This window comes from Arachis ipaensis, chromosome B3 (assembly GCF_059453495.1).
Source record: "Arachis ipaensis isolate K30076 ecotype BB chromosome B3, ASM5945349v1, whole genome shotgun sequence".
Classification (NCBI taxonomy): domain Eukaryota; kingdom Viridiplantae; phylum Streptophyta; class Magnoliopsida; order Fabales; family Fabaceae; genus Arachis; species Arachis ipaensis.
In genome coordinates, this window is record NC_142438.1 from 28,873,816 (window position 1) to 28,937,122 (window position 63,307).

The 63,307-nt window shown below is 33.3% G+C and overlaps 3 protein-coding genes and 1 pseudogene across 5 annotated transcripts; 3 read left to right on the forward strand and 1 right to left on the reverse strand.

The window, feature by feature from the left end:
• Nucleotides 1-20,270: 20,270 nt before the first annotated feature.
• Nucleotides 20,271-20,927, forward strand: LOC107632802 (uncharacterized). The gene has a single exon (XM_016336453.1). It carries the CDS (start codon nt 20,271-20,273, stop codon nt 20,925-20,927), a length of 657 nt encoding a protein of 218 aa, XP_016191939.1.
• A 15,778-nt stretch (nt 20,928-36,705) lies between these two features.
• Nucleotides 36,706-38,200, reverse strand: LOC110270073 (uncharacterized). Its single transcript, XM_021118553.2, has 2 exons — nt 37,847-38,200; nt 36,706-37,332 (listed from the first exon to the last, which is right to left on the reverse strand). Exons 1-2 carry the CDS (start codon nt 38,198-38,200, stop codon nt 36,706-36,708), a joined length of 981 nt encoding a protein of 326 aa, XP_020974212.1.
• Nucleotides 38,201-47,353: 9,153 nt separating this feature from the next.
• Nucleotides 47,354-54,034, forward strand: LOC107630105 (uncharacterized). 3 transcript variants are annotated; one of them, XM_016333145.3, is made up of 5 exons: nt 47,354-47,589; nt 48,286-49,615; nt 50,262-50,531; nt 51,531-51,686; nt 53,662-54,034. In XM_016333145.3, the coding sequence occupies exons 1-5, from the start codon at nt 47,582-47,584 to the stop codon at nt 53,782-53,784; spliced, it is 1,887 nt and encodes a 628-aa protein (XP_016188631.1). In that variant the 5' UTR covers nt 47,354-47,581; the 3' UTR covers nt 53,785-54,034. The 3 variants fall into 3 exon arrangements, 2 of the variants coding, with proteins under 2 accessions (XP_016188631.1, XP_020974213.1); XR_001618135.3 differs by having other exon boundaries at nt 47,358-47,589; nt 51,521-51,686; XM_021118554.2 differs by having other exon boundaries at nt 47,387-47,589; nt 48,272-49,615.
• Nucleotides 54,035-57,908: 3,874 nt separating this feature from the next.
• Nucleotides 57,909-58,950, forward strand: LOC110269423 (F-box protein SKIP2-like; annotated as a pseudogene).
• Nucleotides 58,951-63,307: the final 4,357 nt, after the last annotated feature.

Genomic DNA, 63,307 nt, shown 5'->3' on the forward strand with positions numbered 1-63,307 from the left:
TATGGAAAGGGTTCATAAGCCAAATTGGCGACATCTGTAGATACGAATAAAAGCATTAAAGTAAAAGTAGCATAGAAACATAAATTAAAGTAAATATTAAACCTGGATCGAGAGTCACTCTTACAAACTAAGAGAAGTCCTAAATCATAATCCTAAGAGAGAGAGGAGAGAACCTCTCTCTCTAAAAAACTACATCTACTCCTAAAAATTGTGAATTATGAAAGCCTCCTTATGAATGGATGCATTCCCCCACTTTATAGCCTCTAATCTGTGTTTTCTGGGTCGCAAACTGGGTCAAAAACAATCCAGAATTCGCTGGTTTTGAATTTTGCCATGCTGGTTTTTCGTCACTGCGACGCGGCCGCATGGATCACGCGGTCGCGTCGCCTAGCGTCAGGGAAGCTATAGCATATTATATATCAAATTGAAGCCCCGGACGTTAGCTTTCCAACGCAACTGGAACCGCGTCGTTTGAGTGTGAAGAGGTCAGGCTGGACAGCTTAGTAATTTCTCCAACTTCTTGTATTCCTTCCACTTTTGCATGCTTCCTTTCCATCCTCTGAGCCATTCCTGCCCTATGATCTCTGAAATCACTTAACACACATATCAAGGCATCTAATGGTAATAAGAGAGGATTAATAATAAGCAATTATAAGATCAAAGAAGCATGTTTTCAATCATAGCACATAATTAGGAAGGCAAATGTAAAACCATGCAAATAGTATGAATAAGTGGGTAAAGAGTAGATAAAAACCACTCAATTGAGCACAAGATAAACCATAAAATAGTGGTTTATCAACCTCCCCATACTTAAACACTAGCATGTCCTCATGCTAAGCTCAAGAGAAACTATAAAGATGAAGAGGAATGGTAGATTAATATGAAATGCAACCTATCTATATGAATGCAACTACATGCTAAGATGTTTCTACCTACTTGGTTAAAAATAAACAAATCTTTTAAGAACAAATATGAACTGGATTTCACTAATTCAAATCATGAAAATGAAGTACAAACAGACTTGCAAGAAGAAAATAGCTCATGAAAGCAGGGAACAAGGAATTGAGCATCGAACCCTCACTGGTAGTGTATACACTCTAATCACTCAAGTGTTTTAGGTTCGATTCTCTCAATTCTCCACTAACCTTGCTTTCTAAGGCTTGCTCTTCATCTAACAATCAACATAAATTTAATGCACAAATACACAAATCAAGAGGTCTTTTAAGGGTTGTAATGGGGTTAGGGTCAAGGTAGGATTGCATTTGGCTAAGTGGACTAAAATCTGAATCCTTAATTAACTTAAACTTGCCACCTAACTTTAGACAATCCATGTAATCATAATATAATATCTAACTATCCATTAACCATGTTTTCCACATATTCATGCATTCTAATTTCAAGTACAGTACATATGCATTGCTTTCACTTACTTTGGGGCATTTTGTCCCCTTTTACTTATTTGCTCTTTTTCTTTTCTTTTTCTCTCTCTTTATATATATATATATATATATATTCTTTTTTTTTTCTTTTGTTTTTCTCAATGCATATGATTAAATTATTGAATGCATGAACATGTCCTAAACATTTCTTTCACATTTTCATAAAGATATATAACACCCAATTCTTAAACCAAATATTTCCAAACCCACTTTTCCCCACACTTAATTCATGAGCACTCTCACTAGTCTAAGCTAACTAAGGATTCAAATTAAGGACAATATTGTTTTCCGCTTAGAGTTAATGATGTGCTAAAGTAAAGAACAAAGGGGTAAAATAGGCTCAAATTGGTTTGCAAAGGATAATGAAAGGTAAGGCCATATGGGTATGTAAGCTCAGTAAAACAAAGGCCTCAATCATATAAGTACATGTATACATCAAACAATGGAAATATAGAATTAAGCAAGACAAAGATCACAATTTTAGAGAGAAAAATACACACTAAAACAGAATTTTGGTTGATAAAATGCAACCAATTCAAATAGGCTCAAAAATCTCATAGGTTTTGTGTGTTCGAGTTCTAAACCATGTTCCAGTATAATATCTCTTCAAACAAGTGTAACATTAAATTTTATTCAAATTAGTGAAATTCTCTAAAAATTTTCTTGAAAAAGAAAATATTACTTCAACCAAGTGGTAAAATATGCAAAAAATTAAACAAATATGCAATCAAACATGCAAATGCAACAATGAATAAGGAAAATAAATCATTAGTGTTGAGATAGAAAAGTAACTAACCCATGGAGATCGATATCGACCTCCCCACACTTAAAGATTGCACCGTCCTCGGTGCATGCTAAGATGTACAAGTGGATGGGCTGCTCCAACTGATGCCTTTCTCTATAGATTGTGCGGATTGACTTGCTGTGTCTCCTTTTAAGAAGTTTTTTTTTTCGCTCCCTTTGTGGTGGCCATCCTGAAAGAAGAGGGAAAAGAAAAAGTAACCCAAAAATAAAGATAGAAAATAAATGAAGTATGGGTGGGTTAATGCCAAAATGATAAGGGTCTCATTTACATGGAAGCTTCAACATGTACGTGAGAAAACAATAGAAGCCATGGCATACCAGTGGTGCAGAATTTGCAACAAAGGAGGGGAGAATGTGGGTAATGCAAGATAAGATAAGTTCATATCAATGCAAGAGAAGTACAAGTATTTTAAAAGATTAGCATTGATTTAAATAATGTTACCCAATTAGAATAAAACAAGTCATAAGCACCAAGATAATACCACAAAAGATATAACAGTTGAATAAGAACATTTGAACACCAATAATTTTAGAAAAGAAAATAAAAATATGCACAAAATTAAAATGCAATGAATGAAAGTATGCAAATAAATAAAATAAAATAAAAGATAAGAGGAATGAGAAGAGTAAGAAAGAAAGAATAAAGAAGAAAAGATAGAAGAAATTAGGATTGGAAAAGAAAAATAAGATAATTGGCACTAATCTGGATAGGTTGTGCGACGCTGGCGACGCGGACACGTGAGTGATGCGGTCGCGTGGTGCGCGATAAGGTCAGATGACGCGGACGCGTGGGTCATGCGTTCGCGTGGTCTGATTTGTGCGATTGGCGCGAGTGCAGCCTCGCATTCGCACAACTCTCTGTTTGAAATGTATTTTTGCCAAAAATCTGGGTGACGCGGTCGCGTGGTTGACGCGATCGCGTGGATGGCCTTATTTCCAATATGACACGGATGCGTGGGTGACGCGTTCGCGTGGAAGGGCTTGGGCTTCCAGCACGAGTCCAGCCCAACTCCAGCTCAACTTTCTGCCATACACCCATTTACGTCGACTTCTCAGAGCCACGCGGTCGCGTGGGTGACGCGATCGCGTGGGAAGCTATTTTTCCAAATGACGCGGCCGCGTCAGCGATGCGGTCGCGTGGATCAATTTGTGCCATTAGCGCGCCTCCAGCCACGCTTTCGCGTGACTCTCTGTTCATCCTCATTTTCTTCCAAATGCACACACGACGCGGACGCATCGGCGACGCTGTCGCGTCGCGTGCGAAAATTTATTTATTTTTTTTTTTTTTTTGTAATCTGAAAAATGCAGAATGCAGTGTTAATATGAATGTGATGCAAAATTCCAGGTTCAATATAACAAAATAAAATAAAATTAAAAAACAAACAAAACTAAATAAAATTAAAATTGAGAAAGGAATGATTATACCATGGTGGGTTGTAGCACTTTTAGTTAAAGTCCTTAAGTTGGACATTTGGTGAGCTCCCTGTTATGGTGGCTTGTGTTTGAACTCATCCAGTAATCTCCACCAATGTTTGTATCCCCAGTGGCCTCCGGGATCCCAAACTAGGCGCAGAAAGCCTTCAAGTAAGTTAAAGCAAGTGACAAGGCCCCAAGAGTGGTGATTGATAGAATGGATTCTGGGGTCCTAGACCTTGCCTTTGCACCCGTCTTCAAGTTGATTATCATGATTCCATCCGGGTGGCAAGCAATCTAAATTCTCACTAAAGCGGCCAAACAACTTCCTAGACCCATTCAGTTGAGCTTTATACCAACCTTTGTGTTTAAACTTAAAGCTTCCAACCATAATGAACCTTGCAGGACAATTCTTACCACTGGCCATCTTCCTCTTACTCTTAATGCCACAAAGAGCTCTAAGTTGACCATCCGTCTCCAGTAGCCCATATTCAAGTGGGATTAGAAAGCTAAGAGATATGAAATTTACCCACTTGAATGTTATGAAGGATGATGGCAACTTAGGGGGAGGTATTTTCAATGAAATTGCAAGCTCCACTCCCTTGTGCTCTTCTCTGATAATTACCACCTCTTTGCAAGCTTCTTCAATTTCAACCTCTTCCTCTTGGTAGCTTTCTTCCAATTCAATCTTCTCTTCATTGCTTTCCAAGGGCATGGGAGGTTGTGCTTCTTCTTCTTGAATCTCCATCTCTTGATCAACCTCTTCCAAGTCTTCAACTGTGATATGCCTTGGAGGTTGTACACCCTCCTCAGCATCAATTTCAAACGTCTTAGAAGGGGTTCTATGACTGGAATTTTCCATGGAGGTTCTGCATCTCCTAAGTCTTCAACCATTTCTTCTTCTTCAATAATTCCAGCTTCCTCCACTTGTTCCAGTACAAAGTCATGCTCCGTACTGTTCACTGGAGTTCTAGTATCTCCTTCATACTACGTTCTTCATCAGATTGTCCACATGAAGCCATGGGGGTTCCTTGAGTGTCCGAACGTCGGGAAGCTATTTGACTCATTATTGCTTGTCCCAATTGGCGAATGGTTGCCTGACATCGATCCACTGTTTCCTTGAGATGATCCTTTGTCTCTTGATGCACTCGGCTTTCATAAATAGGATCATAGTGCTCTTGGATTGATGGATATGGAGATGGTGAATATTGAAGTGGTGGTTCTTGTGAGTAATTGAGTTGGAATTGGGGTGGTTCTATATATGGTTTATATGGCTCATAAGGTGGTTGGGTTAGGGTCATATGGAGGTGAATAGCGGAAAGGGGCTTGTGAGTTTGGTGGTCCAAAGTTATGTTGAGGAGGGAGTTCATAGGCGTATGGTGGTGGTTGTTGATAATCAAAAGAGCGCTCACCATAGCCATTGCCTTGATATGCATCACAGAATGGTTGTTGATAGTCCATTGGAGTCGGTTGTTGCCATGAGGGCTGATCAAATCATTGTGGCTCCTCCCATCTTTGACTCTTCCAACCTTTATGCCTATTTTCATTATAGTTTCCATTCCTAACAACGACATTGGAATCAAACTTGAAGCGAGAGGGGTGAGAGTTCATAGTAGCAAATAAAAAATAAAAAAAATAAGAAACAAATTTAAATTAAAAGGTTATTTAAATTTTGAATTTGAAAATTAAATTTTGAAATTTTGAATTTTAAATTTTTGAATTTTGAATTTTTGAAATTTGAAATTTGAAATAAGATAAGATAAAATAAAAATTTTAAGATAAAAACTAATAACCTCTTAATTTATGAAAAAGCAAAAATAAAAACAAAAATAAAAACAAATAAACAAGCAAAAATAAAATATTTACAATAACCAATAATAAGGCACACGTTTGCAATTCCCCGGCAACGGCGCCATTTTGACGTTAGGGATTTTTGCCAGTAAAGAAATTCATAAAAACAGTCGCGTTGTAGATATAGTCTCTAAACCAACAAAAATCTCTTCGTGCAAACGTTTTGGTTGTCACAAGTAACAAACTCCTTTAAAAATTGTTAACCGAGTATTCAAACCTCAGGTCGTCTTCTCAAGGAACTGCAAGGAAGTATGTTCTTATTATTGGCTATAAAGGTTGTAATCGGGGTTTAGAAGGTGAGAAGCTAGTGATTTGAATGACAAATAAAGTAAATGACAATTAAAATAAATAAAACTATAAAGCAACTTTTGGCAAGGTAAGAGAAATTGGAAGTCCAACTTAATTATCTCTCTCAACAATAATGAAAGTTGAATCTAAATTCCACTTAGTTAACCCTTACTAAAGCAAAGAAAAGTCAAGGGACTAATTAGTTTGACCTTCGAATCCTATTTATTTCCTAAGAAAAAGTTAGGATTATTGAAGTTCAGTTCAATTAGCAAGATAGCGATTATCAATTATGCTGAGTTTAATAATGTTGAGTTACTGATTTCTTAACCAAGACCAAAAGGGAAAAAGTAAAATTGTTGGAATAAAAATGTCCTTAGATGAGGAGCAATAATAACTTAAATTAAAGAGAACAATAATAAACTGAAATACCTCAAATAATCATTAATTCAAATAATAATATGGAAAGGGTTCATAAGCCAAATTGGCGACATCTGTAGATACAAATAAAAGCATTAAAGTAAAAGTAGCATAGAAACATAAATTAAAGTAAATATTAAACCTGGATCGAGAGTCACTCTTATAAACTAAGAGAAGTCCTAAATCCTAATCCTAAGAGAGAGAGAGAGGAGAGAACCTCTCTCTCTAAAAAACTACATCTACTCCTAAAAATTGTGAATTATGAAAGCCTCCTTATGAATGGATGCATTCCCCCACTTTATAGCCTCTAATATGTGTTTTCTGGGTCGCAAACTGGGTCAAAAACAGTCCAGAATTCGCTGGTTTCGAATTTTGCCACGCTGGTTTTTCGTCACTGCGACGCGGCCGCATGGATCACGCGGTCGCGTCACCTAGCGTCAGGGAAGCTATAGCATATTATATATTAAATTGAAGCCCCGGACGTTAGCTTTCCAACGCAACTGGAACCGCGTCGTTTGGACCTCTATAGCTAAAGTTATAGCCGTTTGAGTGCGAAGAGGTCAGGCTGGACAGCTTAGCAATTTCTCCAACTTCTTGTATTCCTTCCACTTTTGCATGCTTCCTTTCCATCCTCTGAGGCATTCCTGCCCTATAATCTCTGAAATCACTTAACACACATATCAAGGCATCTAATGGTAATAAGAGAGGATTAATAATAAGTAATTATAAGATCAAAAAAGCATGTTTTCAATCATAGCACATAATTAGGAAGGCAAATATAAAACCATGCAAATAGTATGAATAAGTGGGTAAAGAGTAGATAAAAACCACTCAATTGAGCACAAGATAAACCATAAAATAGTGGTTTATCAATAACACTTTTCAATCAGCTCGTTCATGATTTTTATCTTTTTCTATGGGGTTTTGTAAACTTGAGCCGCTAGTAAGGTTGGTTCTGAAGATGTTCCTTCAGCAAATTTTAATGCTGCTGCCACTCCAGCATCTACCACCACCTCTGCCAGGATTTCAAGCTATGAATCACTCTTTTGAGAGGGCTGAGTTGGTTGAGATGCTGGTGGACTTATCCCAAGGCTAAAGGAAGGCCTATCATCTTCCCTTTCCCTAGGTTGAGCAGCACTGCAGGATGATAGATATTTAACAATGATATTAAACAAAAATGATATTTAATCAGGATAGTGAACCGAAATCCAAACAAATAGTGAACCGAAATCCAAATAAATAGTGAACCAAAATTTAAACAAATAGTGAACCGAAATATTTTTAAACAAAAATGATATTAAAGAAAAGCAAGTAACATACATGTCAAATGATGACAAGATTAGAGTTTCTTTTTCTGATTGCCGTGCCATCGGAGGTTCTTGTGATTGTTCTTCATCAAAAACTGGATAGACATCGGCATCATTGAAAAACTCTTCAATAACAGAGCTTGTAAGAGACCCTGTAACACCTTGCTTTTTGGGTTCTGGAGGGCAGCTATAAGAAACAGAAGAGAGTCCAAAGACAACAACATATTGAGTTCATTTCTGGTTATTAAACCATGTATAAGCAGTAAACATTATCGATATTTATATAAGTAGTAAAACATACACATCAATAGGTGTTTCTTGTTTGGATTGTTGCTCTGTTGGTTCTTCGCACGGCTGTTGTTGCTGTTCTAGAGGTCTGCTTCATTAAACAGTAAACATTTCTATAATTATCCCAAACTATTATCATATTTAACAATGATATTTAATAGAAATTACATTAATCATTATAGTGAACCGAAATCCAAACTTATAGTGAACCTAAACCCAAACTTTCAGTGAACCGAAATTATATTAAACAAAAGTGATATTAAAGAATTTAATGCTTACACATTAACAGGTGCTTCTTGTTCTGATTGTTGTTGCACCGGTGGTTCTTCGGCTTGTTGCTGTTGTTCTTTTGCAGGGTTGTTGCATTAAATAGGAAACAGTTCAATAACAACCATTAAAATTAATAAAAATAATTTTTATGTGAAACTTACTCTTCATTAGAAACTTCATACACATAGTCATCTTTGAATAAGTCTTCAATTACAGAACTCGTAAGAGATACTGTAAAACCCTGCTTTTCAGCTTCTTGAGGGCAGCTGTAATAAGCAGAAGAGAGTTCAAAGACAAGAACACATTGAATTCATTTCTAGTTTCAACTGAACTCTAATTAAATCATGTATAAGCAGTAAACATTGAACAAGATTCAGGTGGTGAATAAATATTTATTAACTTACTCATTATTAGAAGTTTATTGTGTTTCTTCTTGTGGAGGGACATAGATGAACTCATCCTTCACCAACTTTTCCTGAACTGAACTTGGTAGAGACAATGCAAGAGGAGGTCTAAGGAATGTAAACAAGGATAAAGTTAATGTTGAATAATTAGAATTTGTTTTGAAAAATAGGAATTTGCACATTGAAAAACTCACACTTCCAAAGGTTTAGAACGAGTTTGTTGTTGAAACTCAACGATTTGTACTTCAGATTTAGGTGTAGCTCGAGTGACCTTTAAACACAATTTCCTTGTGATTAATTAAACAAAAATTATTAACTAAATCTAAAAGAGTGACATAAATATTTTTAACTTATACTCGTGGAGTTTTAGAAGTCTTTCTTAGGAAGATTTTTTTTTAATATTTAACTGGGCTTTCCGGGGTATTTTTCCTAAAAAAAATAACAACTTAAAATAAGAAACTAAGATTAAAAGCAGAGGTCTAGAAAGACATTAAATTCATTTTTGGGCAACCACCGAACCGAAAATACAATATGCATTGAACCGAAAATACTTGGTATTGCTCAAAGCATTTACAGAAGGTGTAGAGCTTCCTTGAGTCTGTAAGACTTGCTCACTATCCATATTTAGTTGGCACCCTAAGCAAGATAAATAAATATTAGTAATTGAATCTAGAGGAATTAGAAAAGGTTGTAGCAAAAGTAAGCAAAGTAAGAAAAAGAATTCGAGAATAACAAACTGAATCTTACGTCTGAGAGAAATCATTTTGTGCCTGTGGAGAGTCAAACTGATCCGGAGCAATGTTTGTTGACTGAGCTCCATCATTTCTTTTCTTTGATCATTTTTCCCTTATCATCTCCAATGCTCTTTTTTTTCGGCAGCATTGTCTTCTGTTTGTTCAGTTCTGAAAGTTCATAAAATAAGTATCAAAGAACCTAAAATGTAAGTATCAATAAAAGAAAATATGATTCGAGAAACTTACTCCTTATCAGGTTGGGTTGGTGTTTTTGCCACCCTTTCTGATTGTTTTCTTCTTTTTATTACGGGTGTTTTCTCAATTTCATTTTCTCTGTAAAACAGATAAACATATTGAATTTATACCGGAGACAAGACACGAACAATGAAGTCAACCAAACTCACAAATACCACCGAACCGAAATAAATTAAAGTGCTAAACCGGAACTTAGAAGCCCACCGAACCGAAAATAAATATATATGCAATCAACATAACATCTCACAGAAATTATGCAATACTTACTCATTTTCAGATTCGCTTGTGCTCTCTAATTCTATAGGCACATGCTTTGTTTTTTTGTTTATTTTTTAACAACCTTCAGTGGTTGTTTTTTTTTTTCTTTGTTGTGGTTTTTTTATTTCTTCTTCTCTGCAATATATAAGAACAAGTGCATAAGAACAAATTTAAGACAATACAAATTAAATGAAATTGATACGAAAATTAAACTTACTCGCTTTCCGATTCAGATTTGGAAAGTCTTTCCTCTTCTGAAGAAGAATCCATCTCAACAATTTTCTTTTTTATTTTCTTTCCTTTTTCTTTTTTGTTCAAGTTACTTGTTTTTGTTTTTTCTTTCTTTTTTGCTTTCTGTACAGAAGTCCCTAAAACAGAAACAAGGTCTCAATTATTTAATCATCAAAATAACAAATTAATAATCCGGTGAACCGAATGAAGTAATCCTACCGAATCGAAAAATATTCATATGGTGAATAATACATGGCAACTATTTATTCATCAAGAAAAATGTTTCTTAATGCAAAAATATTCAAATGAACAAACTAACAATTGCAAGTAGGACAAATAATTTAATTATAACCTAAAAGCATTTCAAAGCAAATTTTTCGGGGAATTTTAGTAGAGTATTTACCAATGGTTGTGTTGTTTCGGATGAAATCCGTTCAATGATCATTTTCCTTGTCCAATAGGCCACCCATGGTGCAGGGGGAGCATCAGGTGCAAACGGACGGGAGAACTTTGTTTCATGGAAGTATATCAATATTAATACAAAAACACAGCCATCAACAGACTGTTTCTTCCCTTCTCTCTTGTTTTCAACTCCTTTCATTAAGAAGTTGAGAACATGCTTTGTCCAATCACATTCCCTAATGTTGTTCACATGAAAGATCGGTGGCTTGTGGATTGGGGAGGCCACGCTTACTGTTGTGGGGAGCAAGAAGCACTTTTGTATGAAGACAACAAAAGTCTTCTTGAATTTTTTCTGGTTCTCCTCCCCTTCTACACTCATATCCAGCACATTCCTTATCTGCTGGATTCAGCTTGTTGTAATCAACATTTTCAGGAAAAAGATTCTCTACAATATTTTATAGCAAAAATAAGACAAAAACAATCAGTTTAATTTTCCAGACACCAATGAACTGAAAATAAGCAGTAAGTGAAAAATGTATTTCCTCCGTTGGTTATGTCGAGGGCAGCTGCTACTTTCCGAGGAGTTATGTATATTGTGCCCTGTAGAGTTTTCAGGTATCCTCTCTCCACATCAAACCGATCAAGCAATTCTATCAACAGTGTATTAGAGACATTCATTTCTGACACATGTGCCAGGGCACCAAATCCCATTTCTTCTGCAATATCTTTCTTTTCTTGACTCATTTCCCTGTACACTGTTGCTATTGCCTTTGTTTGGCATCTGCAATAGTGAGTTTTCTACAAATTTTGAAACAGAATGTGAGGATATATTTATAATACAAAATAGATATTATTCAAATGAAAGTGGATAAATATATTTAATCTACTTACGTTATAATGTGCATTCTCCTTCATTGTTGCCATTTTCTTCTTATATTTTGCTGTAATAAAAAATTTTGGTCAATATTTCATTCAATATATCAACAAGCACAAGCATGTACATGTTAAACAAGTTAATTAAAATGCCACAACCCACCGAACCGAAAATTGTTCACTCACAGAACCAAAATTACAAAGGCTACCGAACCGAAAAATGCTCATGTGGTTAATAAATGATGATCAACTTTCAATCAACAAGAATACTATTACAGTATTATGGCTTATCAAAGTGAAAGAGTTATCTCTAATGTGAATTGTCCTAAACAAAACTCATTCAATACATCAACAACTACAAGCATGTGTATGTTAAACAAGTCAATTAAAATGCCACAACTCACCAAACCGAAAATCCTTTATGCACAGAACTAAAATCACAAAGACTATCGAACTGAAAAATGTTCATGTGGTTAATAAATGATGATCAACTTTCAATAAAAAAGAATACTATTACAGTAGTATGACTTATCAAAGTGAAAGAGTTGTCTGTAATGTGAATTGTCCTAAACAAAACTCATTCAATACATCAACAACCACAAGTATGTGTATGTTAAACAAGTAAATTAAAATGTCAAAACCTACCGAATCGAAAATCTTTCATGCACAGAACCAAAATCACAAAGGGTATCGAACTGAAAAATGTATATAATTATTCACACAAATAAGAACAACCACATATATCTTAATCAAATATAATGACACAATTTTACAGTAGTATGGCTTATCAAAGTGAAAGAGTTGTCTGTAATGTGAATTGTCCTAAACAAAACTCATTCAATACATCAACAACCACAAGCATGTGTATATTAAACAAGTCAATTAAAATGTCAGAACCCACCGAACTGAAAATCTTTCATGCACAGAACCAAAATCACAAAGGATACCGAACCGAAAAATATATATAATTATTCACACAAATAAGAACAACCACATATATCTTAATCAAATATAATGACAAAATTTTACAGTAGTATGGCTTATCAAAGTGAAAGAGTTGTCTATAATGTGAATTGTCCTAAACAAAACTCATTCAATACATCAACAACCACAAGCATGTATATCTTAATCAAGTTAATAATATGCCACAACCCACCGAACCGAAAATCCTTCATGCACAGAACCAAAACCACAAAGGCCACCGAACCAAAAAATGTTCATGTGGTTAATAAATCGTTATCAATTTTCAATCAACAAGAATAGTGTTCTTCAATGAAAAAGAAGTATTGAAGATAGTAACAGAGCTCTAGTTAAACTATCCAAACCAATAAGAACAAACAACTATATCTTAAAGTCCTAGTTATACTGTAAAAATCATTCACAATAGTTCAATCCACTAAACGAAGCAAATCAAACCAGTAAAACTAAAATAAAACTAGGCGAAATACGACATTGCAAGATTTTAAATGAACAGTAGTTTTCTCATACCTTTTGTAGTCTTTGTTGCTGTTTTCGTTTGTTTTTGGTTGTTGCTTGCGAAATCTTCTTCCGATTTGTTTATAGTAGTGGTTTCTGCAAAGAATGTGATTGAAGTTTAAGTGATGTTCAGAGAAATTCGAAGAGAATGAGTGTTGAAGATGTAACGTTCGTTCATAATGAAACACGAATGAAAAACGAGACGTTTTTTTGTGTCTGGCGCGTGTTTCTCACTCTCCATTTAATGCGCTTGAATCAATTTGGGCTTGGGCCAACTTGATTATATAGTTATATAGATGTGTAGCAGGCCTGATATTTATTTTACTATCGTACGAAAGCTTAATAATAAATATTATTACTACAATAAATTTATTTATTACTAACAATTAATACTAATTAATTTATATTATCACATGTATAACAATCTTAATATTAGTACTATATTCTAATAATAATTAAACCATCAGACGTGTAGTAATAAGAATTATTATTATAATAATAAATTCATTAATAACAATTAATATTAATTATTTTATTTATCATATCTCCATTTTAATAACAGTTATTATTATTGCAATTATCCTATTAATAACAATAATTAATTTATTATCATAATATACCATAATCCTTTTAAACAATATTATTACACTAATCCCTAATCTCTAACATTACCATTATAATTTATTATTACTAATCCCTAAAATTATTTTAATTAAATTAAAATATTTAAAAATTATTACTACACAAATTTCTAACATTATCATTATAATAAACTACTAATCTCTAATATTATAATTATTATTTTAATTAAAATAATTTTTTTTAAAGTAAAAACTTACATAGTTAAGATAATCAAGATAATTAGCAATGTGGAGCTCCGGACGATTGACATTTTCTAGGCATTACTAAAAATGAGTGGTCCATTTTTTTTTTATTCAAAGGTTCATCAATGGAGGAGAATGAATGAATGAAGCTGGCGGGGTTGGAGGAGAGGAGGATTTGTGGTTGCTGCTTCAAAAGTGAAAGGGAATGGGGCATTGAATCAGCTTTGGAGAGTATACATCTTGGTGGGCTCATCAACATGCATGTGTGACACGTGGTTGGGGACACTGATGGGGAAAAAGTTGCCGATTAAGAATTTATAATAGAAATAGCGTTGTAAGTACAGTTCTTAACCGACGAAAATTCCGCTTATCAATTTAGAAAGAGTTGTCACAATTTAAGAATAAAATACTGGGAGTAGAATTCGCAGGTCGTCTCCCAACAAGTTGACAAAAGAGTGCAATTTATTGGTCAGAATTTTTCTAAGAAATTTTAGAGTTGGAGAACGGAAAAATAAAATGATTATTAATTAAAGCAATAAAAATTAACAAAAGGTTTTATATATTTAAAATAAAAAATCTTGATTAGGAGAAGATTAATCAGAATTTCTATCATTGTTAAAATTCCTCAAGTATAATAGTAAAAGGTTGTTGTTCTACTTAGTTATCCTTTACTTAATAAAAGAAAGTCAAGTAACTAATCAACTCTGATTTACAATAAAGATTACAATAAAAATTATTTTATATAATTATTACGAACTCCTCACTGATATGGCACACCTCACTCAAAATATTACCCACACTTATTTATTTATTATTAATTTTTCTTTATTTTCTGTCTTAAAGCTTTATTTTTGAGGTGAAGCCGAAAGAAAATTAGTGGGAGAGAGAAATATAAAAAAAAAATATAGAAGAAAAATGAAAAAAGTGGTGAGACCTGTTACCTAAAAAACTTTCTTCCCATAGTGAAGAGAAATGAAAGAGAAGTTAATTATATACAATTTTTTTTATTCAAACAACTAAAAAAATTTAATTTTTCACTTCATTCTTTTTTATTTGCTTCTTTTTTATTTACTTACATGTAACAACCGCCCCTTCTAGAAACAAAATTAAATTTGAAGTTTGAAAATCAGTTAGGAGATAAGTTTAGAATTTTGAAATTTTGGATAGGAACCTGGTAACCACCCTCAATTTGAAATTTAAAAATATCCCAACCACCCCATCCCCAAATGTATATAAATAGGGGAGCACCCATAGGTAGAAAATCACTTCTCTCAAACACTTATCCTCTCCCTTCTCTCTCTACAAAGAAATAACATTCTGTGGGCAAACACAAGAGGCAAGCTCAAAGAAGCGTTAGAAAAGAAGGTAGGGAATTATGCCTTTCTTACTTATGATGGCATGTAGTATGCTTTATTTTGTTTTCTTCCATCCATGCATGGCTATCACCTTTCATGTATTTTATGGCATGAATTATTCTTTGCTTATCTCTCATCTACATTGAGCATGATTATTTATTTTGTCAATTATACCCTCTTGAAATCCATTAATATGTATCCCATATCTTTTCTATGTGTATTTACATGACCCTTTAATTATTATTCCTTTTTATGTTGAGAGTACATGCCCCTTTATAACATTTTATTAAATTATTTAACATTCCCTAATTTTACTATGTGACCTTTGATACCATTACCTTATTATTATTCCTTTTATGTTGAGAGTACATGCCCCTTTATAACATTTTATTAAATTATTTAACATTCCCTAATTTTACTATGTGCCCTTATATGACCTTTGATACCGTTACCTTATTATTATTCCTTTTATGTTGAGAGTACATGCCCCTTTATAACATTTTATTAAATTATTTAACATTCCCTAATTTTACTATGTGCCCTTACATGACCTTTGCTACCGTTACATTATTATTATTCCTTTAATATCGAGAGTACATGCTCCTTTTTATATCTTGTTCAAGGAACCCTATTTTATTATATGCAACTAAATAACCCCTTATATCATTATTGTTCCTTTATTTTAAAGATCAAGGGTACATACTTTTTATAATATCTAATCCAAGTATTTCAAACATTCACTTTCTTACTATATGCACTTAGATTATACTTTTTACATTATATCATTAATATCTTCTTAGGGTCAAGAGTACATGTTTTTTTATAATTGTTTTATTCAGCTAATTAATATCCTATATTATTATATTGATATTCCCTTAGGGCCAAGAGTACATGCCTTCTTATGTCTTGTTCAACATATAGATATATGTGTGATCTCTTACATGGTTATATTATTATTTATAATATTTTACTTCAATTATTTAAATTACCTTATTCCATCATGTGCATCCATGTAACCTATTATACCATTATGTTATCATCATTCCTTTAAAGTCAAGAGTACATGCTTTCTCAAATATTTTATTTAAAAATTTAATCCTATGTGCATCTATGTGATCTCTTCTATCATTATTCCTTTAAAGTCAAGAGTACATATTTTTCTTCAAAATATTTAATATTCTTATTATGTGCACTTATATGATTTTTCCCTTGTTTACGTTTAAAACAACCCAAAAGTAAATTGAACTGAGGGAATGATCCTTCGATAAGGGAAGGTGACCCCCAAAGACAAGATATCGATATGATCCTTCGGTAAGGGAAAGTGATCGATCGAGATGATCCTTCGGTAAGGGAAGGTGATCGAAAAACATTTGGGATAAGAACCTTCGGTAAGGAAAGGGGACTATCCCATCAATTTTATATAATAATATATCTTTTTATATGACTCTCTTCTTGTGTATGTCTAAATAACCTTGTGTGTAAATTAAACTGAGGGAATGATCCTTCGGTAAGGGAAGGTGACCCCCAAAGACAAGATATCGATATGATCCTTCGGTAAGGGAAGGTGATCGCCAAAACGTTTGGGATAAGAACCTTCGGTAAGGGAAGGAGACTCCCACTTATATCGGTTTGAGCTCAATACCCTCCATATAAGTTATAAATTAAGAAAGAAGAAGGCACGAATGAAAGCTTGAGTTCTATGTTTTCCTTAGATTTAATTATGATTATGTTGATGTTATCCTTCTATTTTCCTATATGTTTTCCCTCTCTTTTACACACATGTTTTACGAAAAAGAAGATGCATATTACATGCCATGTTATACGCTTGTTTTTAAAATCCCGCACGTGGGCTGGAGATGGATATGGAGGTGTTACATAGCACTCCTACTGAGACGTTAGGTTCTCACTCCCTTTCTTTTCCCATACTATCTCCAGAAGAACATGGCATAGCGGATAGAGACGACGCAGTGCCCCCAAGGGTAACTTCTGAGTATGACCCCTCAAAGCACGCGTGGGTAGTTGCGACCACTACTACCGTGCTCCAGACTATCCACTTAGGTCGAGAACCCGTGGAAGAAGAACCCCAGCTGCCCGTCATAACCTTCCTAGATAGGAATGCTTCAACATCTAGAAAGCGGTCACCTAAGGTGGTACACCTCGAGTCCGACTCCGAGGCCGAGGAAGAGGAATCCGACGACCCTGGCCAGAAGGAAGACACCATGGAGGCGGATCCAGAGGAGAAGTTGAACCCTTGCGGAAGTCCAAAGGTGGAATACGTACCCCATTCCCCCACTTCGGCACCCCGTCGAGTTTTGGTTCATCCCACACAACGGAACCGGGTCTTCACTGCGCGAAAGGGTGTTGGAGGGAGACTCCTGGTACCTCGATTCGTGAATAACTAAAGACTCCTGATCAAGGATAGGATAGGATGCAAGTAGGGGAGCCTCTTCGACGAGATTAGTTTAGGACGTAGTTAGCTTCTTTTCCTGTTTTAGTTTCCTATAAGTATTTTGAAACGTACTCATGGTTAAGATGTTTATTTCACTTTAATTCAAATCCCAACGTTTTAGCGCTACTCGTTTTCCGCTCTACACGTATTTACTCCTTCCTTGCGTAACGATTTAGTCATTTCTTTGCTTAATCAAGTGTGGCACCTTATTTTAAAAACCTCCACGATAGTATAAGAACTTAGGGTGTTACATTATTGGTATCAGAGCAAAGTCGATCCTAGGAGATATGACTAATGAAGCCTCTTCCTATGGTTATCCATAAACAGGGAATGTCCAACAGTTTTCCCACCCTCTGCCGATGCACCCCAACGTCAAGGACGAGGCTTTGCCCTCAGCAGGTCTGTCAGAGGGTTTGCATCCTCATTTCAGGTAGATCACACCTTGCTAACCTAGTGTGCCTCCCTTTAGTAGGATTAGACATCATCCTAGGAATGGACTGGCTCAACGAAAACCGAGTCTCGTTAGATTGTTTTGAGAGAAAAGTCATCTTCCCTTCTCAATCCATACGAGACACACGTGACCTTCCAAGATCCTCCGAAGACACCAGTACGAGGCAAGAATATGCCTTGCTAAATTCGGTAAAAGCAGACTCCCATCAGGAGTTCTGTGAGATACCAGTAGTACACGACTTTTCAGATGTCTTTCCCGAAGATATACCCTCGTTTCCCCCAACACGAGAGGTTGAGTTCTCCATAGAATTGATGCCTGGGACAGGACCAATCTCCATAGCCCCTTACCGGATGGCTCCATTGGAACTCACTGAACTGAAGAACCAACTAGAGGAGCTGCTGCAAAAAGGATTCATCCGACCAAGTGCCTCTCCCTGGGGAGCTCCAGTATTGTTTGTGAAGAAAAAGGACGGCAGCATGCGTCTCTGCATGGACTATAGGCAACTCAACAAAATCACGGTGAAGAACAAGTATCCCCTCCCAAGAATAGGTGACTTAATGGACCAACTACAAGGTGCAACAGTGTTCTCAAAAATCGACCTGAGATCAGGGTATCATCAAATAAGGGTAAGAGAGGAAGACATTCCAAAGACAGCATTTCGAATGAGATACGGACACTACGAGTTCACCGTAATGTCTTTTGGGTTGACCAATGCCCCTCCGTCTTTATGGACTACATGAATAGAATTTTTCGACCTTACCTCGACAGTTTCATGGTGGTATTCATAGATGATATTTTGATTTTCTCCAAGATAGAAGAAGAACACAGGGAGCACTTGCGTGTAATACTGGGAACCCTTCGAGAAAAAAAAAAGTTGTACGCAAAACTATCCAAGTGTGAGTTTTGGATGAAGGAGGTACAATTTCTTGGACACATGGTTTCCGGCAACGGAATATCAGTGGATCCCAGTAAGATAGACTCGGTACTAAACTGGGAAAGGCCGACGTCAGTCACAGAAATAAGGAGTTTTTTTAGGATTGGCGGGCTACTATAGAAGGTTCATAAGAGGATTTTCTCAGCTAGCCCTGCCGTTAACCCGTTTAACCAGGAAGGATACCCCGTTTGCTTGGACGCCAGACTGCGAAAGAAGCTTCCAAGAGTTAAAGTGTCGCTTGACATCCGCCCCAGTACTAGCCTTACCTAACCCCGACATAGCCTTCGAAGTTTACTGCGACGCCTCAGGACAAGGATTGGGTTGCGTACTAATGCAATGCAAAAAGGTAGTGGCGTATGCGTCAAGACAACTGAAGACCCACGAAGCCAACTATCCAACTCATGACCTTGAACTAGCCGCGATAGTATTTGCGCTGAAGACATGGAGGCATCATTTGTACGGAGTTGAGTATTCTCCGATCATAAGAGCTTAAAGTACCTGTTCGACCAGAAGGAACTCAACATGCGACAAAGGAGGTGGATGGAGTTTCTTAAAGATTATGACTTTGTTCTAAATTACCACCTAGGAAAGGCTAACTTGGTGGCTGACGCTCTGAGTCGGAAGGTACTCAAGGCATCATGGCTAATGATAAAAGAGGCAGAGTTGATAAAGAATTTCAGAGACATGAACCTACAAGTCACCCTCGCTCCAAAAAGCATACGTCTGAACCACCTAACAGTGGCAAGTCAATTCAAAGAACAAATAACTAAGGCGCAGAGTTCCGATTCCGATTTTTAAGAAACCCTGAGCCTTGTCAAAGAAGGAAAATTGAAAGGCTTTACCGAAGGAGAGGACAAGGTGTGGAGATACCAAGGTCGAATCTGTGTCCCAAAGGAAGGCGATCTTCAAGGCAAGATTGCGGAAGAAGCCCACAAAGGAGATTTTACCATTCATCCTGGCATGACAAAGATGTACCATGATTTGAAAAAGATGTTCTGGTGGCCAGGGATGAAAAAGGATTTAGCTACGGTCGTGAATAAATGTCTGGTTTGTCAGAAGGTAAAAATTGAACATCAGAAACCATCAAGGGTATTGCAACCCCTTGGCATCACAGAGTGGAAATGGGAGGACATATCGATGGATTTCGTCATGGGACTACCTCGTACTCAAACAGGGTGTGACGCTATATGGGTCATCGTGGACCGACTTACAAAGACTGCCCACTTTCTACCAGTCAAGGCGACCGACTCATTGGAAAGACTAGCCACGTTATATATCAAAGAGATCGTGAGGTTACAACAACCATAGTCTCGGACAGAGACCCAAGATTTACCTCGAGGTTTTGGAACACACTGCAGAAGGCATTCGGGACAAAATTGTGCCTGAGCACATCGTACCACCCGCAAACAGATGGACAAACGGAGAGGATCATCCAGACGTTGGAAGACATGTTATGAGCTTGTGTCCTGGACAGACCAGGAAAGTGGGAGAGTCACCTACCACTGATCGAGTTTGCTTATAACAACAGTTACCATGGTAGCATCGGGATGGCACCATATGAGGCACTGTACGGGCAAAGATGTCAATCTCCTTTATGCTGGTACGGACCAGAAGAGAAAGGCTACTTAGGACCGGAGTTAGTAAGACAGACCACGGAAGATATCAAGAGGATAAGAGAAGGAATGCGCACCGCCCAAAGTCGACAAAAGAGTTATGCAGATCAACGAAGGAAACCCCTCGAATTTCAGGAAGTCGATCACGTATTCCTAAAAATCACCCCCACCGGGGTAGGGAGGGCTCTTAAGGTACAAAAACTAAGCCCCCGGTACCTGGGTCCATTCCAAATCCTCCGACGTATAGGAAAGTCGACATACCATCTTGCCATACCACCAAATCTATCAAGACTACATGACGTGTTCCATGTGTCCCAACTCCGAAAATACCAGCACGATCCAAGCCAGGTGTTGCAGCAAGAGGATGTAACACTCAAAGACGACCTGACCTTTGAACTACCAGCCATAGAGATTGTAGACAGAAGCACGAAGCAACTAAGGAGCAAGACGATACGACTGGTAAAGGTGGCATGGGGTAGCGGTAATTCCAGAGACTACACATGGGAAAAAGAGGCAGACATGAGACAGGAGCTCCCGGACTTATTTACAGGTAACAATCGTGGTGAGGATCTCCTTTCTCCCCAACAGTAAGAAAATTTCAGTAGGACCCCTAAGTTATCTAAACGACCCTTATCGACCAAGTTCAGACATGGAATTTGGGGACAAATTCTTTTCTTATGGGGGTGATAATGTAACAACCGCCCATTCTAGAAACAAAATTAAATTTGAAGTTTGAAAATCAGTTAGGAGATAAGTTTAGAATTTTGAAATTTTGGATAGGAACCTGGTAACCACCCTCAATTTGAAATTTAAAAATATCCCAACCACCTCATCCCCAAATGTATATAAATAGGGGAGCACCCATAGGTAGAAAATCACTTCTCTCAAACACTTATCCTCTCCCTTCTCTCTCTACAAAGAAATAACATTCTGTGGGCAAACACAAGAGGCAAGCTCAAAGAAGCGTTAGAAAAGAAGGTAGGGAATTATGCCTTTCTTACTTATGATGGCATGTAGTATGCTTTATTTTGTTTTCTTCCATCCATGCATGGCTATCACCTTTCATGTATTTTATGGCATGAATTATTCTTTGCTTATCTCTCATCTACATTGAGCATGATTATTTATTTTGTCAATTATACCCTCTTGAAATCCATTAATATGTATCTCATATCTTTTCTATGTGTATTTACATGACCCTTTAATTATTATTCCTTTTTATGTTGAGAGTACATGCCCCTTTATAACATTTTATTAAATTATTTAACATTCCCTAATTTTACTATGTGCCCTTACGTGACCTTTGATACCATTACCTTATTATTATTCCTTTTATGTTGAGAGTACATGCCCCTTTATAACATTTTATTAAATTATTTAACATTCCCTAATTTTACTATGTGCCCTTATATGACCTTTGATACCGTTACCTTATTATTATTCCTTTTATGTTGAGAGTACATGCCCCTTTATAACATTTTATTAAATTATTTAACATTCCCTAATTTTACTATGTGCCCTTACATGACCTTTGCTACCGTTACATTATTATTATTCCTTTAATATCGAGAGTACATGCTCCTTTTTATATCTTGTTCAAGGAACCCTATTTTATTATATGCAACTAAATAACCCCTTATATCATTATTGTTCCTTTATTTTAAAGATCAAGGGTACATACTTTTTATAATATCTAATCCAAGTATTTCAAACATTCACTTTCTTACTATATGCACTTAGATTATACTTTTTACATTATATCATTAATATCTTCTTAGGGTCAAGAGTACATGTTTTTTTATAATTGTTTTATTCAGCTAATTAATATCCTATATTATTATATTGATATTCCCTTAGGGCCAAGAGTACATGCCTTCTTATGTCTTGTTCAACATATAGATATATGTGTGATCTCTTACATGGTTATATTATTATTTATAATATTTTACTTCAATTATTTAAATTACCTTATTCCATCATGTGCATCCATGTAACCTATTATACCATTATGTTATCATCATTCCTTTAAAGTCAAGAGTACATGCTTTCTCAAATATTTTATTTAAAAATTTAATCCTATGTGCATCTATGTGATCTCTTCTATCATTATTCCTTTAAAGTCAAGAGTACATATTTTTCTTCAAAATATTTAATATTCTTATTATGTGCACTTATATGATTTTTCCCTTGTTTACGTTTAAAACAACCCAAAAGTAAATTGAACTGAGGGAATGATCCTTCGATAAGGGAAGGTGACCCCCAAAGACAAGATATCGATATGATCCTTCGGTAAGGGAAAGTGATCGATCGAGATGATCCTTCGGTAAGGGAAGGTGATCGAAAAACATTTGGGATAAGAACCTTCGGTAAGGAAAGGGGACTATCCCATCAATTTTATATAATAATATATCTTTTTATATGACTCTCTTCTTGTGTATGTCTAAATAACCTTGTGTGTAAATTAAACTGAGGGAATGATCCTTCGGTAAGGGAAGGTGACCCCCAAAGACAAGATATCGATATGATCCTTCGGTAAGGGAAGGTGATCGCCAAAACGTTTGGGATAAGAACCTTCGGTAAGGGAAGGAGACTCCCACTTATATCGGTTTGAGCTCAATACCCTCCATATAAGTTATAAATTAAGAAAGAAGAAGGCACGAATGAAAGCTTGAGTTCTATGTTTTCCTTAGATTTAATTATGATTATGTTGATGTTATCCTTCTATTTTCCTATATGTTTTCCCTCTCTTTTACACACATGTTTTACGAAAAAGAAGATGCATATTACATGCCATGTTATACGCTTGTTTTTAAAATCCCGCACGTGGGCTGGAGATGGATATGGAGGTGTTACATAGCACTCCTACTGAGACGTTAGGTTCTCACTCCCTTTCTTTTCCCATACTATCTCCAGAAGAACATGGCATAGCGGATAGAGACGACGCAGTGCCCCCGAGGGTAACTTCTGAGTATGACCCCTCAAAGCACGCGTGGGTAGTTGCGACCACTACTACCGTGCTCCAGACTATCCACTTAGGTCGAGAACCCGTGGAAGAAGAACCCCAGCTGCCCGTCATAACCTTCCTAGATAGGAATGCTTCAACATCTAGAAAGCGGTCACCTAAGGTGGTACACCTCGAGTCCGACTCCAAAGCCGAGGAAGAGGAATCCGACGACCCTGGCCAGAAGGAAGACACCATGGAGGCGGATCCAGAGGAGAAGTTGAACCCTTGCGGAAGTCCAAAGGTGGAATACGTACCCCATTCCCCCACTTCGGCACCCCGTCGAGTTTTGGTTCATCCCACACAACGGAACCGGGTCTTCACTGCGCGAAAGGGTGTTGGAGGGAGACCCCTGGTACCTCGATTCGTGAATAACTAAAGACTCCTGATCAAGGATAGGATAGGATGCAAGTAGGGGAGCCTCTTCGACGAGATTAGTTTAGGACGTAGTTAGCTTCTTTTCCTGTTTTAGTTTCCTATAAGTATTTTGAAACGTACTCATGGTTAAGATGTTTATTTCACTTTAATTCAAATCCCAACGTTTTAGCGCTACTCGTTTTCCGCTCTACACGTATTTACTCCTTCCTTGCGTAACGATTTAGTCATTTCTTTGCTTAATCAAGTGTGGCACCTTATTTTAAAAACCTCCACGATAGTATAAGAACTTAGGGTGTTACATTACATCCATCCAAATAAAATCTAAGTTCTCACACTTTTGTATTCTTTCATTCTAAATTCTGAACCACCAACAAATTGTCATCTCTTAAGAACATTTTCAGTAGATCAAATTTTGAGGCCTCGTTTATTGTAGTGTCAGAGAAAAAAAATTCATCGATTAAAAAAAAATAGAGTAAAATTCCTGCATATATTTTCAAGCAACAAGTACCCTTTTGAATAGGAACTTGATTGATTGTCAATAGAATTAAAAAATAAATTAAAAATAAATATTAAATAGTTAATGAGTGGAATAACGATTGCTACCAACAGTAGGAAGCAAAAAGTTATCATAATTCAAAGTAAAAAATATTAGAAGATTGTTAAATGGAATAAAATAATATTTTATTATTCTATAAATAATATTTATACACACTTTTATTATCATAATTTTTTTCAATCTTCATCAATTCTTTTTTTTTAATTTTTCTATCTAAATTTCTGCTAATTTTTGTTAAAAAATAAATCCAAATTAATTCAACTTTTTTTTAATTATTTACAAAAAAAATTATTGGTAAGACTTTAATAGGGAGTAGAGTGATTCTCTCTTATTGAAGAAGAGAACAACATCTTTAATTCTTATAATTTATGACACAAAAATTAAAGTAAAATTATTTTTTTTATGACAAATGGGTTATAAACAAAGAGTAAAAAAAAATTCACTGGATTTGCTTTAAGATACTAATTATAACTTTCCTTACAACTTCAAATTCCACCAAACATCCATAGCTAACCCAAAAATTGTCGTGTCATCATTACTGAATTGAAAAATGACGTCCACACGTACCTCTTCTTTCTCTCGGTCTTACTCTATGTTTTTCTAATCTATTTTATCTCAGAAAATTTTAAAAATGCCAAAAGATAAATCTCAATCTTATAAGATTCTATCTTGGCTGAAAAAAGGTATATTAAAAATTTTGGGCTTGCTACACATACAAGTAAAAAGGCCCTACAAGTCATACAAGCTCCCAACCCATAATTCTTGCACACGTGCACTGAATTACATTGAATGGAGCGTAACATTCACGCGCTCCACTCAACACTCGCGCTTCGCGAAAACCGCTCCTTAATGACGCACTCTTCCACTTCTCCAAGCCATTCGAAGAAAACACAACCGTTCCATTTTCGAGCAACATTGCAAATGGCAGAGATAGCAATCGTCGCGAAGATTCGAACTCTCCATCAATACAACATAGAACTCTCGATCAAGAATCTCCAGAAAAAATAAAGTTATAATACTCAAGGTACGTTACGTTACTATTTTACTCATCATGTATATTTTTCACATTTCGAAATCGAAGAACTAGGTTTTACTGTTCTTCTACGTTGTTGTAGGTTTTACTGTTCTTCTTGTTCTACGTCTCATTTTATAGTTTATAATATTCTACTTGTTCTAGGTTTTACTGTTATTCTTGGTTCTAGGTTACACTGTTCTTCTTAGTTCTTCTAGGTGTTACTGTTCTTGTTGTTCTAGTTCTTCTGGTAACTAGTTTTTGGGGTATATTCCGTAGTTTGGTGGGTGTATATGGAGTAATTTGTTGGGTGTATTTGGCATAATTTGTTGGGTGTATATTTCTGAACTGATATACTGTAATAGTCAGCAGTTACAACTGTTCTTATATTTGCTTGTCCATAGGTGTATATTGCTTGACCTTGTAATGTTGCTTGACCTTGTATATTAATGCATGTTTGAGTGATTCTGACTGATATATATGGGTGTATCTGACTCATATCTATGGGTGTATCTTACTGATATCTATGGGTGTATTTTTCATTTCAGAAAAAATGGCAGCGAGAAACCAAGCTGAAAAAATGTAAGAACAAATATATGTCTTAGATAAAATCAGTTTTATATAATAGAAATATATCTGACTATAATTTTGCTTTGTTTACAGCAAACCAAAGACCTTAAGTGTGCAACACATTTGTTAAGTGAGAAATTCAGAAACATGAGTGAGGAGAAGAAAACGATTGTTAAGGATTTGGGATTCGGTGGCTTGATGCACATCCTGCCACTAAGGGTGCATCACCAAGTATTAAGGGAGTTGGCTAACTCCTTCAAATTAGGGGAGAACAGACTGGAAACCGGCTATGGTTCTTTTAAAATAAGACCAAAAACAATAGGTGTTGCGCTTGGCATCAACGCATCAGGTAACTCGCTAAAAATTATAGGTGTATATGAACTGATGCTTGGGTGTATTTCAATTGATGCTTGGGTGTATTTGAACTTATTTTCATACTATGTTGTTTTTCTTTTTGTAGGGGATCTATTTCCTCAGAAAGTCAATTATAAGGATCTTTCTGAAGATGATAAAGAAATTTTTAGAAGATTTCAGGGTAAGACCCTCAAAAATCTTCAGATGAGATGATGGATATTGGCGTTGGTAACAAACAGGATCGCCTAATGTTCAAGAGGATTTTCATCCTCTATATACAGATGGCATTCCTTTTACCAACGACAATAAACAAAATCTCACTTGTGCACCTGGCCCCAATTTTTGAGATGGACACCATAACAAAGCGAAACTGGGGAGGACATATTTTGAGTTTTATCATCAAGGGCATAACCGATTACAAGGAGAAAAAGAAAAAAGCAATTGATGGCTACCTCTTTGCCCTGATAATAATTTACTTTCATCTTTCGAAAAATAACGACAAGAAGATGGCAGAAAGACATCCAACACCCTGGATTGCCAACTGGAGTAAGGAGCAGTTGGTCGAAAGAATGAGGGCGAAAATAGAGGAAAATATGGTAAGTGAACATAATATGTTGGGTGTATTTTATTTACCTGAATGCTGCTAACTAAAATTTATAATGATTTAAGGATTGTAAAGATGGCGGAAACAAGAGAAAAAATGAAAAAAATAGAGAAAAAAGAAAAAAAACAAGAAATCAAAAAAAAAAAAGGAAGGCAAGTTCAACATCGTCTTCGGAGACAGAAACAACTGATAGTGACAATTCTACCTCTGAGTCTGAGAATCAAGAAGACTCAGAGGATTCACCAAGAAAACAACCCAGCAAAAAAGCCAAAATGTAGGTAACATACTTGAGTGTATTTTCTTCATCAAGTTGGGTGTATTTTGTTAATCAAGTTGGGTGTATTTTGTTAATCAAGTTGGGTTTCTTTGTTTATACGGTTGGGTGTATTTTGTTTATTAAGTTTGGTGTATTTTGTGCATTCATTTGGGTGTATTTTATCCCTTTTAGTGTGTTTTTAAATAATGATTGTTTGCCTTCCAGAATGGAGTCCAAAAAAAGAAAGAAGAATCAGGAGGATTCTGATTCAGAATCCGAATCAACTGATGAGTAATGTTCTAAAATTATTACTCCTTTCCTTTGGGTTTATTATCAAGATCTCATGTATTAACAGAGTGTCTCTTGTTAACTTATAGAAGCGAAAAATCATCACCAGTGAAGAAGCAAAAAACAAAGAAAAAGACACAGAGAACACCAAAAAAGTAAGCACTTCTTTGGATAGTATTTTGTGATAAAATTAATTTTTTATTTCTGATTCATACTTGTTTTTTCCACCCAGGACACAATCCAAAAAGAAAAAGGTCGTTGTTGAGGATTCATCTCCTGAGCAAGCTCAATCCTATCATGGGTACAGTACTTTGTAAGCTATATTACCGTCTATCATCAAGATTATATTTGTTAACATGTTCTTTTATGAATGTACTGTCAGATCTGAAATAGGAAGTGAAGATCTAGATGAATTGTTAAAGGAAAACAATGAAAATTCTGCTGCACAGGGGTATGTCTTGTTGGGGTGTATATTTAAGATTTTAGCGTGTTTTCTTTGCTAATAATTGTTTCTTGTTTCGCAGGGAGAAAGAAGCTGACCTGCGATCGATGGAAGGTCACTATGTCTCATCTGAAACGTAAGAAGCTTTATTTGATAAAATATTGTTATCATGATTTAACGGTATGGTATTTTGTCTGAATAACATGAACTCTGTTTAGAATACCGGACATAAACTTGGGAAGTGATGATCCTTCCTCTTAAGGACACACAGAACAAAGTAGCGTAAACAAACCGGTGGAGAGCATGTAATTTCTCTTTCAAATAACCGTTACTTTTGTCCTTTTATTACCTTCTACTTCTAATTCTGTATATATTTTTTTTAGAAAAAAAATCCCTTTATTATTTTATTCGAAAAAAAAAGGCAGGAAAAAAAAAGCAAAAACTGCAGTATGTATGTTCTCAAAAAATAAAGCCTGTCTTTCTTTTGAACTATTCGGGTGTATTTTTTACTTTCTTAGGGTGTATTTTAGGTTGAGTCTTGTTGAAGAGTCAGCCAGTGAGCCGGCTGATTCAGATATGATGGGTGTGAGGGAAGAGACACCATCCGAAGGGCTTGCAATGTGAGTTTTTCAAGAATATTTCAACCTTATAACCTTTTTATTTTCAAAGGCATTGTTAACCTTTTATTTTTCTTCTTGTTTAGAGTTTCGATTCAAGTTTGTCTACCACTGTCCCAAACAACCACTGTGCCGGATATTGAAGAAACACCTGAGATAGAATATGAACCAACCCATCTGCTACAAATTGAAGGAACTACAAAAACGTAAGAAATAGTCTTGGGTGTATATTTGGTTACAGTTTGAGTGTATATTGGGTTACAGTTTGGGTGTATATTGCCCCTGAATAGTTTTTTTACATCATGATTAATTTTATGTGCCGTGTAGCACTCCTGAATACCCCCAACAACTTGAAGAAAGCACACCCACGCTTCCCCTAGCTCCATCTAAAATGTAAGTTCATTAGAGTAAAATCAATGTTTTGGTTATCATCCGTATATTCTTATTCTTATAATATGTTATACATGATCACGTAGTAATCCAGCCCCAGAAGACACTGCTGCGCTGATGATGATGGCACGGACAGCATCGTATGTTCCTAAAACAGATCTGATGCCATCATTCAGCCTTGGCTTCACTGATTCCAGCCAAGAAGAAACAACAACGCAGGAGGGAGCATCAACGCAAGATGAACACAGGGCAAAAACTCCAGAAACCCCAAAACTGCTTGAACAATTAGAGGATCTGGTACATAAAATTACAAGTGGTGGGGTGACAAAAAAAGAAAAAAGTCTGCAGATTCCAAAGGAGAGTGGGGCAGAGAGTTTCGAGAAGTTTGAAACTCCTGTCAGGACGAATTTAAATACTTCTGACATGAAACAGAAATGCTACCACTGGGCTATACGAGTGAAGACCTATGCAGATGGGCTAACTAATGAGTTTGACAACGTCTGCAGACTCCAAGCACAAAATATATACACTCTGTCAAAACTCCACCTTGCATCACTCGCGCCTAAAACGCATATAGAAGCTGAGGTAACATTACAACAACATTAATGTTTTTATCACCAAAATTAACTACAATCTTGAATTTCAGCATCTTTTTCTAAATTGTCTCTGCCATGTGCTTCATCGTAAACCAACAAAATATTCAAAGGTTTCAAGAAGAAGTATATTGTCTCCCCCTTGATATTGTGGTAAGGGTTGCTTCAACGAATTTTGGGTGTATTTTCTGCATTCCTTAGGGTGTATTTTTTTTCTTATATTGGGTGTATTCTGTTTATTCATTTGGGTGTATTTTCTGTGTTCAATTGGGTGTTAGTTGTTTATTCATTTGGATGTATTTTCTGGATTCGTTTGGGTGTATTTTCTGTATTCATTTGATTGTTCACAATTTTTGCAGAACATGGCCCTTGCAAATCATCCACATGGGGTATTCTTACAGCCTAAAAATAATAAGCCATTCAGGGTGGAAGACTACCCAATGTTCATACCCTTCTTGGACCTTCAAAAATTAAAATCACATCATTATGTAAGTTTTCATTTCTAAAACTACTTATTACCATTTTTTACTTATGTGCCAAATAAACTAAAACAGTGTTCAATCTGAACATATTTCAGATATTTGCACCTGTTTGTCATTCACATCATTGGTGGTTATGATTCGCTGATACAAGAAAGATGAAATTTTATATAGTCGACCCATTACACAAGAAATCTCCTTCCAATGAGAGAATTGCGCTGAATACATTTGTTGTAAGTTGGTTCTGTGTTCTGTATATATATATAGTTGGGTGTATTTCTGTTTAATATAAGGTGTAACTATTAACTACTTTGGGTGTATCCCTTTATTGAAATTATTCATGTATTACTGATTTGTTTTGTGTTTTAAGGGATACGTAATTTCACGAATTAAAGTATATGCTGAGGGGCACCTCTGAAATCAAGGGACAAGGACAGGGAAATTGTAGCACTATACCTTCACATCTCGGGCCAAAAGACAAGGTATAAATCTTTCACTCTGAAAATTAAACTTTCCTATATGTAATTTGTAATTTATTTTTCTGTTTTCAGCTATGACTGTGCTATCTACGTAATGAAGTGGCTTGAGATATTTGAGCCCGCAAACATTAAAAGGCAGAAATATGAGTGGGACAATTGGACCCAGGTAAATATGTTTAAAACTAAATAACTCTATATTACATTACTCAATTAACATGGTTGATTAAACATAATATTCTTTTTTACTGTAGGACGAGGTGGACCACTTTAGAGTATAATATGCTTCCCGGATTCTATTCCATGACATGGATCTAGACAAAGCTGAAGCCATTAGGGGAAGTAATGCAATAAGACTGTCCAAGCCATCCTCGTTGTTATTGAGTCCATATTGTCAGATAGATTCTGAGGATGTTGACATTGCTTAATGTAATTGTTATATAGTCCTATAACAAATTGAACACATGCTGTAAAAATTTTCCAATTATAATCCAGTTTATGGTGAAATTTCTTTCAATAATTAAACTCTGTCTGCTGTATTCAAAATGTATGAATTACAGGTACTATAATATGAAGAAAAACATCAAATCAAAATATACACTCATAACCTGCCATTTTTTACACCCAAAGAAAGTTGAATATACACCCAAAAATTTATCCCACCTGATGCTTTATCCCTAAAACCCTGAACATTAAACACTTAATATCATCCATATGCAAACTATATTTTATAACATAAAATCCTTAAAACGTTGTAAAAAAAACAAACAGTATTTTATAACATAAAAATAAGGTTCTGAAGTATATATATGTATATATATGTAAAATGTGAAATACAAGAAAATTCAGAAATACACCCAAACGAACAGTGCTTTTACACCCATATTCTGTAACTATACACCCAAAGAGTTATCCGCTGCTGCTGGTACCCTGAACTGATAATTCATAACACGTGCTTGATATTGGCTGGAATTTGAATGCACAACTGATGCAGCATCAAAGAGGTTTAATTGAATATAACAAACTCACATATTAGCTAAACTATTAACGAGAAAATTAAACTTAATCACCACGTATTTAAAGAACATCACTTTTACCTCGTTTAAAGCTTTCGTTTTCTTATTCTTTGTGGCATTTGCAATCTGTTTGTCCAACTTTGAACCTAGCCTATTTTTTGGATGTCCTCTTGTTCGAATCCTTGGAGGGCTTTGAAGCTCATTAACGGATTCCAAGTTGGCGTCTTCGTGAGATAAAGAAGATGTGCACTTCCTTTTGGCTTTCAATGATTCCATCTCAACCATGACGTTATCGTACGCCCGGTGCAGAATTGCAGTCAGCTCCTCCGATTCAGATGCAAATTCGCAAATATTTTGCGTACGAAAAACCAATTAGTCAAACCTCTTGCTTCTTGGCTCCAACAGTGACTCGTCGTGGCTGCTCTTGATGTGTGTGTGTCGCCTCTTTACCTTCTTGCTTCATCGTTCCAGTATATATCTCGGTGACACTTGGCTTACTCGTTCAAAGCTTAACACGCTTAGTGCGTGACGGCACAATATCCCTCTCGACTCGAATAATAAGCATTGGCATTTTACCTCGGCTGCTACTGAGTCGTAAGTAACCACAAACTTGTTGAATATTGAGCTGGAAACTTGTTTTCCGACTTCGTATACTGAATAGCCTAGAGCGGAATTCGTTAATCTAGTGATGCAATTCGCCTTTCCTCTGAATTGTGCTTGGACTTCCCTAAACTTTTGATGAGTGTACACATATTGAAACTGAGCTTCAATGGAGGATTTGGTTGCACACGGTATGACCGTATGAAAATCTACAGCATCTGATTCTCTCTCTGCTTGCTCCCTGCTTCCGAGGCAATTATCGTATTGTTTGACGAATTGAATAAGCGAGCTGTTCCGGATAATAAACTTGTTAAAAAATGAATGCATGCTCTCACTCCTTTGTGTGCTTCTCATCCTTGCCCAGAAGTGGTGATCCAGATAGATTGGAACCCATATATGACGGTCTTCATAGAGATCTGCAGAATACACCCAAACACAGACTATAAATACACCCCAAAAAACATGTAATTTACACCTCTGTTGCAGATTTTAAACAAACATTACCTGAAAGCCACTTGTTGTCCACAAGACCAAAATTTAGTAGAAAATCATTCCAATTCCTATCAAATGAGTTTTTGCTATGAGAGTTCCAAATAACTTGGCTCATTTCTTGTTCAATTTCTGCATGTCCCTTGTACCCATTTAATTTGCTTGGAATCTTCTTCATGATGTGCCAAATACACCAACGGTGAATTGTTGTTGGCATACAGGCCTCTAAACCCCTTTTTCATTGATGCGCATTGATCGGTGAGAAATCCTTTCGGAGCATTTCCTCCCATGCAACAAAGCCAACATTGAAATAACCATTTGAATGATTCAATTTCTTCATTTTTCATCAAAGAGCATCCGAGAAGTGTTGACTGACCGTGGTGATTCACCCCGACAAAAGAACCACAAACCAAATTATACCTGAAACAAATTACCATAGTGCAGAATGGAAAATCATTACGTACACCCAACAAATGCTTTGTATACACCCAAAAACACCCAATATACACCTCTGCCGCGGATTCATAAAAATACATTAATTTAGCATCATAAACAGGGACAGTTTGTTACCTGTTTGTATTGTAGGTGGTGTCAAATGAAATAACATCTTCGAAATACTCAAAGGCAGCTCTACTTCTTGCATCGGCCCAAAAGGCCAGCTTAATCGATTGATCCTCCTCGAGTTCAAGCTCAAAAAAGAAATTCTGATTCTTCTCTTTCATTCTTAACAAATATTTCCCGAATTCCTTTGCTTCTTCTTGTTCGGAAATATTTCGCACTTCTCTCGTAATGTAATTCCTCACATCCTTTTCAATAAAACTTAACTCGCGATGACCCCCGGCAGCCGCAACAAAATGATTGGTAGGTTTTGCTTGGTCTAATACCAGTCTCCTCATTATTCTCTATTGTACGACAAATGGACATGCTTAGTTCTCTGTGCTGTTTGAGCATCTCTGCTTTACTTGGATAGCAAAGGTGTGAATGATCCAGCACAACCTTTGAAATGATCCAAGCACCAACATCCTTCAATGTGTGTATATAAATTCTTGCAGGACAATTTAAACCGGCTATCGGATTCGTCTTCTCGGTCGGAGATATTTTAGATTTCTATTTTTCTCTCTGCTACATGTAATCAATTGATTCTTAATCTCGTTTCCCTTTCTATTTGTGCTCCGAACTCTTGTAGAAAAACCTGTAGCCTTGGCGTAGTTCCTGTAAAATTTTCCAGCATCTTCAAGGGTGGTAAAGGTCATTCCAACCTTCGGAACAAACTGGCCATCAACAACAAAGAGAGGCTGCAGAATACACCATGTCAAAAACTAAAAATACACCCAATCATTGCTGATATAATACACCCGAACGGCAATAACTCAACTAAAATGACAATAAAAGCCATAAACTGTAAATACACAGGCTGCAGAATACACCATGTCAAAAAATAAAAATACACCCAATCATGTCTGATATAATACACCCGAACGACGACAACTCAGCTAAAATAACAAAAAAAAACCATAAACTCTAAATACACAGGCTGCAGAATACACCATGTCAAAAACTAAAAACACACCCAATCATGTCTGATATAATACACCCGAACGACAACAACTCAGCTAAAATAACAGAAAAGCCATAAACTGTAAATACACCCACACTTCCTGCAAAAATACACCCAAAAAAGTTCTGATCTACACCCGAACGTCTGCTATAAATTTCAGATAATTAATCAAAACTAATACATTACATTCAATCCACAGATTTATGTTCACGCGTTAGTTTCACAGTCAATGTTCACGAATTATTCAGCTACACAATGCTATACAAATTACTGCAACAAAATTCAGAGTAATCCTATGTAAATCAAACCTCAGGAACTTCGTTAGATTCAAATTCATAATCCACTTCGCCCTGATTCAGCTGACAATCTGAGGTTGAATCATCTATTATCTTCAAAACGAGTTCAAGCTTTGATTTCAAAAAACAAAAAATCGAATAGAAAACGAAGCTGGAGTTACAGAGAGAGGAATTAACGTAAATGACGAAGAACAAACCAGTGAGAAAGGAGGGAAAAAGAACGATCGAAAAAAGCAGGAGAAGCTTCGCGAGAAGAAGAACGAGCAAATCTGGAAATAAGAAGAACGAAGAAGGAAACAAATCTTTTAAATTTGGTAGTTATACATACGCGGGATCTTTATATAGCGCGTGTATGGGACGTAACCCTTGCAGCGCGTTTTGGGGTTTTATTGGTTAATTTACTTGTAAAGCATACAAGCCCTAATGACTTGTATGCAGAGCTTTTCTGTTTAAATTTTAGTGGTCTAAATAAAAAGCAGCTTTTATTTTTTTAAAATGGTAATATTTATGTTTGGTAAATCAAATTAAAAATAATTTTTAATAAACATAATCAACAATAATTACGTTTGGTAAAATAGTTTTTAAAATTTAAAAATATTATAATAGACGTAAATGCAAACATTAAATTTAAAAATTAGTTAACATATAAGGTTATATTAGACTTTTAAATTTTAAAAAGGACAAACCAACTTTAAAAAGCTATATCTTAAATGCTTTCGAAAATATCATGATATTTTAAAAACTGCAACCACAAGCACATAGTCTTTTAATTTTGATTTATCAAACACAAAATAAAAAATTTAAACTTTTAAAAAATACAAACACCTCTTTAAAAAATTTTATCAAACCAAACCTTACTACCCTTATTTTTCTTTATATCAATAACAACCACCACAATACTTACAAGTTATAGAAAACATTTCAAGTGCACCGAGAAATACCGGTACACCAGTTGTTTTAACTGTTGATTTCAATTAATATATATTATATATATTTTTTATAATTCAGATCAACGGTTAAAATAATTGGAGCACCGATACTCCCGGTGCCCTTGAAATGTTTCCCGAGTTATATAACCAATATTATTACTATTTTTTTTTTCTTTTTATATTGTTGGGACAAGGTTCCTTCACTCTAAATCACCAATTAAACACTCTATTATTAATTTATTATAGATTTCATAAATTCGCTTAACTCACCGAGTTTTGCGCTTCCCTCCGTCGCATTGTGGTGGAAGACCACCGAAAATTATAAAGGTGGATCTTCTGCACTCATTATAGGAAAACAGTTCCTACACTCAGCATATCTAAACTCGAAAAGAGTCTCAAGAATAAGGATCTAATGGCCTTGGCTTTCAAATTCAACGTTCAAACTAACTAAACTCTCACTGCCAAGGACGACATTGTCATTGAGGGACTCTATATAGAAAGTGCCATAGAATGACACGACCTCAATATGATAAGTAGGTGCGCGTTGAGAAAAAAAGGAACTCAAAGGTGGATAATAGATTGATAGAATAATGAGGGAACGTATTAAGAAAAATAAAATAAAAAACAAAATCAAAATTTTATAAATATTGAATAATTAATTTATATTATTATAATTTTTTATAAAATAATTATTTATTCTAAATCATTTATCACTATATTTTAGTGGTTAAGATAAAAGATTTTATTCGGATTATCAAGATCTCAAATATATATTTTTTTTTTACTAAAAAATTGTTCCGCTAACAAATGTGATGAAATACTAGGGTGCAAAAATTCCTAACATGACAATCTAATTCTTGAACCTATTTTTGGACAAAGCTCAAGTTGAAGCACTTCGGATCTTTGATTTGAGTGAAATAATGCGAACTAAACCCGCCATAGTGGCCTGGCTACTCGCCACTAGCGATTTTGGAATTTACTTTTTAGGATTTTCTTGAACATTTTTATTTGTAATTTTGCATGAAATTGCCAAATGTAGTTTATGTGCAGGACCATATTTTAACGTTATTTCCATATTGACACTGATTCCTTCACTATCACAGTTCACAGAGAAGCAAAAACAACAGAATTTCAAGTTCTTTCCTATAACTTGGAAATGAAATAAATTGAAAAAAAATTAGTCTGTGCATTACATTTTCTATTACACAATGGCGATGGACTTTTAAATCTAAAATTTCATACATACCATCCTATTCAAATCCCTCGCTACTAAACCAATTCTAATGACTTTCAATGTATTTTACATACGTATTTAGCTAAAGCCTCAAGTTCAAAAATGAACCACAAAAGGAGCAAAATTAAGAAGAATTAAAGAAAAAAAAAAGTATAAATCGCCCCCTACCATGTTTGTTTGTTTGTTTGTTTTTTTTGGCTACATGTGAGTTTGCAAAAGCATACATTGCTCTTAGGAGCGGCTATTGCTACTTCTCCTATCAAGCATACCTTCCATAATAATCTTCTTCTTATGCTCAGCAGAATCAAGATCAGTCTCTTCACAGAGACAACCCCCATTGCATTTCCTTCTTTTCCGATGTGGCGACACCACAAACAACCCAATTGAGGTACACAGTATAGCACAAAACTTACCACACAGAATCAACACCGTAAGGCTACAAGTCATAAACAACCACATGTTCATATTGTTGAAACCGCCACTAAACCCTTTCTTCCTACTACTATTTCCAATAACAACTATTTCCTCCTGCTTTCGTTTCGCTGTTGCTAGTTCCCAAGTTCCATTCAATGGCAACGATGATCTTATCAGTGTGCCATTTTGTTCTGAGGAGGAGGTCGAAGCTTGAGTGCCCCATGAACTGGTTGAGTTTTTACTTGTTGATGATATAGATGTTGGAGTGAATAAAGATGAATTACGAGAAGAATTGGAAGTACATGAGTAGGTTTGGACCCTCATTCTGCGTTCTTGTTCCGAGATTTTATCACTATAGTACTGTTGTTCTGGGTTGCTTATGGTTGAAGATTTGGCTAATAACCTTTCCTTCTTTCTTCTTCGCCTTCTTTTAATCTTCCTTCCCTGTAATTAAGATAAGACAAGGAACAAAGTTCTAAAGAATTATGCAAAGTTGTTTAATAGTAACTGTATTTTGTATATGGCCAGAAAAAAGATTCATATAAGCATCATGCATGAATATAAAGGAGTGTATAAAATGGCAAATAAAACCTGATTAAGGTTTCTTTTTGACATTAATTACATAAACATTTATATCAATCAATATCCAAATTCTACTAGAGAAGGAAGATAGAACAAAACTGTGATGAATTCTTGCAATTAATAAGTCATACTACTCATTGGATAAAACACAAAAGTGATTTTTGTCTGGTAGTTTCTTGAAAAATCTTAATACGAGATAATTTTCTGTTCCAAAATATCATGATGTGAAAGTATGAATAATAATGATTTTGTTGGGTTACAAGAGGAGAAAAAATGCAACAATTCCCATAAAATTGGTGGTCCAAACCTTCGTGATAAAACCGCCAAATGAAAATTAGTATCCAAATTTCAAAACGGACATGTAAGAAAGACTAACCAATGCTGTCTCATTTAAAGCCGCCATGAATACATGCCGAAAAGAACCATTCCTGCCTTTCATTCTGGCACGAAATCCACTTACTTCATCACCGCCACCGCCGTCACCGCTACCAACATGTTTCACCGAGTTCCAGGCCGACGATAATAACTTGGGCAACACGACGCCTTGCTTCTCTGCCACGGCAATGTAACCGAGAAGTGGATCTCCATTTTCGGCTTTTTGACTCGGCGTTGCATAATCGAAAGAAACGTCGTCGTCGAGGAAGCTATCCGGCCTGAAACAATGGAACATACAGCCTCTTACGCTTCTGCTTCTGCTCTTGATGGACCTACTCTTCAAAGAAACTTCCATGTTTGAAAGCAAGACAAGACACGAAACCTTTGAGGAGATGTTATGTTATTATTTGGGTCAGTATCTGGTGACGGTTAGGATTTTCATGACGGTTAAAGGAGGAAGAATCATTGGAGATTGTGTTTGGATGGCCAGAAAATTTTGGAGGCAGGAAGCGCTTGGGAACGGGGAATCCAAGAAAATTAGAAAGAACGGAAATCTTGTATTGCGTGAAATATGTATGGCTTTATGCGCAAAGAGGGAGCGTGGGTGTGTCTGTGTGCGGGTTTAGATTTTGTGGGACCGTTTATTTCGGGTGCTGACTCTATTCTTGTGTTGTTTCTGTGATTGTTGAGTGGATACGTATTTTGAATCCATTTTTGGGTAGAATAAAAGTAAAAATATTAAAAATATCAAAAAATATATGTAAATATAAAAAAATATTTTTATATTATTGTATTTAAATAGAATCAATAGATATTAGTAATTTTACGTAAGATATTTAAATATTAAATTACTTTTATTTTTTTAAAAAAATTTTAAAAACTAACTAAAAAGATATTTTTAAAAACTTATCCAAATTAGTTCTTTTATATTTTTTTTAATAATAAAATTTATTTTACATTTGCATACACTTTTTACCAAGAATTTTCAATTATTAAAAGTATTTTAATTTTATTTGGATAAAAAAAAGAAAATACCTTTTTAATTAAATTACATAGTCAATGTTTTGTCATCATTCTGTTTTTTTATCCTTACTTTCATGTACTCGTGAACATTGCTTAATACTTATACTCTCGGTGATGAGAAACGTAATAAACATATGAAAAAAATAATTGACAAATATTAGAAGAAAAGTTCTAGAACTAAAGTAAAATTAATAATTGACCATAAAGAATGAGAAAGTAAAGCTTTTGAATTAAATCCAAAAGGAAAAAAATGATACCTGAAAGGTATATTATTAGTGGAGGGTAGCCTTAGAAAGTGTTTTTACGGTAAATTGAAATAATGATAGGCGTAAAAAACTTTCAATTGTAGTGGATGAAATAAAGAAATTATCACCTTTGTCAGAAAATATAATATCAGATAATACCACGTTCAACTCAAAACCTTAAAATAGTAAATTAATAAGTATAATTACCCGTGTCATGCACGTGATAAGATTGAAATTATAATTTTAAATTATTTTTTAAAATTAATTTGAATTATAATAATTTAATTAAAAAAAGTAACATGTTATGTATTGTTTTTTTTTAAATTTAGTGTTAATTGGATTAACTCTAAAATAGTTATTAATCGATTTTAATAATCTATTTTTTTTCAATAAATTAGACAAATATACTGAATGTGATCATAAATAATATAGTAATAGTTAAATCCACCAATAAATATATTAGTTATTATCAAACTATAAAACAAATTAAATATAAAGGCTATTAGCACTTATATATCTATAAAATCGCACTGTCTTTGCTCGTGTGCAAGGGTTTACTTATCAAATAAACTTAAAATATGAACCAAAAATATTTATAAATTAGACTTAGCATCATTTGAAAGAATAATAAAAAATAATCAACTTACCTTATCATTCATGAGAACCATTTCTATATAAGTCGTCTTGTTCTTATCAAATTTGGATGAGACTTTCCATAACCTTATATATTAATTTTGTTAAATAATTATATATATTGGTAGTTTTTCTTAATATATATACGTATACATAATACATAAATAATTCTATACATATACATAAATAAAAAAATATATGAATTATATTTTATTAAACTCTATATTACCGGTTATTAAAAACATTAAAATATATGAACCAAAAATATTTATAAAATGGACCTAAAATCACTTGAAAGAATCATGGAAAATAATCAACTTACCTTACTATCCATGAGAACCATTTCTATGTAAGTCATCTTGTTCTTGTCAAACTTGGATAGAACTTTCCATAACCTTTTATATTAATTTTGTTAAATAATTTATATATATATATATAATGGTAATTTTTCTTAATATATATACATATATATAAATAATTCTATACATATACATAAATAAAAAAATATGTGAATTATATTTTGTTAAACTCTATGTTACTGGTTATTAAAAACATCTAAATCACATATATTAATTTTTTTTTGTTATAATTATTTCGTTTTATATATATGATTATTTTTTATTATACAATCGTACAATAATTTTTTATTTTTTATATCTATATCTATTCCTCAATTCCAACTCCATTCATACGCATATTAACAGTTTTTTTCTAATAGTGATGTTTTAATTTTTCATTTTCTTTTTTTTACGTATGTTTCTTTTTTAAATAGTGATATTTTAATATTTTTTTAAATACATTTTTCTTAATAATTACATTACTAATCTGAAATATAAATGAGAAGAAAATAAACTTAAAAATCAGGAAAAAAAGAAATTTTATATTAAAAAATATAAAAATAAAATATTCAAAAAGAATAGTCGTAATATATAAATTGAGTCAACAATTTAAATTTCTCAAAAAATAATTTAATCAAATACCAATATTAGGAATAAATTACTTAAATAATATTTAATCTATTCTAGTCCTTAGACACATATAGATTAGAGTTATTCTTGTAACGACAACGAACTAAAACAATATCGTAAGTTCGAACATTTAGAATTCGTGCAAATTCAGATCATTCCTTTGTTCTTTGAAAACCTTCTGTATCCCTGATAGAGTTGAATCAAAATTCCTTTTATGAAAAAAGTGTTACGGAGATGGCTTTGATGTGTTGGAGGCCAAAATTCGGAAGTCACTATTTATATTTGAGTGTCACAGCTATTAAACCCGAAAGACCAAATAAAATAGTATCTCTGGTTTTATTCTCATTTAATTTTAAATCAAAAGTAATAATGACTTATTTAATTCATCATTTATGATAATAAATGAGATGACCATTATATAAGTCATTTAATGTAAAATAGCTTAATTTACAATTATAATTAATATATGTATTGCCCATAAATAAATTAGGAAATAATAATTTCGTAACAAAATAATTATTCAATTTGAATTACAATTAATTGATTGATAGAAATTATAATAAATTGTATAATATTTAAAAAATTAACCAAATCAATTAGTTGATATAATTAATTTATTATAATAAAATAAATTTAATGAGTTAAAAGAAATAAATCGAAAAACACCATCAGAAATATGTTACGACAATTTTATCATTAAGTGCAGAAATTTAATTTTTACATAATAGAATAGATATTTACAGATTATTATATTAAACACAAACTAAAAAAAATACACTAAACAAAATAAAAGCATCAATAGTAAAATATAACCTAAAAAATCACTTAAATTAAAAAAGAACATGTGATGAATTATAATAAATCTATATATGAGAAGTAAAAGTAAAATAAATAATTAAAAATAAAGTAAAAAAAACAATTAAAAAAGTAAAAGATAGAAAAGATAACGTGTGGAGTAGATAAAAAATGTATTGCAATAGAAGATTAATATAATTAATTAATACAAAGGATGAAAGAGAAAAATTAAAATACGATCTTATTAAAAAATTTCAAAAAAATATTTTAAAAAAACCTATTAATCAACTTTTATAAAAATATTACAAAAAATTTAAATTATCTTTCAGTAAAATAATAATACCCTTAAGAATTATTAATCAAAATAAATAAAAAAAATTAATATAAAACAAAATCATAGAAAAATATTAGCAAAATTAAGATAAAAAAATAAAATAAAAAATTATAAATATTTTACCTGAAGTACAAAATAGAGAAGGAAAAAAGGGATATATAAAATAATAAGATAATAATTTGAATTAATTGAATTCATTTATTTTATTGCTTTATATATTATTTATTAAATAATTTAATATTTATCTCGATCATATTAAATAATAAATTAGTTATAATTAATTTGGTTTAATGAATCAAATAAAATTTAAAATACTTTGATATTTACTCTAATTAAATTAAATATTTGAAGTTATGATTAATGTAATTTAATGAATCAAATAAAACATTAAATGATGAAATATTTATCCTAATCAAATAAAATTACATAATTGATTAGTTGTAATTAATACAATTGAATGAATCAAACACATTAAATTGAACAATAATTTAGTTAATTTGTGTCTTAAGGACACGTTTTAAAAATATTTATTTTGCAACAATTTTTATAAAAGATTTTTTATAATATTTTTAACCTATGGTTTAAAGGCATAGTTATAATAACCCATTAAAAAGTACTTAATTAGTTAATATAAATAATTAATATAATTGATTTAGTTCAATAAATTAAAAAAAATAAATGTGAAAGGAAGATATAAAGAGAAAGTAAAATTATAAAAATGTATATCTATTAAAAAGCAATAAAAAAAAGTCTTTTTTAGTTTTTATTTATTAATTATTAATTTATTATAATTATTTTCACAACATTTATTACACGGTATTCATCTTATAAATTAATACAATTAATTTATTGATATTAATTATCGATAATTAATTATAATTGATATAACTCATTTAGCTATACTTTCTAAATAAATAATTAAAAATGCACGTCTCAATTTTTTGTTAAAGTAAAATAAAATAAAATATATAAATTGAGTAGATATAAATCTAAAAATTATAAATTTTATTAACAACTCAAATAAATTAGTACCATAAAATTAAATTTAATATCTATTTTAAATAATTATTGGTCTTTTATTATTTTAATTATTAATAATTTAAATAAAATAATACTCTATAACTTATTTTGTTATTTATTTTAAGTAATTACTAACATAGTTGTTAGTAATACCCAAGTGTATATTATCAACATAATTTTATCACGGGTATTTCAATCTTATCGTCATTGCAATTTTGTACTATCTTACTTTTTTTAATTGTTATTATTAGAATTGTTAAATAATATTAAAAAATTCTTTAAAAATAGAAATAGCGATGGCACCTTGAATAATTAATTCAATAGAATTAAATTTAAACGAATAAGATGATTCAATCAATTATACAAATAATAGCATATTTATAAATAATAATATTGAAAATAGTCTCACTAATGTAAATGATCAATATAATAATTATATAAAAAAATAACTAATTACATAATTGCATAATTTTTAAGATCCTATATAGTTAAATCTAACAGACAAATAAAGAAATATTTATATGATAATGTCCTAATATTTTAGCATACTATAAATCATATTATAAATTTATATATTATATTATAATTTTAAGTCAACTCCTTAAACACATTATAACATAAACCATCTAAAAAGATATACCAAATTAACGAATATCACATGGGTCATAACATACACTCTAAATTGTCACAATATTTCAAATAAAAAGAGCATCAATATAGAAAAATCAATGAATATATATAACTAAAATAAAGAGCTACAAAGAGACACACAAAAAAATAAAATAAAATAAAGAGAATCAATAAAAACATTAACATATAAACCACATACACGAACAATGTATATATTAATTGTGAATCACAAAAAAAAAAGATAATATATATATATATATATATGAATTGAAGTACACATGACAAAATATAATATTACAAAACAAAATTATAGTAAGATTATTTAAAAACAACATAAAAATTACACATTTTTTTTGTTAATCAGAAGCTAAAATAAAAAAAAAATGTGCGCTTAATAATAAGCAATTAAGATAAACAAAAATGTTAAAAAATATAAAAAATAAAATGTACAAATAAAGATAAAAGAAACAAAAATTCAATAAATTACAAAAATTGTACCTAAACACGAGAGAGAGGGGAAGAGGGAGGAAGGGAGGGAGAGAAAGAGAGAAAAGAAAGCGAATGAGTAAAAAACATATGATCTTGTATAAATAGAGGGTATTGAGAAAAATAAACTAATTAAATTAATTCATATATTTCGTTATCATATTTATTATTTATTAAATAATTGGCTATTTACTCCAATCAAATCAAATAATTAATATAATTAACTAAATTAATTAATTGATATAATTAATTATAATAAATGGTAAAATTTGAATGTCTAATCAAATTAATTAATTGATATAATTAATTATAATTGATTTGCTTTAACGAATTAAATGAAATAAATCAGGAAACACCTTAAAAGTATGTCGCATCAGTTCTGTTATTAAGTGCAAAAATCTTATTTTTATATAATAGAATAGATAGATAATAAAGATATTTTCTTAAATTAGTATATATAATTGTGCATTATTCATTAAATATTAATTATAATATTGTAATATAATTATAATAAAGATGATTAAAAGTATTATTATTATTATTATTATTATTATTATTATTATTATTATTAAAAATGATTAAAAGTATTTTTAATTGACAATTGATAAGTAGTTTAATAATGCATTAAATATTCATTTGATATAATTATAATGAAGATATGTTCCTAAATTAGTATAATTATATATTATTCATTAAATATTAATTATAATATAATTATAATATGAATATTTTGTATAAAATAATTTAGAAAATAGAAATGTGTGTTCATTTTGGAGGGAAAATGGAGTCACGAGGGATCGACACCTCACCTTTATTAGTTGGGGGAAAACCCAATTTTAGTATATTAAGTAGATAGGTCTTTTATTTTATAAACTTTTTACTCTTCTTTATTCTTTTTGTCATGAGACTAATTTCAACACTCCTCATACTTACAACACTAACAAAATAAGTGAATAAATGACTCAAATTATAATGTTATTATTTTACTCGATTTTTTTATTCTATTATTAATAACAAATAAATTAATAATTTTTCAAGTTTTATTTTACAATTTTAATTCAAAGAACTGGAAATAATTTTTTTTGTGGTTATCTCAATTTTTCAATTATAGTTTCAAAAGTAAAATTAAAGATAAACCGAAAATATATAAAGTGTCAGAAACAAAGTAAAATATATAAATTAAAAGAAAAAGGAAGAAGAAGATGTAGAAAAACAAATAAAAATAAAAAACTTTAATTAAAAATAAAAAATAAAATACAAGTTTGAGTTTAAACTTAAAAAGAATTATTCGGGATTTTCAATTTTACTGTATGATGCTAGGGAGGTTGAGAGTGTTTTTGCATTTTCAAGTGTGTTTTCAGAAGAACTGAGCTGATTACATTGTTTGCTCAAAATTCTATTTATAAACTAATCTAATGTCACACAACCAAAGAATTACTTTTTACAGATAGATTTATAGACATATTTGATCTCTTTTACCAATGAATTTTTGGTTGCTGACGGATTTTGTCTCTCTGTAAAAGTCTCGTTGAAAATTATTTATCGACAGATTTTTCTCCGTTACCGACAGAATTTTCCTCGGTAATGGTCCCCCTTTCGCCAAAAAACGGTTAAATTTTTCGACAGATTTTTTGTTGGTAATTTACCGACAGATTTTTTCGGTAATCATCACTTCAATTTCGCTTAAACTGTCCAATTTTTCGACAGATTTTCCGTTGGTAACTAGCATCAGATTTTTTGACAGATTTTTCGTCAGTAATTGAAGCCTGAAAAAGTATTTTTAACTCTGAATACAGACGAAAAATCTGTCTGTAAATCCGTCAATAAGGTAAAACGATATTTTTTTTAGATTTTTTCATTGCAAAATAAACCTTTCATACAAAATAAATATAAATTTAAACAAGTTTATCGTATTATCAAACTAAAAGAAAAATACTATATATAAACAAGAAAGTCAATATAATTCAAAACATAAACAAAATGTATTGATACATCAACTATAATAATAAATAACAACCATACATCAACAAAGTATGTTGATACATCAACTATAATTCAAAACATAAACTCAGTGCATTATTTAACCATACTAAATTTATCAGCTATAGTCCTGAGTGTTATCTTCATTCTCATTATCATCATAGTCCTCATCTGAAGATATTGAAGATGGTGGCGGTGACAATAGTAGTGGAATAGCAGTAAAACTGCTTAACGCTCTAACTTTCTTGTAATAGCTAACATAAGTCTCATTCCATCTCTTCTGTATAAACTGAAATAAACCATACAAATACTGTAAGCAATAAAAAAATCATGAAAAAAAATCTACTTTTTATTCTTTGCTAAACATTTAACTTGTTATCAAAAGTAGGAATTTAAAGATAAACAAGAGAATGTAAAGATCCAGTCAAGTTATAACTTGATTGTTACAAGAAATAATAGATCTTAAATAAAAACTAACCTAAACAAACTAATCTAACTTAATTCTAAAAAGAGGACAACGTATCTCTCTAAAAAATATAACTACAACATACCAAAATAAAAAGCTAAATTTTTCATATTTTTTTTTTCTTAAATAGTTCAACAATCTTATGCTTGGGCCTTTGAAGTCTAAAAATGCGAGTCCACATGCATTTTATTGAGTCATGCGTTGGCTAATGGCTATGGCACCATTCTTGTAATTGATGTCAAAGACTATGTGAAACTAAGTGAGATTATTTTTCCTGCAACAACATAAAACTCAGAAATATTACATACTTAAATTATATGCAAAATCACAATAAAACAACTGGATTCATTGGACATTCAAATAACAACCTTCTAAAATTCTCTTTCGTACTTGATTTGGTGATAATTGCATAGAATCCACAGAGACACTTTGAATGTTATTCCTTACTTAACTTTTTGTTATCCACAATATTGTGGTTGATCCGGCGACTAGAATAAACTGAGTTTACATTTGGCCATTGAAACACGAACAACTTTAGGGAATGAATTAGAATTTCTGATTCTTCATGGCAACATGCTTAAAGAGGAGAATAAAGACTCAGTTTAAAACGAAGTCATTTTCTTAAATAAAATCAAAGATTGAATTGTTCATATTGTACACGTAAATACTTGACGATTATATATGCGAGTCAATATTTTACATTATCAGTCAATATTATATACTAACGACAAAAATTAGCAAGAGATTATATTGTCTAACGAAGATAAATATTGAAAATTATTTTGTGTATTTTGAAATTTAAAAAATGAAAGTGTTCAATTTTACAAATTGGGAAACTGATTTGAATAAAGACTAAGATTTATTTAGTAGGAAAAAAAAAATGCTCTTTTTGAGCGCCAATAAAAAAAGGAGCCCAAAATCAATTATCATTTATCTCGCAGGGTTCCAATTTCCACGATCTGTATTGCTTTCATTTCCAACACCAACCGTCAACAAAATTACATGTCAACGCCACCACCATGCTCCGACTACGCCTCGCCGACGGCCGCGGCGGAGACAGCTGATAGACGTTCTCTGACGAGGAAGCAATGTTGCGTGCACTGATTTCAATACACCGGCATAGTTTGGAGCCCTGTTAAGCTAATTCCACGCCACCATGTCAAGGTTCTTCCTGTTTTGGCTTTCATAAGATGATACCTCTCAATATATTGTTTCTTTTGTTGTTGAAGGCTTAAAAATCTCAGTGATTTCGCGATTTCTTAAAAAAAATGTATCAAAAAGTAGTAATAATATACTGGCATGCATGTGTATGTTTGTTTATTTATCTATTTTAAGTGATCTTCGATTTTATTAAGTAAGAGAGCTAGGGATGTGTTTGGATAACTTCTTTTGACATTCAAACAGCTTAAACTAACACCTCACGGAGAGAGCTCTTGAGGGGAAAAAAGACGTTCATGTTTCCCCAAAAATGCCAAGAACTTAAACATTGATCATCTTTGTTTCAGTAGTATTAAGTGTTTATTGTGAGGTTTTTCATCCGTATAAACTTGTTTGCTGGCACTTAAACATACTTTGCTACGAAAATTTCTGATTCTACCTTCTAGGAAAAACTGTTTTAGACATAAAGCTTGCTGTTGTTAATTTAAGTTATAAATTACTAGAACATAGCAACCATATCTTGGCCCTCATTTATTCATTTGGAAAATAGAACCTAAAGATTTATGGAGTTTGTATGATGTGTGTTATAAAATTGTGATCAATTTGAATTTGTCTTTTGAAGCTTTTAGGTTTAATATTCTTTTACTTCTTGCTTCATTTGAATTAACCCATACGAATAATATTGTAGAATCTATTATGCAGGTTTGTTTGTGGAAATGTTAGAAGGTTTGTGCGTTCTTCTGGTCAGAAACATGGCTTTGATGTATTTAATTTTGAGTCGCATCATCCAAGATGCTCCGCTTACTCAACATGCCAATTTTTCTCATCCTACAGTAAACTTGTACACAAAGGACAAACTCCGCTCATGTACCTTTTCAAATTAAAGTATAATAACATCAATCTAATTAGCAAAGGGAGAAACATCTATTACCTCCCTGCAAATAGTGCAAACTACCACCATCCTCAAATTATTTGGAGCAGGATTTCTCAAATGTGTCTCCCACCAATTCCACCACCAATAGGTCATATTGCCCGTGCAGTTAGTTTGGCATTGGCTCGATCGAATATTCTTATTCCTGGTTTCATTGCATTCATAATAGAGGAGCTTGCTTGGACACAACAATCATGGGCTGAAGCAGAATCCTTTCCAAATAGAGATTCATTTTACATACATGCACTAGATGGACGTATATATCTAACCTCAGCTATCTTAGAAGCTCTCGAGATTGTTATCTTGTTTATCAGGGCTATCTATTTAATAGTTTTATTCTTCCCCTGCATAGCTATGGCTCCTTTAGTGAACCATTTTGGTGATCAGTTTAGGAAAACATGGATTCATGTTGTTCGCCTTTCACTTGAAAAGGCCGGGCCAGCATTTATTAAATGGGGTCAATGGGCTGCAACCAGACCAGATCTCTTCCCTAGGGATCTCTGTGGAGAACTTTCAGAATTTCACACCAAAGCACCGTCACACAAATTTGCTTATAGCAGAGCATGCGTTGAAAATGCATTTGGGCGCAAGTTGACGGAAATATTTGAAAATTTTGATGAGGAACCAGTAGCATCAGGTAGCATTGCTCAAGTTCATCGAGCTACTCTAAAATACAAATACCCAGGCCAGCAAATGAAACCTCTTGTAGTGGCAGTGAAGGTCCGACATCCAGGGGTTGCTGATGCGATTAGAAGGGATTTCATCATCATCAATCTAATTGCTAAGATTTCATGTTTATTCCCTAATTTGAAGTGGTTGAGATTAGATGAAAGTGTGCAACAATTTGCTGTTTATATGATGTCTCAGGTTGATCTTTCAAGGGAAGCAGCACATCTTAGTCGTTTTATCTATAATTTCCGCCGATGGAAAGATGTTTCATTCCCAATGCCTCTATACCCCCTAGTGCACCCATCTGTTTTGGTGGAAACCTATGAACAAGGTGAAAGTGTTTTGCACTATGTTCACGAGCTTAAAGGCCAGGAGCATATCAAAAGTGCCCTAGCTCATATTGGAACACATGCTCTTTTAAAGATGCTTTTGGTAAAAACTTCTGAATCTTACTTTTTATGCACTCCATTCTTTCTTTGCAGGTTTTGTCTTAATTACGCCATGTTGAAATTGTTCTAAGATTCATGGAAATGGTGATATGATTTTGTACCTAACCTGTTATTCAGAGAAATAGCTTTGTGTATGCATGCGAGCAATCGTGTGGGCACATGCGTGTGTGTGTGAGAGAGAGGGCACTTGAAATGAGAGAAAGTCCAAAGCTAGTACTGTTTGCAAATTACAAACTTCCATTTTTTGTATGGTTTTCATAAGGCAACTTCATAACATGTTTATCTTCCAAGAAGAAAACCAAGAATTGGATAAAAAAGTTGTTAATATTCTAATTTATAAATCCTGAAATCATAATTTACTAATTTGTAATGTGTAGTCCGTTGGTGATTTTAGGACTAGAGATTGAGATCTTAAGAGAAGAATGGTGAGAAAGAAGTTACTAGTCATTGAATGTTTTCTTAATGGCTTTGTATAATTTAAATGCATAATGAGATAAGATATTGTTGAGATCCTGAAGTATTCGTCTTTTTCCTTGCAGTGATGAATTTCAATTGCTGATTTCTTATCATTTGAGTAGCTTGACATTTGACTGAAATAATCACTGCCTTATATATATCTTCTCTTCCAGGTGGATAATTTTATTCATGCTGACATGCATCCAGGAAATATTCTTGTCCGTGTTGCAAAAAGCAAACTATCACCTATAGGACTCTTTAAGTCAAGGCCCCATGTCATTTTCCTTGATGTAGGCCTTACTACTGAACTTTCTAAAATGGAGCGGGAAAATTTACTGAAATTTTTTAAGGCTGTTGCTCTTCAAGATGGCCGCAGTGCTGCGGAATCTACTCTTAGGTTATCAAGACGACAAAATTGTCCAGACCCCATATCTTTCACTGAGGTGAAGATTTACTTTATTTGTGTTTTCAATTTACACTGTTATATTTGCATCCAGTGAGGGGAACGTGACAAAAGTTTGGTTAGTTATTTGTGGAGTTTGATATCTGTCGAGTAAGAGAAAGAATATCAATTCTAGGAGATTTGATAAGAGGAGGGAATGTGTCGTTATATGTATGGAGTTAGAGTACTGATGGGAAATAGGCAGAATTTGTGAGAAAATTAGGAGGACGCCAGGAGATTTTCTCTTTTCAGTTTATTTTCATTTTGCTACAAATTACAAGATTCAGAGGTTGATTTCCCCATTGAATCTCAGCTTCTTCAATAATATAAAGCGGTCTCACTTCTATTTCGCCCAACATATGTAAGTTCTATCAACTAGTATTGGAGCTTTCGATCCTAGTAGCCCTATACCGGATTTGAACCAGATGAATTCTAAGAGTGAGAGAGTGGCAGTAACCTGAAGTGGAAACAAGCTTCCCAGATTTGACACACATTGTCATACTTATAGATGTGTGATCTAGGTCAAGCAAATCATATATGATCAAAAAACTCCTAAATCAGAGAAGTTATATCAAGGGTAGTAGAACCCCAATGCTCAGGACAGTCTCTCTCTATGTTTGTTTATTTTCATATTGTATACATGATTGAAAGGCTTCGTTCTCAATTGGAATCTTGGCCTCAGTAATTTACATCAGTCTAATTTCTATTTTCTCTAGCAAATATCAGCTTTTATCATACTTAGAAAAAGAAATTAAAACTTTTTTTTATTGGTGGAGATTGCTCGTGACAGTGATTCTAGTATGATTCCAATTTACAAATGATTTGTGTCATCTTTCTGACAACGGTAAAAGACTGCTTTTTATGGGCATTCTTGATCTCTTGTATCTTAGTTAACGGCTAGCTGACACGTGTTAAGAGAGTTGTTTCTAATTGACATATACCAAATGATTACTGAATCTGCCTATGCTTTTCCCAAATGAAATTTTATAGCATTTAACAGGAGGTGGAGAAATCATTTGAGTTCTGGAGATCCACAGAAGGTGAAAGAGTCAGCACAGCTGACCGTATACAACAGTTGCTTGAGCATGTTAGGTTCTATAGAGTCAATTTGGATGGCAATGTCTGTGCTGTGATGGTGACCACATTGGTTCTGGAGGTAAGTTCCACCTCATAATCACCCTTTTGATAAAATGTTATTTGCATTGTTATAAATGGAATCAATGTTTATTGCATGGGTAATGTTCTACTTTTGTGCATTTCTATTGTGTGATTGAAAAAAGTTTATACCTTTCTTTTGGTTGCTCTTGACACATTGCTACTCTGGATATAGTTCTGAAAGGTAGCGTTTGTTTTGAGGTACTGAGAGAGAGATTGAGAGACTGAGACTCAGTATCGTGTTTGTTAGTTCATAGACTGGTACTAAAATTTCTGTCTCTGTCTCTAAAATTTCAGTATTTCAGTACCTCCAAAAAGTAGGGACATAGGGGACTGAAATTTTTAGAGATGGAGACTGAAACTTTAATAATATTTTATACCTAAAATACTTTCATTTCAATTAATTAATTCCAATTTTACCCTTTGTGCAAATTAAATTAGAGTTTCATTCTTGTTTCAATTCCTGTCTCCCATTTTGCACCAAACAGAATACTGAAATTTATTTCAATCCCTGTCTCTTAGTCTCTGTCTCTCAGTCTCAGTCTTTCCGTCTCTGTCTTTTCACCAAACGCTACCAAAATGACTTATTGTTGAAACATCCAAAAGGCGCAGTGATATTATTCTAAGAACTGCACAATTTTCTATTGCCACTAGAGTTGTAAATCATTATTTGTATGCCTACTCTGAGAAGATGACTTGGTCTGTTGATGATCTTGTTCTTTTTTATTTTTAATGGGGTTAATAATGATCTTAATTTAATTGAAGATCGGACCTCCATTTCTCACCCTGGCATATTGAGCTTTGAATTCTTTGTTTTATAGAATCGACTTTGTGTAACAGTCGAAATTGAAACCTAAAACTTAACAATCCGTTAATCTTCCATGCTGGAGAACAGAAGAGTAATTAGTTTGTAATTTCAGTATGTATACAACTCATTAACTCAACACTATACTCTTATTCCACTCGGTCGTGTCAACTACTTGGAATAGTTGATGTCATTGGATTATATTAATAACAAAAAATTTCTTTGATTAATATGTCATGATCTCACAGATCCAAAGCATACAGAATTATGAAAATACCTTCAGCAATAACTCTTAAAAAATCATTTAAAACCGCATTTTCAGTCATAGGAAAAAGAGCTCATTAAAAATCAAAGATCAGCAGCCTGGTCCTCAAATATTTAGGCATTTAACATCATGCCCACCATAAACACCTCTTGACACCAGAACATCCACTACCTTTCCATCATTTTTTACTATAGGTATAGATATCAGTCTTGGGTCAAATTAATATTTAGAATCATAATTAATCAATTCTTTGTAGGCACATTATCATGCCTAAGATCATCAATCATAAGATTATTCCACACCAGCATTTGACACAGCATCATATTAATAGAAAATTGATACAACGTTGGCATGTAATTCAATTAGGCCAGACACCACCATGAGGAGAACTTAAGGCTGCATTTGGTTTTGAGAACAAGACATAAATGATAGAGACACGAAAATTAGTGTTTGTATCTTGTTTTGTAATAAACTGAATATAAAATAGAACAAACAATTAAAAAGTCTGATTTACCTTATTTTTTCTTTCATACAAAATTTAAAATAAAAAATAGAATGATAAAAAATATAAGTATGAAAATTTGATAGTGATAAGAAAAAAAAAAATGAAAATAAGTGTGCCTGCATCCAATGTCTCTCTATCATTCTTGTTCGAAAAGATTCAAAATACACTAATTTAATGTTCCTAGGACACAATGTCTCTATCTATGTCTCACTTTCCAAACATGATTTTGTATCTTTATATTCATGTCTCAGTATTCTGTCCTTGTAAACAAACGTAACCTTAAAGAACTTACAAGTAACTCCTTGCACATGCTTTTTGCAGATTTTTAATCTTAAAGGTTTAGAGCTCTAAAATGAAACTGTTTTTGTTTAGTATAAGCTGATTTCTAGTCCCTTTTGTAGGGTTGGCAGCGGAAGCTTGATCCGGAATATGACGTGATGCATACTTTGCAGACACTCCTATTTAAAAAAGACGACTGGGCAGAGTCTATGTCTCATGCCATTGAAGGAGTGGTAGCTCCGTAAAGAGGTGGCTGTTTGATGGCAAGCAATTCTTTCCTTTCCCCAATTTTGAGATTGTACACTTAGCAATAGCTGATGATTTGTATTCTATTTTTTCAGTTTCTTTTGTTTTAGTTTTTAACGAGTTCTTAATAAATGGAGGGAACTAGTTATTGTACAGTTTTGAAATAAATTTATTTTATGGATATTAACCCTTGATGTAAACTAAAATAACAAACACATGAAATGAATAAGCATTCATTTTTATTTTGGACGAATGTACGTGAACACTTTGATTTTGTGGAATCTTCACGTATGGACCAACAATATAAATTTTGTGTTAGGGGTAGGTCATTGTCTAGAAGCACATGTTGTATGGCTCGTATTGGGTCAAAATGCAAAATAAGCAAGAGTTTTTGGCACATATGTGAATGGATGAGGATAAATAAGTTAATTTACAAAGATAAAAGAAGTAAAAGTAAAATTAAAAGTTAATTCACAAAGATAAAAGAAGTAAAAGTAAAATTAAAGACAACAAAAAATTGTAGTTTAAAAAATAGGCACACAAAAAAAATCTATGGAAGTGTTGATACCATGACAAAAAAAAAAGATTAATACAAAAACAATTAAAAAAAGGATGTGATACATGTTAAAAATTAGGTGATTTGATCGTCGCAGTAACAAATATGATAGAAATAAGGCTTAATTTGTGATTAGCGTCTATGCACCACATACAAAGTGTATTTGAAAGAATATTGTAAGATAATTTTTTAAGGACCTAAATTGTTTAATCAAACATATTATTGGGAGATAAACTTTTTTTGGATATAAACTTAAATGGGCATGCCAAAAAGATGTAAATACATATGAAGGATTCCATGGCTTCTTCTCAATAAAGTCGACTTGTGTTATCTTTTTGTGGCATGCGGATGACTCAAATGCTTTTTTATTCTCGAAAATATGGAAGCTGGAGGCTTTGTAATAGCTGCGGTCTTTCTGTTGGCTTGTAGCATACTAGGCTCTTTTGACCAATACAAAACGCGCCAAAAGATATGGCGGAGGAAGATAGTTGTGCCATTTATAGTGTATTCTCTGAATTTTTGCTCCATGTGCTCTGTAACTGCAAGGTGGCAAGAGGCACATGGATGAGTATTGATAATAGTTTGGTTTCGGGTTTAACTTCTTTAATTCTCCTCTCTTGACTTGATTGTTAGAGAATTTATCTACGAAATCTTTCTACCAAGGGCAATCTTGCCCCTTCTTTTTGTTACTATGATGAATTTCTTATGGTATCAACGTAATAAATTTATTTCTGAGTAATTACCCAAATCAGTCCCCAAATATTTTAAAATCGGACATTTTAGTCCCCAAGAAAAATTAATACACAGATCAATCCCTAAGGTTTTACTCCGGCAGACAAATCAGTCCTCAGTTCATTTTTCGGCAAAGTAATTACTCAGATCAGTTCCCAAAGATTTTAAAAATGGACATTTTAATCCCCAAGAAAAATTAATGTACAAATCAATCTCCAACGTTGCTCTCTGTTAGACATAGCAGTCTTCTGTCCAAAAAATAAAATAAAATAAAATTATTATTATTATTATTATTATTATTATTATTATTATTATTATTATTATTATTATTATTATTATTATTATTATTATTATTATTTGTACAATAATATTGTACTATTTTTTTTTGTATTTTTTGGACAAAAATAATGATAAATTTATTCATTAGATTCTTATATATATAGTCACTAAATAATAATAATAATAATAATAATAATAATAATAATAATAAAATTATTAGAGATTATTCTACAAGAAATTCAAGGTTAAAACTTAAAACCATTTGATATTTTTGTATTTAATATAATTAAAAGATGTACTATGTAAAAAAAATATGTTTGTATTAAAAGAAAATATTTTAATTTGAATTTATATTAAATACATATTTTTTTAATACAAACATATTTTTTAAAATAGTACATCTTTTGATTATATTAAATATAAAAATATCAAATGGTTTTAACCTTGAGTTTCTTGTAAAATAATCTCTAATAATTTTATTGATTATTATTATTATTATTATTATTATTATTATTATTGATGAGTGACTATATATATATATATATATAGATAGATATATATTATAAGAATCTAATGAATAAATTTATCATTATTTTTATTTAGAAAATACAAAAAATTATGGTACAATATTATAATAATAATAATAATAATAATAATAATAATAATAATAATAAAATTATTAGAGATTATTTTACAAGAAATTCAAGGTTAAAATTATTTGATATTTTTGTATTTAATATAATCAAAAGATGTACTATTTTAAAAAATATGTTTGTATTAAAAAATATATATTTAATATAAATCTAAATTAAAATATTTTTTAATACATATTTTTTAATACAAACATATATTTTTTTTTACATAGGACATCTTTTGATTATATTAAATACAAAAATATCAAATGGTTTTAACCTTGAATTTTTTGTAAAATAATCTCTAATAATTTATTATTATTATTATTATTATTATTATTATTATTATTATTATTATTATTATTATTATTATTATTATTATTATTATTATTATTATTATTGAGTGACTATATATATATATATATATATATATATATAAGAATTTAATGAATAAATTTATCATTATTTTTGTCTAAAAAATACAAAACATATAGTATAATATTATTGTGTAATTAATAATAATAATAATAATTTTATTTTATTTTATTTTTGGACAGAGGACTATTATGTCTAACAGAGATAAACGTTGGGGATTGATTTGTACATTAGTTTTTCTTGGGGACTAAAATGTCCGTTTTTAAAATCTTTGGGGACTGATTTGGGTAAATACTTTGCCGAAAAATAAACTGGGGACTGATTTGTCGGAGTACAACATTGGGAATTGATCTGTGTATTAATTTTTCTTGGAAACTAAAATGTCCGATTCTAAAATTCTTGGGGACTGATTTGGGTAATTACTCTTTATTTCTGATGTTGATGATATCATTAAGGAGGAGAAAGTTGCTCCCCTTGCTGTCTATCTAGCAAAGGACTTTTCAGCATGCTCGGGTTAAAGTGAGTCAAGTTAGGAGGGTAGTTGGCAACTATGTTGAGAGGTAGATTAAATGACACCTCACAGAACTTCTTTTTGTTAAGCTAAACACAGACGGTTCGGTTCTACATAATGAAAAAGCAGCTTGTGGAGGGATTATTAGAGACATGCATGGAAGGTTTTTAGCTGATTTTAGCGTAAACTTAACTTTTACCTCGGTTACTTTGGCAGAGTTCTGATAAATTTTATGGGTGTGGACTTTGCTGTAAACTTAGGGTATAATCATGTGGTTGTGGAAGTGGACTCAGTTGGTGCAATAAGGCTTTTTCTTCATGATGATATTGATTTGCATTCTTCTCGAACCCTTATTTTAGCAATTAGGGAACGGTGCAGCAGACTAATCAATTAGATAATACAACATCAGTCCCAAAAAGTAAACTTTTGTGCAGATAGAATGGCTAATTATGATCATAGTTTACTTTTTTACTGTTATGTGTTCTTTAATTTATTTTTTTGTATCTCTCTTTGTCTTCATGCTAATTCTATCGACATCTCATTTTCAAAAATTATTGTCTTTTAGTTTATTTTTCTTTAAACTTTAAGCTCCGTTGTTAATAAAAAAACATATTACATATCAATATAATGTTGTAAAATTTTTTTAGAGTAAAAGACAAATAGGTCCCTGACCTTTTAAAATGCGGGCATTTTCGTCTCTCAAGATTGGAAAATACATTTCAATCCCTCACCATGTAAATTCCGTGACAATTATGTCCTTCCGTGGAATTGGTGCTCAAAACAGTAACGGAGATTGCTGAGGTGGAGGGGTGAAGAGTGATGTGTCCGTTACGGTTGCTGAAGTGGATGGGAACAAATTGTTGGAGGACAAATTGGTCCTTAATGGCCAAAACGACACCGTATGCATCCCCCACTTTCATGCCCATTATCCCAGACCACTTCTTCTTCTTCTTCCATGGCAGTTTCATCGCGTCCTTTCTTCCTCTCTTGTCTCACAAACCTCTCACTCCACAACCCTCTCCACCCTCCAAAACGAGCATGAACGACGAAAGTTTGATCCTGATTTCGCTCCGGTGCGTTAAACCTAACGTGGCTTAAGCTCCGTGGATGCCGTGAGATAACGGAGGCAGGAATGGCCGCTGTTGGCGAAAACTGCAAGGCGTTGAAGAAGCTATCTTGTGCTTCGTGCGTGTTCGGCATTAAGGGAATCAACGCTGTCGTTAGCCGTTGCCAGGGTTTGGAAGAGCTCTCCGTTAAGCGGCTGCATGGGGCCCACGATGGCAAGGAGGTGGTTGGTTCCGGAACGACGTCAGTGACTTTTTTTTGCTTGAAGGAGATCGTGAATGGCCAGAGCTTCGCGCCCCTTATGATTGGGTCGAAAAGACTTCGATCTTTGAAGGTAATTGGGTGTTTGGGGGATTGGAATGACACCCTTGAAAAGATTGGGAACCTCCACGCTACGTTGGTTGATGTTCACCTTGAGAAGATTCAAGTTAGCGATATGGGTCTTGTGGGTTTGTCTAAATGTTTGAGTTTGGACACTTTGCACATTGTGAAAACCGCTGAGTGCTCAAATGTGGGTCTCAATTTAATTGCTGAGAACTGCAGGATGTTGAGGAAGCTTCACGTTGATGGGTGGAGAACCAATAGGATTGGTGATGATGGTTTGATTTCTGTTGTCAAACACTGCATTAACTTGCAGGAACTTGCTTTGATTGGTATCTATCTAACATCTTCGAGCCTTTAGGCAATTGCTTCCAAATGTAAGGCTTTGGAGAGGTTGGCACTTTGTGGGCTTAATACCGTTGGTGACGCTGAGATTGAGTGTGTTGCCAATAAGTGTGTTGCGCTCAAGAAGCTTTGCATTAAGGGGTGCCCTATATCCAATGTGGGGATTGAAGCTCTTGCTTCTGGTTGCCCTAATTTGATTAAGCTTAAGGTGAGGAGATGTAGAAAGGTCACTGGTATAGTTGTGGAGTGGGTGCGTGAACATAGGGAGAGGGTTGTATTACAATTAGTCTATTTTCTTGTTTCATTTGGAAGGTGGAGAGGGTTGTGGAGTGAGAGGTTTGTGAGATGAGAGAAGAAAAAGAAGAAGAAGAAGAAGAGGTCTGGGATGATGGGCATGAAAGTGGGGGATGCATACGACGTCGTTTTGGCCATTAAGGATCAATTTGTCCTCCAACAATTTGTTTCCCATCCACTTCAGCAACCGTAACGGACACATCACTCTTTACCCCTCCACCTCAGCAATCTTCGTTACCATTTCGAGCACCAATTCCACGGAAGGACATAATTATCACGGAATTTACATGGTGAGGGATCGAAATGTATTTTCCAATCTTGAAGGACGAAAATATCCACATTTTAAAAGGTCAGGAACCTATTTGTTTTTTACTCTTTTTTTATTATATTAACATCGTATAAAAATTTATTTTATCTCGCCATTTCTCAATAGAAATAAATTATCTAAATTTTAGGATTCACTTAACTATATATATTGGATATAAGTAATGTAACTTCGAAAAACAAAATTATAATCTATTATAAGAAAAAATAAAATTTAATAACTACTTCTTTATTAAATTAGTTACTTTTTAAAATCTATTAATATTATATAATATCTTATGCTCACATTTGTATCGGTTTTTTTTTTTTCAGAAAAATCTTTTGGTCACATTTAAATTTATTTTTAAGTATTCTCGTAAAAAAACTTTCAAAAAAAATTTAAATTTCTTTTTTTACTAGTTTAGGATCAATTTGTGAGTATTTTCGTTGGAATATTTTATAAATAAATTAAAGGCTTTTTTACGGGTCTTACCGGTCACCCGACCCGAAGCGACATCTCCCGATCCAAGATTCTTAACACCATCCACATTATTAGAACTAGATGAACTTTCACCGATATCTTGCATATTCAAACAAAATTCCAGCGAATAGATGCTTCCGATGCTACGATGATAAGAGAACATCATCGAAACATGCTGATCATATTTAATCTGCATTTTCTGATACGCAAACGAGTTGGCTACTGCAACTGGCATCCTGTAAGTCAGCTTCACGATTTTTTTTCCAACCATTCCGGTATTCATGAGAATCAAATTCTTCAGATCCTGCAGCGACGTCTGTGGCAGAATCATTATCCAAAGCGGATCGTCGCAAACGAACGTTACATCCTCTATCGTATGAGAAATTTTTCCATTTGGGTACACAATCACATATACATTTTCCGAAGTCATTACCACAAAAAAACTTTATCAACACCTACAAAATTTTAGAGAGAAAGAAGGTAATGATATTGAGAGAAATTTCAGAGAAGAGAATGGAGATAGGATGGCTCCTTCGGTGAATGGTGCACCAGCGTTTATATAGGCATAACCAAGATCCAATTTCGTTGGCGGTACAGATGAAATGCACCATCTCGCGTGTAGTACCACTGCGTTGGGGTTCATTTCGTGAATGCCCCCTGCCATGGCCATTTCGCAGGCACCGGCAACTAGGTGCCCCCAACAATTTAGTGGACGCTGAGCATGATATGGGAGCTGCAAGTGTCAGGTCCATTTTGTGGCAACTGGACACGAATTGGTGTATATCTCCATTTTGCGTACGCCCCCGCTAAAATGGCCCTACGTATTTGTGGAAGGATTTCTGCCGGTGCGTATTTTAGTAAATAATATATTTTTTATTTATTTATATAAAAAATCTAAATTAAATAGTTTACTTATGAAAATATATGTTTTAGAGATATTTATTAATTTATGTAAACGAGGTACATGTTAATAATAATAATAATAATAATAATAATAATAATAATAATCAATTTAATATCATAATATTATGATAATGTAAATATTCTTTTCTGATGATTACTCTTTTTTATATAAAAAATAAAAATTAAATTAAATTACTCTAACACATCTTACTATAATTAACAAAATTAACCTAAAAAAATTTCTAATTTCTCACATAATAAACAAAAATAAAATTAAATTACTCTATACTACTGTAATAAATCGTATTATTCTAAAAAATTGTTAATTTTACATACTATCTTGTTATAATTAATAAAATTAATCTAACAAATACTTATTTTTTATAACATCTTAATCTGACATAACTTAATTTTTCATATTATATTACTATAATTAATAAAATTAATCTAATATAATTATTAATTTCTCATATCATATTACTATAATTAATAAAATTACAAAAAAAAATAACTAATTTCTTAAATCATATTACTATAACCTATAAAGTTACTTTAAAAAATTACTAATTTTACATTACTTCTTACTATAATTAATAAAATTATTCTTATATCATTTAACTATAATTAACAAAATTAATGTAACAAAATCACTAATTTTCAATATATATATATATATATAATCAAATTACTCTAAAAATTACTAACTTCACAAAACATCTTACTATGATTAATGAATAAAGATTGAACCGAATTATTTAACTCATGATAATTGGTTTAGAACATAAAATTAGTTTAGAATGTAAAATTCATTTATTTTTATTTTTTTTCATAAAATATTTCATTCTTCTCAAAACTCCAAAGAATAGTAACTATTAAGTAAGTCTAACCAAAATTGTGATAATAAAAAAAATGGAACACAACCCATTCATCAGAATTCCAATCCTGCGATTCACCGATTTTAATTTCGCAAACGAATTAGAAAAAAGAGCTTGTTGTGGAACTTGCACTCTCCTTGCTGTAAGGTTATTGTGGGGTCCATGAGCTTCACTGCGATGGAATTTTCGCTAGAGGAGGAGGGTGCCAGAGAAGACGATGCCAAAGTCACCATGGTCGAGCGGAGAGGAGAAAGAATTGATGGCGTGATGAAGGAATGAGTATGAGAGGCGGTGGGGAGGTTTGGACTTGTCGTCGACGGTGGAGATAGTGGAAGGGGCAGTGTGTTTGTGACGGCAGAGGAAGAGAACGAGGAAGAGGAGGGAGGCATCTACTCAACCGTACACGCGATAGTATTTCTCTTCTAATATCATCCCTACGACACCTAATCCTCTTTGTTGGGGGCATCTGCTCCATGGTTGCTGTCGAGGCGTTGCTACACACCTGAAGTACCGTCGTCCGCCGACACGGTCGCAGGCATTGGGAACGCCGTCATCAGAGGTGAAGGACTATGCTGGTGAGGAGAGGTCATGTGCGTTGACAATGAGGATATGGCCAAGAAGCCATTCTGTCCCAGCAACATTACACGCCGTGCTAATCTCGCAATTGTCCCTCTCTAGTTTGGTCTGACGCCTCCTTTCTGGTGTTCATTGATCTCCGCCCACATCTCCTCCATCTATGCAAAATAATACAAAAAAAAATACCTTGCCCAAAAAAGATTTCCTCAATTTTCAATTAATTTAAACATTTGACTTTTCTAATTTTTTGATATAATGCCACAAAATATTTCAAATCTAATAACAATAACTATCATAAAACTAATATTTATAAAAGCATTTCAGATATAATAACAATAGCAATCATAAAACTAATATTTGTAAAATTACCCCATTGATATAAAAACTGCATAATGCATTAGTTATCCAAAGACTCCTCATAAAACAGAGTAAACTACCATTTCTACCCACAAAAGTTGAAAACGCTGACATATTTACCCATAGAAAAAGAAAATTACCATTTGTACCTATGAAACATGGATTCCATACAACAAAATCACTCAAACACTAAAAAATCACATAAAAACCCCAAATTACCCTTATCATCATCCACATCATCTTTCTCCTCCCCACTAACCAGTAACCACTCCATCATCCTCATCTACTCATCACCTTACCACCACCACCACCACTAACCCCATCCGCTGTCGTCCTCCTTCGCCGTGGTCACCCCTCCTTCTCTCCTTCCCTATCTCGCCCTCGCCGACCAAGGGACCTTCGCACCAGCCCCTACTTCACCGCCGCCAGCAACCCTAGAGCAATAGTTCCCCCTTTCCTCTCTTCACCTAACGTGGCTACCTTCTCTTTATCACTAAACCAGTGCTGCCGATGGGCCACCGTGCCAGCTGCCTCCACCACGGTCCCTTTTGCGAACAAAAACCGCGGCGAGCTCTCCCTCTCTTTCTGTCTCTTTTGCCATCTATTTTAAACCACCGAACCCTAATTCACTTCTCCTTCTCCTCTTCTTCTCCTTCTTCTTTCCTCTTCAAGAACCAGAGACCTTCGAACCACCATCACAGCCCTGCCATCATCGCCGTCTGCACTTCCAACTGCCAGAACTACCGCAAACCACCATTGTCTCCACCATCTGCGACAAACTCGAGCCACTCTCACCGTCCCAGTTGTTATTTCTCTCGGTCCAGACCACCGCCAGCGAGCCACTCACCAGTCTCGCACCTTCTCTACCGAATCCTAACTCAGCCCTTGTTCTCACTCTCTCTTCTACTCCAACGAGA

What these genes read in the sequence shown, in the direction of transcription:
- LOC107632802 (XM_016336453.1), top strand. Translation starts at nt 20,271, where the DNA reads ATGGCACCATATGAGGCACTGTACGGGCAAAGATGTCAATCTCCTTTA.
- LOC110270073 (XM_021118553.2), bottom strand. Translation starts at nt 38,200, where the DNA reads ATGGAAGTTTCTTTGAAGAGTAGGTCCATCAAGAGCAGAAGCAGAAGC. An exon ending in CTTTAAATGAGACAGCATTG is followed by an intron (nt 37,333 to 37,846) that starts GTTAGTCTTTCT and finishes TCTTAATTACAG; the next exon opens with GGAAGGAAGATTAAAAGAAG.
- LOC107630105 (XM_016333145.3), top strand. An exon ending in CTCTTTTAAAGATGCTTTTG is followed by an intron (nt 49,616 to 50,261) that starts GTAAAAACTTCT and finishes CTTCTCTTCCAG; the next exon opens with GTGGATAATTTTATTCATGC. An exon ending in ACCCCATATCTTTCACTGAG is followed by an intron (nt 50,532 to 51,530) that starts GTGAAGATTTAC and finishes AGCATTTAACAG; the next exon opens with GAGGTGGAGAAATCATTTGA.